Here is a 71,834-nt window from a genome sequence, read left to right as displayed (position 1 = left end):
GTCAAAACGGGGTGTCAACAGGTTCCTGCACTCGAGTGTATATAGCTTATCTGGGCTCGAGTGTAGAAAACAAGGGAGGAAAAACATTCATTTGGAATGCCCCATCATGGATGGAGTGCGTACCAAAAATCAACTCAGTTGGATCATCTTAGGGTGCCCATTTGTGGAGGGGAAAATGGGCAGATACTATTTGTCCACAAATCTACCGATCCCCCCCCCCCACACACACACACACAAATGGAAGGGTTAGGATTATCCAATGGAGCTGATTTTTGGTACACAACCCATCCATGATGGGGCCTTCCAAATGAAGGCTTTGGATCACCCCCAAAATGTGGGCCCACCCTGTTTTCTACACTCGGCCCGAATGCAGGAACCCTTCCCCTCTCTCTCTCTCTCTCTCTATATATATATATATATATATATATATATATATATATATATATAGATAGATAGATAGACACACACATTCACATGATCATGATTACGCTTATTCATATGACCACATATGCATCCCTCTCCTCACTAATGTCCTCTCAATTCTCTTCCTTGACCCTCTTCACCACTTCATAAGCTAATATTCCATGGAAAAAACTTTCATGGCTGCCAAACATGACCCAAGTTGTTTTAGTTTTCTTTATTCTAAGATTTCCTTTTTATTAATAAAAAACTAAGGGCCCGTTTGGATGCCAAGAAAATTTTGATTTGGAATTCTCACATTTGCAGCCCTTTTTTCGTTGACATTTGGATCTGGGTCAAGTCCTTGAATTTCTAATTCAGCAACTGACAGTGAAAAAAATCATATTTCCAAATAAGCTGTGGAAATAAGTAATTGGAAATCCACAGATCGCAGTTTCTTTCACCTTCTTGGCTCCTCAATCTCTCCCTTGTAGTAGGAAGTATCCCCGTCCCTCTCTGTCTCCCTCAACATGAGCTGGCAGATCTATTCATTTTGTACTCAAAACTCAATTCCAAATTCAAATACAAAATATGAGGTATCCAAACGGACCCCAACTGTATTTACCTTCCTCCATTTGCTTTCTGTCTGAAAGATTCTATGAATCTCGTTGTTCTGTTTTCTTTGTTTTCTTAATCAAAGCAAATCATTAATCTTATAATTGAGTACATTTTCTTCTTTTCCCATACCATGGGGGTATTTTCATTGCCGTCACTAATTCCGCTTGACATAGACTAGAAATCAGTAGGTGGCCTTTTGAAAAAATTGAAAATACCAACAGGTATTTTTTAAGATGAAGGTAAAACTACAAGTTATTTTTGTAACAAACCAGGGGCATATTTGGTAGCCGTAAAAATATTCCATGGAAGATGTTAGGTCCAAAATTGGTAACAGGTTATGGTAGGGCCGGAAGGGCTGATCTGGCAAGCCACGGCTGAAGGGCTAATGGAGTCCTGCGCTGCACAAGTACAGACAAGGATACAAAGGGTCAGAAGACCAACCTGGAGTGGTGCTCCGGACGGGCGCTTCGACACTCAAGTCAGCATGAGCAGGAGTGCAGAGCAATGTCAGAGCAGAAAGCTTAGGGTTTTTTATTTCAGATCCCTCACCTTAGCACAAGTGAAGGCTATTTATAGTGGTTCTGAGCCACCTGTCCAGGACAGGTGGTGGCCCCTGTATGGACCAGGTCTCATACCTAGGAGGGGCAGGTGGAAGTCCCTGGTTGGTCCAGGTGTCATACCTAGCAGGGACAGGTGTTGGCTTTGCAGTGGTCCCTGTGAGGGCCACGCGTTAACAACCAATTGGTTGCTGAGTTCGGACCCCATCAGTTGCCCCCTGGTTCTCCGAGTTGTGACAGCGGCTAGGGAAGCAAAAAGAGGGTTAGAACAGCATCTGGCCGGCCTTAAGGCCTCTGGGCAGCTGAGGCCGGCCTCAGGCAGGGACCAGAAAAAACCGCGGCCGGACAGGGGCCTCTGGGTGGCCTGGTCCGGCCTTGAAACTTGGCCTGAAGGAGTACGGCCGGACAAGAGCCTCTGGGCGATCCAGTCCGGTCGAAATTTGAACCAGAAGTATGGCCGGCCAAACCTCCTGGACGTCATGGCCGGACAGATCTCCTGGACGGGGCGGCTAGGCCGGACAGATCCTCTGTCGCCTAGTGATTGCGCCATATCCTGTCCGGTTAAGGCGCTGGACGGCCAGGCCGGGCAGGTCTTTTGGCGTTTAGCGATTGCGCCATATCCTGTCCGGCTAAGCCTTCTGGCGGCTCTGCCGGGCAGAATTTTGTCTTCTAGCGAACGCGTCATATCCTGTCCGGCTTAGGCTGTGGACGGCCAGGCCGGGCAGGTCTTTTGTCTTCTAGCGAACGAGTCATATCCTGTCCGGCTCAGGCTGTGGACGGCCAGGCCGGGCAGGTCTTTTGTCGTTATCACTTTGGAACTTGTACCTCGCATTTAATGCGAGCGGCGCATTTAATGCGGTAGGTGACGTGGCGTACTCCGGCTGGTGGGAAAAGGGCGGGATTTTTCCCGCTCTTCCCAGCCTATATATACCGGAGTTTTTACTCCTCATTTTTCACTTTTCAGATTCTTCTCTCCTCCTCTGCTGCTCGGCTAGTCAAATTTCTGCCCGCTTCGGATCAGTGAGCCCGGAGATCTTCGGTCAACACTTCAGTTCGGTAATTTCTTTTAGCTTTTCTTTTCTTCCCTTTTAATGTCTAGCACTAGTTCCGAGTCGGACTCTGGCTCAAAGGAGTCCGGTTCGACTAGTAGTACGGGGTTCGGGGCGTCGGAGAGGACGAGGCCGGCCTCGCCTATGGAGGCCGGTGTTGAGGACGAAGAGATAGTAATAATTGTAGACGAGGAGAGCGGAGAGGAAGTGATTGTGGACTTAGACACAATCGCGGTCCGTGGGGACGGACCGCGCCGAGTAGAAACCAGCGGCGACGAAGAAGACATTGAGGCGATAGTTCCTCGCTTGCCGCGCGCGCCCGTCGAGGTGATAGCGGAGGCACGGATGGAGGCCAATCCGCAGTACAACATCGGGGCCTTGCGCGAGGTGAACTGTCTGGGGCCGGACAAACTTCAGGCCGTCAGGGACAAATACTGTATCCCTGATCGGTATACTTTGAGGGCGGCCGTCGAAGGGGACCGGGCTAGCAACGATAGTGCAGATCTCTTCCTATACGAAGAAGCCTTCCGGGCCGGGCTCAGGCTTCCCTTGCATCCGTTTTTTGTCGATGTGCTAAGGTACTACGGGCTGGCGGTTACACAGGTCGTGCCGAACTCTTGGAGGACGCTGGTCGGCTTCCTTTATTTTTTGGGAGTTCGTCTCCGTAGGAACCCTACCGTACCTGTCTTCAGGATGTGTGCGCATCTGAAGAGGCACAAGGAGGGCGGCTGGATCTATATCAGCCAACGGCCTGAAGTGAAAATGATCACTGGCATACCTACTTCCATTCACACATGGAAGAACAGGTTTTTCTACGCTAGGGACACCGAGCCGGGCTCCCACTGGCCGTTCTCGTTGGAATGGAGAACGCCGGACACCCAGAACCTTAGTCGGAAGCCAGCCCTTAAGGGTTACGACTACATGACCTTCGCTTTGATCAAAGAAGAGCTGAAGCGCGGTCGAATAACCTACTCGGAGTTCTCCGAGGAGGCCGTCCTGGTAGCGTTCGAGATCAGCCGTGCGACGCCGGCACGTACGTAGACTCTTTTAGGCCAGCCTTTATTTTTTGAACTGTTCCTTTTTCTTTTTTATGGTTCTAACTGTGTTCTGTTCTCGCGTTCAGAAATGGTGAAGCAGATGTCCATGCTGGACAAGATCAAGCAGACCTCACAAGCGTCCCCAACGCAGGAGCAGCCCCAGCCCAAGGGCAAGAAAAGAAAGGTGCCGGAGTCGACTCCGGCAATGGCCGCACTGGCCGAGCCTCTTAAAAGCAGCCAGGCGACGCATAAGCTGTCCGTCAAGTCGAGCCGGACAAATCTCGTCGGGCAGAGCTCCGGGTCTGCAAGGGTGACATAGCCCCAACACAGCGGGGCGGTTCTGGGCATCCCTGCCGTCCCGGCGGCGAGAGGCGACAACGTCTTCCACCCGAACTGGGCGGTGCAGAAAACGGACACCGGCCTGGGGGATAGCCGGGTGGCCACAGAATTGATGTACCAGGGCGTCCTAACGCACGACCGGCGGGAAGTCGAGAAGGAGGCGCCGGAGACCTGCGAAGAGGCAATCGCCTCCGCCCTCTATCAACTCCAGGTGTACTCAAGGGACATGGCCAAGAAGCGTTATCTCTTCTCTGATACGCTCACATAGATAGAGTCCGAGAAGAGCCAGCTCCAGAAGGACAAGGACGGGCTTACCGAAGCCGTCTAGATCAAAGAGGCCGAATTTAACAACTTGAAGGACGAGCTGCAGAGGGTCAAAAATCAGGCCGTGCAGGATCTCCTAAATGCGCAAGAAAGAGCCGGTCAGAGGGAGAAGACGGCTATCAAGGCGGCCGTGAAAGCGGCAGTGGGGGAGGCCGTGAAGGAAACTGAAAAGAGGAAAGACGCGCAGTTCTTCAACCTGGGCCTCCAGGCCTATAAGGCGGGGTTACTTCTCTGCTCCGAGCAGGTGAAGAAGACTCACCCCGACATTTCCCTGGACGGACTGGCCGTCCCGTATGCACCTCCAGAGGAGGAGGAGGACGAGGAGGAAGAAGGCGAACTGGACTCCTCCCAACCCATCGAGGTGGAACAGGAAGTCGTTCTGGCTTCCGAGGCCATCGCTCCAACCACTGAGGCTGGCCAGGTTGCAGCCCCTACTTCAGAGGCAGTCACCGACGAGGAGGCCTAAGTGGCAGCCCTCTTGCTCCTATCTTTAATTTTGGTTTGTAAATTTTTTGTAATGGCCCATGAGGCTCATTCTTTGTAAGCCAGCTCGGCGAAAAGAGCACTTTTGTAATATGAATACAAATTCAATTTTGTCCAACTGTCTGTACAGCTGCCTTATTTTTTGTATTTATGACGTCTGTGCTTCTTCCTTGTCTTTCTGCCGAGTCGGAGTGGTTGTCCGGATGTAATTGGCCGGAGTGAACCAGCTCAGTCTTCAAGTTTGCAAACACTTAGAGTCTTTGAGGTGGTTTTCCACTAGGGCGGGTCCATGGTTGGAACTGATCTCCACACCAAATTGGACGCGCCGGAGTGCACCACTGCCGTTCTCTAAGTCTGCAAACACTTAGACTGAGAGCTAAGTCTTCAAACACTTAGAGTCTTTTGGCGTCTAGCGATTGCGCCATATCCTGTCCGGCTTAGGCTGTGGACGGCCAGGCCGGGCAGGTCTTTTGGCGTTTAGCGATTGCGCCATATCCTGTTCGGCTAAGGCTCTGGACGGCCAGGTCGGGCAGGTCTTTGAGGTGGTTTTCCACTAGGGCGGGTCCATGTGGTTGGAACTTATCTCCACACCAAATTGGACGCGCCGGAGTGCACCACTGCCGTTCTCTAAGTCTGCAAACACTTAGGCTGAGAGCTAAGTCTGCAAACACTTAGAGTCTTTTGGCATCTAGCGATTGCGTCATATCCTGTCCGGCTTAGGCTGTGGACGGCTAGGCCGGGCAGGTCTTTTGGCGTTTAGCGATTGCTCCATATCCTGTCCGGCTAAGGCTCTGGACGGCCAGGCCGGGCAGGTCTTTGAGGTGGTTTTCCACTAGGGCGGGTCCATGTGGTTGGAACTGATCTCCACACCAAATTGGACGCACCGGAGTGCACCACTGCCGTCCTCTAAGTCTGCAAACACTTAGGCTGAGAGCTAAGTCTGCAAACACTTAGAGTCTTTTCGCGTCTAGCGATTGCGCCATATCCTGTCCGGCTAAGGCTCTGGACGGCCAGGCCGGGCAGGTCTTTGAGGTGGTTTTCCACTAGGGCGGGTCCATGTGGTTGGAACTGATCTCCACACCAAATTGGACGCGCCGGAGTGCACCACTGCCGTTCTCTAAGTCTGCAAACACTTAGACTGAGAGCTAAGTCTGCAAACACTTAGAGTCTTTTGGCGTCTAGCGATTGCGTCATATCCTGTCCGGCTTAGGCTGTGGACGGCCAGGCCGGGCAGGTCTTTTGGCGTTTAGCGATTGCGCCATATCCTGTCCGGCTAAGGCTCTGGACGGCCAGGTCGGGCAGGTCTTTGAGGTGGTTTTCCACTAGGGCGGGTCCATGTGGTTGGAACTTATCTCCACACCAAATTGGACGCGCCGGAGTGCACCACTGCCGTTCTCTAAGTCTGCAAACACTTAGACTGAGAGCTAAGTCTGCAAACACTTAGAGTCTTTTGGCATCTAGCGATTGCGCCATATCCTGTCCGGCTTAGGCTGTGGACGGCTAGGCCGGGCAGGTCTTTTGGCGTTTAGCGATTGCGCCATATTCTGTCCGGCTAAGGCTCTGGACGGCCAGGCCGGGCAGATCTTTGAGGTGGTTTTCCACTAGGGCGGGTCCATGTGGTTGGAGCTGATCTCCACACCAAATTGGACGCGCCGGAGTGCACCACTGCCTTCCTCTAAGTCTGCAAACACTTAGGCTGAGAGCTAAGTCTGCAAACACTTAGAGTCTTTTCACGTCTAGCGATTGCGCCATTAACTGTCCGGCTAAGGCTCTGGACGGCCAGGCCGGGCAGGTCTTTGAGGTGGTTTTCCACTAGGGCGGGTCCATGTGGTTGGAACTGATCTCCACACCAAATTGGACGCGCCGGAGTGCACCACTGCCGTCCTCTAAGTCTGCAAACACTTAGGCTGAGAGCTAAGTCTGCAAACACTTAGAGTCTTTTGGCGTCTAGCGATTGCGCCACATCCTGTCCGGCTAAGGCTCTGGACGGCCAGGCCGGGCAGGTCTTTGAGGTGGTTTTCCACTAGGGCGGGTCCATGTGGTTGGAACTGATCTCCACACCAAATTGGACGCGCCGGAGTGCACCACTGCCGTTCTCTAAGTCTGCAAACACTTAGGCTGAGAGCTAAGTCTGCAAACACTTAGAGTCTTTTATTGGAGGAGCTGGCATATATTAGTGACTCAAAAGTGAGGAACACTATTTGGTGACAACTCCACTTTATTTCTCTTTGAAATTTCATTACAGAGATTCTTTACAGGCCTTCAAAGGCAGAAGAAAAGACTATTGATAGTATATTCGAAGATTTCTGGAATTCCAGGCGTGCGGCAGCAGCTGCTCGTCAAGTGTCTCTAGCCGGTAGCTTCCTGGACGGATGACCTCTTTGACTCGGTACGGCCCTTCCCAAGTCGGGGAGAGTTTGCCCACCCTTCTTGGCTGGGAGACGGCCGCTTTCCTCAAGACTATGTCGCCTGTGCGGAACTCCCTTGGTCGGATCTTCGTATCATGGTATCTAGACACCTTCTGCTTATACGCTGCGGCTATGATCTGTGACTCCTCACTGACTTCCTCAAGCAAGTCGAGGTTGACACGAAGCCCGTCCCCATTGAGCTGTTCATTGAAGTTAACAATTCTTGGGGAGGGAATGCCGATGTCAACCGGAATCACAGCCTCTGTTCCGAAGAAGAGATTGAAAGGCGACTCACCCGTTGCAGTGCGTGGGGTAGTCCGATACGCCCAGAGCACATGGTACAGCTCGTCAGCCCAGCGTCCGACCTTATCATCCAGTCTCTTCTTTATCCCCTGCAGCAGAGTCCTGTTCGTCACTTCGGTCTGTCCATTTGTCTGAGGATGTGCCACGGAAGTGAACCTTTGCTCAATCTTCAGATCTGAACAAAACTTTCTGAAGTTCCTTGAGTCGAACTGCTTGCCATTGTCTGTTATGAGGACCCGGGGTATCCCGAATCTGCACACCACTGATTTCCAGAAAAAGTTCTGGACGTTCTACTCGGTGATCTTGGCCAGAGGTTCAGCTTCTACCCACTTAGTAAAGTAGTCGACGGCGACAACGACGAACTCGCGGCCTCCGGAGGCCGGCGGAAAAGGACCTAAAATGTCCATTCCCCAGACAGCAAAAGGGAGAGGGCTGATAATTGGGGCCATTGGCATGGCAGGCTGGTGAATGGCGGGGGAGAATTTCTGACACTTCTCACACTTCTTCACAAGGCTCAGAGCATCTTGTCTCAGTGTAGGCCAGTACAGGCCTCTTAGAAGGACTTTGATGGCGAGGGCCTTGCCCCCAAGATGCTCTCCACAAATCCCTTCATGGGTTTCTCGCAGGGCATACAGGGCATCAGTTGGCCGGAGACACTTCAAGTACGGGAGGGTGTAAGATCTCTTGTACAGAGTCTCGCCGTCAAGTGAAAACCTTGCTGCCCGCTGTACGACTTTACGAGCCTCTTTCTTCTCTCCGGGGAGCTCTCCGCTGCGCAGATATCTGATGATCTCATCCATCCAGCACGGCTCATCGTCGACCTGCATTACTACGACGGGCTGGCCATCAATACTGGAGGTCTTTAGGAACTCCATACGAATTTCTCTGAGAGCGGTGTAGCCCAATGCCGCTAGCTTTGAGAGCACATCGGCCTTTGCATTTTCAGTCCGGGGGACTCTAATGACCTCAAAACTTCCGAACTTACTAGTCAGGCTACGCACCCTTTGCAGATACTTGATCATTCGCTCTTCACGGGCCTCATATACTCCTTGAATCTGGCACACAACTAACTGTGAATCGCAGTACGCCTTCAGTCTCTGAGCGCGGGCCTGAATGGCGAGGTTCATTCCGGCGATGAGCGCTTCATACTCCGCCTCATTGTTTGACGCACGGAAGCCAAACCTCAGGGCGTAATTCAGGACAAAGTCCTCTGGTCCTGTGAGAACTAGTCCGGCACCGCTGCCACTTTTGTTTGAAGATCCGTCAACATATACCTCCTAGAGCGGCTCTTCAGAACACGGAAGCGGGCTGATTGGTGGAGCTGCACCCTCAAGCCCGAGAAGCGGAACCGCTTTGGCTTCGATCTGCTGCTCGGGCATAACCGGCTCTGCTTCTAAAGGAGGTGTTGCTTCCGACCCGGGGTCTGAATCTGGCATTGTAAACTCAGCTATGAAGTCTGCAAGAACCTGAGCTTTGATTGCTGGCCTGGGCAGATATTTGATGTCAAACTCGCTGAGCTCCACGGCCCACTTCACAAGTCGGCCTGAAGTGTCTGGACGGTGGAGGATCTGCCTGAGGGGCTGTCCCGTCAAGACCTTGATCGTATGCGCCTGGAAATACGGCCTTAACTTTCTGGCCGCCATAATTAGGGCGTATACGAGCTTCTCGACTCGCTGATATCTTGTCTTTGCATCATGGAGGACCTTACTGACATAGTAGATCGGCTTTTGCTGGTGGTACTCCTCTCTGATCAGTACTGCTGCAACTGCCAAAGGTCCTGCTGAGAGATACAAAATCAGCTCTTCTCCTGGCTCTGGTTTGGACAGCAACGGCGGAAAGGACAAGTACTGCTTCAGCTCTTCAAATGCCGCTTGACACTCCGAAGTCCAGGGCGCGGTTTTTATACCTTTGACCGCGTTGAAGAACGGAAGGCATCTTTCCGCGGACTTAGAGATGAACCGCCCCAGGGCAGCTACTAACCCGGTTAGGCGCTGTACTTCTCTGATAGTTCTGGGCGGAGTCAGCTCCATCATGTGGACCCCGATCCTAAGAGGTAGTGAGGTGAGGGAAACTAGTCCCCACACCATCCTCTGGATCATCCACGTGTGTGGAGAGCTCTACCAAGGAACTCTCAAAACGGATGCCACCCTCATAGCATAGCACGAGTGGCGATATAAAAAGAAAGAGATATGTCTCGATCCGGAGTCAAGGCTCGAAACCAAGACATACCTGAAATAAACTCAGAGTCGCCATCCATGGATATGCCATGGAACCCTAAAATCAAATCCTCTGTGCAATGGATAACCAGAAATATATATGGGTTCGTGCCTGGTTACGAATGGGGAAGGTCTGAGAGCACCCCCAATTCGTCCGAGTGCAAGCACTTGGTCTCTTACGCCATTTTTAGTAACTCCAAAGAAGTTTGAATAAAAATCATGTGAAATGGGAACAATCCTCAGGACTCGTCTACCTAAGCATGCATTTCCTGAGGATAAAAATAATAAACACATATAAAATAAAATGAAAGATGTGCCACCTAAGCATAGCTAGGTTATGAGTGACAAGCCTAATGGGTGTCTAAGTTCTGATGTGCAAACACATGCAAGCTATAGCTAAAGGTATGAGATCAGTACAAAAAAATGAGAAAACATATCAAATCATACAATAACTACACAACAAATCCTAAGACTCTAAATTATTAGCCTGAGTCCTCGGATGGTCTGGTATTCATCCAAAGAAGCCTACGTATCCTCGCCTCCACGAGAATCAAGGCAACGTAGTTCTTCGCGCCTATTCTAAGCTATGATGCCTAAGACACCTAGACCTCTATCCTAGACTCGATCTAAAAGACCGGACTAGTTATTAAAGTTTATTATATGATTATTTAAATTCCAGTGAATTGTGGATTTTAGGACACCCTATACGCCCTAACTAAATGCAGATTAGCCCTAGGCTAATGCAGGTGGTTCCTACAACCTATGTGTAACTAGGCTGTATTTCCTAAGGAAAACCAAAGGTGGACTAGCGTATCCTACTCTAGTCATCACTCGGCGATGTGGATCGCCGACTGACCGGACGGAGGCGCTCCTATAACTCTAGGACAGACCCCTAACTCTAAAACAAGCACACGACAAGCAAACAAACAAACAACCTATCAAAAGACACAGCCTAACTCTAAAACTCTCTATCTAGGAGAAACTCCTAACTCTAGAGGAAGATCTTTTGAAAATGAAGGTTTTAAAGGTTTTTAAAGAAAGTTTAAAAACATTATTTACAAAAAGTTTGGCTGGACTTGGGATGTAAATCCCAAGCTGCACTACGTACCTCGGAAGAGGATCAAGCCAACGTAGTTCGAAACGAACTCTCCTAACTAAAACCTAACACTTCAAATGATTTAAGGGTTTTAATATTTTTCAAATGTTTTTGATATTTTTAAAGTTTTTCAAATGTTTTTGACATTTTTAAAGTTTTCAAATGTTTTTGAGTTTCGAATTTCTGATGTTTTTTTGGGATTTTAAAATATTCCAATGCTTTTGGATTCTTAAATGTTTTCACCCTTCAAGGGGACACGCAAGCATAACCACAAACTAGGGCAAAGCCCTAAATCAAAAGGGGAAACCCCGAACAAACAACAAGCGTCTCAAAGAGACGAACCACAACACATAAAGAAGTGTCCCAAGAACAGAGAAAACGAATCTAAGATCTCAAACAAACAAAGCTCTAATAAGACTGAGTTAGTCTCTAATCAAAGTATTCAATGACAACTCTAAAGGAGAAACTCCTAACTAATAACACTAAAGAGGGAATACAACTGAGACAGAGGCTCTCGAATAATACCAAGAAAAGATGAAAGAGTCGAAGACTCTCCGATAATATCGCTAAAGAGACGAAAGCGTCAAAGACTCTCTAATAATACCAACTAAGAGACGAATGAGTCAAAGACGAATGAGTCAAAGACTCTCTAATAATACCAACTAAGACAACTGAGCCAAAGACTTTCTAATAACACTATCTAAAGGACGACTGAGTCAACGACTCTTTAACAAAAAATCACTAAAGAAGACCAATGAGCCAAAGGCTCTCTAATACTACAACTTAAAGGAGGAATGAGTCAAAGACTCTCTAAAAAGGAGCTGCTCTAATATAAGGCTAGGTAAGCCTTCTAAAAATGGAAACCCTCAAATGAGACAAGGCTTGTCTCCAAATAGGGGCTCCACAAATGAGGCAAGGCATGCCTCCTAGGGGTACACTATTTGTCAAAATCAAAGCAACCTCCTTGAGGTTAAGCTAAAAATGAGGCTTGCCTCCAAAGGAGGATTGCCTAACGAGACAGAGTATGTCTCCTAGTACAGGTTATAGTGTCTAAAGAAATCAAATCAGAAATCCAAAAGACTGTGCTAGTCTATCCAAAGAGAGAGGAAAAAGGATACCAGATAATCTCAAATTTTCAATCAATTATTATAAAAACAAATCAAATATCAGCCAAATATGATCTACAACTAAAGAGTGCACAACCTGGAGCAATCATAAAATGATAAACAGCATTAATTAGCCCAGACCAGCCGCTGGGTAGCCTAATGAAGTAAAACAGTATCAAACACTTCAAAGCCAACCACAAACCCCAATACGGGGACTCCAATGGAATCAGATGATGCCAAAGTAATCATCTGATTTCCTACACGTATAATATTTCTACAAACCGCCTTGAAATCAGACGATATTCGTGTCAAGGACATCGAATAGTGCAAATCATCTGATTTCCTTCTTCAATTAAACAATTTATAAAATTAATTAGCCCAGACCAGCCGCTGGGTAGCCTAATGAAATAAAAGAAAGTATGATAAGCTTTCAAGATAGTCTCACCTGAACAGTCCATTCATCTTCAGAACCTAACTCAAAACTTAACATAAAAGAAGAATCTTAAATTTTCAACAAATTATACAAATGCATGCAATTAAATTTTTAGTACATTGATTAACCCTAAATTTATCATTTACCACCATACTTTACTCAAAATAACAAGTAAATCCAAAATGAATCAATTATCTAAGATAGTCCAATAACAAACCAATTGAAAGCATGGACAGTAGAAACTCCCTTCGTGTATTCAACAATGACAATCGAAAACAATGCTCAATTATTTATGCTCGCATGAATATCAAAATACCCTTATAACAAGAATCACTGAATTAATGAGAATGAATAGGCTAATCTGGTAATACAGAGAACATGATTGTACCACAGGTGAATGAACTGTTGTGTACCTTGATCATGTCCTGAATTAAGGATAATCAACAGAGTGAATAACAACCAGAATTCTTATTGCCTTAACAAGAACAAAAATGTATACACTACCTTGCTTAAGCGGATACTCCAAATTTTCTTCAAGTAATAAGGTACAAGACTTCTTTTATCAGATTATTTCCTCCACTTTCCATTAGAACTAGAATTCCAGATTCGTCACATGTAATTTCAGATACTAACAGATCCAATGCAAAATAACACAGAGGATATGAACTATTCATAAAAGGCATGGATCTATGAAGCTACTCACTTTCATCACCTTATTTCATTAACAATTGCCTTATAACCTACATGATCTCAAATAAAATCGCGATCACACACCATTTAAACAATTGTCAACAGCAAAATCATCGCAATCTAATGAAAAAGACCACTGCAGATTCAAAACAAAAAATCACATTCTATGCCAAAATCCGTGAGCATCACAAAGAAAATGCTTCAAATCATATAGCTCACCACCAATTTTCAAAAGATTGGAGAAATTACCTGAACAAAGGAAAAGATGACCGAAGGAAGAATTAATGCCGCAAACACCTCAGATGAAGAGCACGCTTGTAATCGGAGTCTTGCCGGAGTATGACCGGAGCTATTTTCCTCAGCCAAGAATGAAAAATTAATGAGGTGGGTTTCAAATGGGGATAATGATGGTAGATTAGAGAACTGGGTTTGCAAAGGAATCAGAAATTAGCTATGGAATGGGGTTTGGATCTGATGGAATAAAGGAGAATGGAGAATGGGGTTTCTGAGATGGTGGCTATGGGCAAAAATGGAGGAAAGAGTTAATGGTCGGAGCTCCGGCGAGCTAGCCGGAGAAGACAAAGGAGTGATGACGAGAGTGGAGTTATAAATGGATTTTGATGCCGGAAATGGTGGCTCGGTGGTGGTGGGGATAGACCGGAGAAGAAAGCGATTTACCGGATTTTGGCTTGGATCTGCTGGAGAAGATGAAGAGTCGGCCTTCGTCCAAATATCCTTCTCCCTTTCTCTTTCTCTCTCCCTATACCTTATGAAAAGAAGATGGCAAAAACCCCCTTAATTTCCGAAAATCTCAGATCCAGATCTGAGATTTTCTCTCAAAATCTCAGATCTGAATCTGAGATTTTCTCTTAAGATCTCCTTCTTCTCTCCGTTTTTCTCTTCTCCAATCTCTCTCTGTTTCTTACCAAATGGGTTTCGAAGGGATTTCAAGATGTACCGAGAGAGGGGTTTGATGGTGCGGCCGGCCGGAGTAGATGAGATATTGACCGGAGTTAATGGATAGAAATGGGTTTCTATGGGTTTCAAAGGGATTGAAGAAAATGGTGGTTGAGGATGGGTTTTGATCGGAGCTCCGGTGAGAAATGGAGCCGAAGAAGATGGGTTCTTCTTTTTCTTCTTCTACTCCCTCTCTCGGCATCTCTGCGAGAATCCGATCCTTTTTTCTTTTTTTTCTTCTTTGATTTTTTTATATATCTATTTGAAGGCTACTGATATCGACACTACGATATTGATGGGCGCACAAAAATGCGCAAAATTTGATAAGCGCACTCTCGAATTGCGTCCTATTCGGATTAATGCAAGCTTTCTCCATTTTAAATTCACCCCCCTTTCATGATAAATTCACTCCCCCCTTTTGGTCTGCATTGCGCGCATTCTCTTGGTTCGTTCACTGAGCAAACGCGCTCGGATTTCAATGAAATTTCACGGGGATCTTAGGGAGACATTAAGCTACCCCAGGGTTTAATTTGGGACCCCAGCTCACTGATTTGACGAGGCTTCGCACAAGCGACGAAATTGGGTCCGGTCAAAATGGGGTGTCTACACATCACCGCCTTGATTTTCTCAAGATTTGCCTCTATCCCTCTCTGGCTTACCATGAAGCCCAGAAACTTGCCTGCTCCGACGCCGAACGTACACTTGGTCGGATTGAGCTTCATGTTGTGCTCCCTTAAGACTTGAAACGCTTCTTTGAGGTCGGCAACATGATTGCAGGCAGCTCTGCTCTTGACCAGCATATCGTCCACATATACTTCCATATTGCGGCCGATCTGCTCTTTGAACAGCCTGTTGACGAGCCGCTGGTAGGTGGCTCCTGCGTTCTTCAGTCCAAAAGACATAACTCGATAGCAATAAGTCCCCTGATCGGTTACAAAGGATGTCATCGGAATGTCGGACTCATGCATTCTGATCTGATTATATCCTGAGAAGGCGTCCATGAAGCTTAGCAGCTCGTGACCTGCAGTAGCGTCGATGAGCTGATCGATCTTCGGGAGCGGGTAGCTGTCCTTCGGGCAGGCCTTATTCAGGTCTGTAAAATCTGTGCAGGTCCTCCACTTCCCATTAGACTTCTTCACCATCACAACATTCGCGAGCCAGTCCGGGTACTGGATCTCGCGGATGAAGTCGGCCTTCAGAAGCCTTTCCACCTCTTCTCTAATGGCCCTTCGCCTCTCCGGTGCAAAGTGCCTCCTCTTCTGTTTCACGGGCTTGCAGGTCTGATCAACCCCGAGCTCATGGGTGCTGATTGCAGGGTCGATGCCGGGCATGTCTGAAGGAGCCCAGGCAAAGACATCTGCATTGGCTCTGAGGAACTGAGCAAGATCCTGCTGCGCGGCCTCTGGCAGGGCAGAGCCGATCTGGACAATCCTCTGGTCATCATCGCTGTACAGGGGGATAGATATAAGGTCCTCGGCCGGCTCGTTTACTATGATCTGGGCTTCATCCCTTAGATCAAACAGCTCGATTGGCAGAGACTCTTACGCATTCTTCCCTTTCAGTGCCGCTGCATAGCACTGCCTCGACTGGGGCTGATCCTCTCTGACTTCCCCTATGCCCCCTGGTGTACTGAACTTCATCTTTTGATGATAGGCGGAGGGAACGGCTCGGAGGAGATTCTAGCCGGGGCGACCCAGGATAGCATTGTAGGCCGACTTGGCCCTTACCACCAAGAAGTTCACCATGGCGACGGACTGGCAGGGCGGCTCCCCGATAAGAACTGGAAGCTCGATCTGCCCTTCAACTTTGACAACTTCTCCGGAGAACCCGAACAGATCAGAGTTGGCCGGCTTCAGACGGTCGGTTCCGATCAGCATCCGCTCGAAGGCGTGATAATAGAGGATGTCTGCGGAGCTCCCGTTGTCGACCAAGATCTTCTTCATTTCCCAGTTCGCCACCAGCATGGTGATGACCAGGGCATCATCATGCGGGAGGATCAGGCCGTCGAGATCTGCATCTGAAAAGGATATCTCGTTCTCTAGCCTGGCCTTCTTGCTGCAGGTATGGACGGCGTTGACCTGCCGGGCATAAGTCCTGCGGGCTGATGAAGAGGTTCCTCCAGCGGTCGGCCCTCCTGAAATGGTACCAATAACACCATGAGGTTGAGGTTGAGGTACCTGAGGAGGGGGGCTGGCTGGGGTCGGAGCTTGAATGCGGTCGCCCAGAGGTTGAGCGCCCCGGGGGCTTCTGCCTCTCGGCCTCGGCTTGTCCTTACGCTCTCTTTTGTTGTCATCATTTTTCAAGTACCTTCCGAGGTACCCTTTGCTGATCAGCTGCTCGATCTCCTCCTTCAAATGAAGGCACGCGTTGGTGTCGTGGCCGTGGTCCTTGTGGAACCTGCAGTACTAGGACATGTTTCTTTTTGCCGACGAGGTCTGCCTCTCCGGCCACCGGATGAAGTCCTCTTCCCGAATGGCTGCCAGGATCTGTGCTCTGGACGCGGTCAGCCGCGTGTAATGCTCTCTCGGGTGGGGGCTTCTCTCTTTTCGAGAAGGGCTCCTCTCCCTGCGGGAAGAGCTTCTCTCCTTCTTCTGAGACTTATCATCCCTACGCTGCTTGGTAGGGTTCTTCTCCTCAGGCCTTCTCTTGCTAGCAGAGTCCAGGGCGGCGAGAGTTTCCTCCACCGAGATGTACTCCTCCGCCTCGGCCATCAGGTCTGCGAGGGACTGCGGATTGCGCCGGGCCACTGCTCGTCTGAAGTCAGTTGATCGGGCACCGGCCAGAAGGGCATTCGTGGCCGCGGAGGGATCCAGGTTGGGAACCTGAAGGGCTTCCCTATTAAAGCGACCAACGAACACTTTCAAGGCCTCATCATCTCCCTGCCTGAGGGCCATCAGCGAAGCCGTCGTCTTCCTGGGTCTTCTGCTGCTCATGAAATGACGGGCCAGGTCATCCCCAAAGTCATCAAAATTGTCCACGGACCTGGGTTTGAGCCGCGAGTACCAGTCCCTCGCGGCTCCAGTCAATGTGGTGGGGAATGCCCGGCAAAGGAATCCATCGAACGCCCCGTGGAGGATCATTGTGGTCCTGAAAGTCTCCAAGTGGTCCACGGGGTCGGTGGTCCCGTCATACTGCGAAATCTGCGGCATCTTCCAGCCCACGGGGGCCTCCGCGCTGAGCACTTTGTCCGAAAATGGTTGAGCGCTTGTGAAGATCCAGGAGGCAGGCCGGCCCTGCTCTCTGGCTAGCTCTTCAATCCGGTGGTCGATCTGCTGGATCCTTCGCAACACCGGGTCGTCTCTTTCCTCAGCCCGGTGGACGGGCCTCTCTCTTCTTGCTGGCGGGCTCATTGCAGAGCCGGACTGACTGGCCGGACTCCTTCGCCGGTGCTGCGATCCTTCCCCGTGCGCGGCGTCTCTCTTGCTGCCATGCCTTTGTACGGAGGGAGATCGTGACCGGTGATGTAGGCGAGGCTCGGGGCGCACATGCTTGTCCCGGGAGAGGTGATCTCGTCTTGTAGAGTGACGAGTCTGCTCCCGAGGCGGGGGCGTGTGCTCTCTGCAAAGCTTCCCCTCCTCTGGGTGGGCTGAGAAGCCTCGGCTGGGTGCTGCTGGAGTGCGGGGGCCGGATTCCTGAACTGCGCAATCACAGCAGTCATTTCTTGGAAAAGGGCCCGCATCTCCCTCGGGGTCGGGGTAGGGTCTGAACGGTCCGAGCGAGTCGGACTTTGGTCCCCTGCCGCCCCGACCTCTATCTGCGAGGCCAGTCGCTCGCTTCTTCCTTCGCGGGGGGCTGTAGCCCGGGTCGTCTGGGATGTTGGCACATGCTTTCCGTTTTTCCCTACCATTGCTTGAGTGAGGTTCCGAACAGCTTTTTGTTCCGGGGTCCCACGGATGACGCCAAATCTGTTAGGTCCAAAATTGGTAACAGGTTATGGTAGGGCCGGAAGGGCTGATCTGGCAAGCCACGGCTGAAGGGCTAATGGAGTCCTGCGCTGTACAAGCACAGACAAGGATACAAAGGGTCAGAAGACCAACCCGGAGTGGTGCTCCGGACGGGCGCTTCGACACTCAAGTCAGTATGAGCAGGAGTGCAGAGCAATGTCAGAGCAGAAAGCTTAGGGTTTTTGATTTCAGATCCCTCACCTTAGCACAAGTGAAGGCTATTTATAGTGGTTCTGAGCCACCTGTCCAGGACAAGTGGTGGCCCCTGTATGGACCAGGTCTCATACCTAGGAGGGGCAGGTGGAAGTCCCTGGTTGGTCCAGGTGTCATACCTAGCAGGGACAGGTGTTGGCTTTGTAGTGGTCCCTGTGAGGGCCACGCGTCAATAGCCAATTGGTTGCTGAGTTCGGACCCCATCAGAATATTCTTGGGCACAACTGCAAAAGATTAGTTGAGAAAGTGAGTGTAGAGAGAATTGATGAGGCACAAGTGGATAGAACATGAGAAATCCCTACAAAACAGTAAAAAGTAATACACTACTTTAAATTGGGCTTTTCATGTTCTATCTTCCATCCTCTCGAGTCTCTCCCTCTCCGCCCAATTGTCAAATTGGCCCTACTAATATTGCATGGAATATTTTTTTCATGGTTGCCAAACATCCCCTGAACTTTTTAATGGTTGCCAAACATGCCCTTTCGACTTATAAAATCAGTTGGCGGTGGTTTTTTAAATTGTGAAAAGAAAAAATTTCCTTAAGAATTTTTTTTTTTTCATGCAATCCAAACGGGGCCTAAAGTAGAGTTGCAACCTGGGTCTTGCGGGTCAGGTTTTCCAAAACCCTAGCCTACCCTACCCAAGAAATTATCTTGGGTTGGGTCAGGTCTAATTTGTTATGGGAAAACCTGAGTTTCGGCTGAGTTTCATAAACGGTTTACCGACCCTCCCCGAGATAAAAAACAGTAGAAAACAATAAATCTTCACACCAAAAATCTCTAAATTCATGTCATCAGGAGCATAGATTTAAGAAAGAAACTATGTTTTCATATCACAAACATTACCACCTCAATGGAAACAGTTATATCAATATATTGGAAAATAATTTACCATGTTATTCAAGTGATATTTAAGAAAGCCATAGAACGCCTATATGGGTTTTCTCTTCCTTTTTTTTCCTTTAAATCCGACCAACCCTAGTTTACGACCCTGGGTTGAGTCTTTTAACCCAATACCCGACCCTGGTTGTTTTCGGGTCAGATTGATGCTGGGTAAATTCCTACCCAAGGTGCAATCTTTTCGAGACATTTTATAGACAGAGAGAAGGGGGTGCGTATCACGCATTCGGTATATCTTTGTGAAAGCCTCCCTATGACCTACTAAAATTACACTTAGATAGTTATATTTGTCATCATATTAAAAAAAAAAAAAAAAGCAAAGAGCAAAATAAATCTCGGTCATCTCTCCTCTTCATATTGACGGAAAATTTCAAGTTCAAAACGAGAGTAATTTAGGGTTTCTAACAAACCCTAAATAGAAATTCAGGTACGATTCTCTTCTTCATTCTCCATCTTATTCAATTTTTTTCTTCAATTTTTCTCTTACCTTTCTTACTATGACAGATTTTAGTGTTTGTGTGTGTTTGTGTTTGAACTTTATTATTGTTTTGTTTTGTTTTGACGAATTGCTTCAATCGGATTAGCATCCGTTGTTAGGATTTGATTTTGATGGAAAAGTTTAGGTTTTTATCTGTGAATATAGAGTATTTCCGATTGTTTAGGGTTTTGGTTTAAATTTTAGGGTTTCAATTCATGTGAAGTTGAATCGAGTTGATTGTGCAGTGTTTTGGTTGAGTTACTTTGTGTTTGGTTCTCTGTATTGGATTAATTCGTCTCAGTTTCCTTGTTTTTATTTGGATCTTTAGGGTTTTGATCCGGATCCTGAGAGTTGATTTGCTTTTTGTGTCTTCTTAGATGGAAGCGGTGATCTTTTTTATTTTTAGGGTTTTGCCAACTTCACAATCATATATAAACCCTAATAAAAATTAGGGTTTTGCCAGGCCACTTGTTAAGGAGCATTTAAATGCTCTTGAAAACGTCAATTTACACGTTTTGTATAAAAATTTTTGTGTAAATTGATGTTTTCGAAAGCATTTAAATGCTCCTTAACGAGTGCCCTAGCAAAATCCTTATTTTTATTAGGGTTTATATATGATTGGGAACATTGTTGTTTCAGGATAAAAGGCTTTAGGGTTAGGGTTTTGGATTTGTATGTGCGTGTGTGGTGGTGGTGAGAGGATGCACAATCGGAGTTAGACACTGTAAATTTTCTGCGAATCGACCAATATGAAATGGAGCTCTTTTTTAATGCAGCTAGTTAATCGATTGTTTATGAAATACGTTAATTGGTTGTATAATGGTTATGAAATACCTTGGATGCTTGATTTTCTGTTTCCTTTTTGTAGGTTTCAGGACGAATTGTCGATTGGGGGTTAATGCTTTTACTCGGTTTATCATCCTATTGACTCTGTTTTTAGAAGTATTTTAGCATTATTGAGAGAGAGAGAGAGAGAGAGAGAGAGAGAGAGAGAGAGAGAGAGAGAGAGTCCATTGTAGGTGAGAGCCTTTTCTTATAATGGATGCACCCGAACCGAGTCGGAGTTACATGAAACGGGATTTGGAGGAGAGTTCAGGTATGAAGGGTGATAGGGTTGAAGAGGATGAAGATTGGGACGGTGTTGATAAGAGGAAGCACCGGTCAAGCAAGTCCAGAAAGCACATCATTCCTGAAGAAAACGAAGAATGGGACAATGGTGGAAAAAGAAAGAGTGCTGGGGACAAAAATGACGGTAGAAAGAAGTCAGGCGGCTCGAGCAGAGAGGGCAGTGGGGACGAGGGTGATTACGACACCAGAAAGGATTCACGTTCTAAGTTAACGAAGAAAACCCATGAGGAGAAGACTGAGAAGAAATCAAGTAGCGGGTATCAGGATAGAGAATCAGAAAGCAGTAGAAAGGGCAGAGATGCTGTCGGGAGTAAAGTGTATGGTCTAGCTGATGAAAATGCCAGGAGCTCTTCAAGGAAAACGAGCACAAAACCCTCCTCTCACGAGGATTCTCAGGGCAGAATTAGAAGCAAGACAGATAATCCCCATGACAGGGAGCTTGAAAAGGCGCAGGACAGGGATTCCAGGTATTCAGAAAGGAAGGAAAGTAGCAGAGAGAAAGGTCATGGAACTCGTGAGCAGGAAAGGAATCCGAGGAGAAGATGGGATGAATCTGAATCTGTCAGAAAGACCGATAGTTATTTGGATAAAGGTGATTCAAGGAGTGGAAAGGTTTCTGATCACAAGCATGGGGCTTCTAGAGAGAGAAATGCTGATGCAAGAATAGAATCTAGTGAGAGTAAAAGCCGGGCTGTAGATTCAAACAGTGATAAGGGTGTTAGATATATCAACAGGGAAGATAGAAGGGTCGATGGAGAGAAGGTTAAGAGTAGAGGCAGGTCAGAGGCTGAAGAAGAGGATAGTAGAGCAGTTACCATGACTCGGGAGGAATGGTCAGATCGAGTTAGAGACGATAAGCAGAGGAGGGTTAGAGAGAAATTGGAGGATGTTGAGTCTAGCGCAAATAGGGTGGGCTCCAGATCCCATGGAGAGAAAAGTGAGAAGCAAAGACAGCAACGAGACATTGCACATGGTGGCCGCGATGTTGTGGAAAGTAGGGAGAGGTCTGTAAATACAGATGATGATAGGCATGCTCGTATGAGGGACAAGAGTGGTAGGGAAGCCGGGCGCACTAAAAGGTCACGAAGCCCCGAGAGAAGTGTGAGACATCGCCAAGAGTTGGATGAAGTTGATCGAGGTTTCTCTGAATCTGACAATGAAAGAAGCATTAGCTACAAAGGAAAGGAACGTGAAAGAGAAGCTTACAGAGATGATAGGTCCAAAGGCAGAGATAGTTCAAGCATGAATGACAGGAATAGGGATTGGGAAGGTTCTAAAGATAGTTGGAGAAAAAGGCATGACAGCAGGCATGATAAAGAGACAAAAGATGGGGATGGTGGTTTCGACTATGACAAGGAATGGGACTCACAGAGGCGTGAACGAGATAGAATGGATAATGAGAAAATTCATGGTAGACCTGCTTATAGAAAAGAAAGAAATAGGACTGAAGGTTCGAAAACCTTGCCGGGTTTTGGAACTACAAATGAGAATTCTGATGTAATAGAGATCAAGCCCAAGCCATTCGATTATGGGAGAGAAGAGTCTGGACCCGTGTTTGCTGGTAGGAGAACTGAAGGGGGGCTCCACCCAGATTTTACTTCAGGCGCGAGCGATGATGAGTGGGGCCATCTGCCGGAGGACAGAGCAAAAATGGCTGATATTTACGGCACCAGTGATGACCCACAAGACAGGTATCCGGATGATGATATATCTATGATGGACCAGAATTTAGGAACAAGTTCTGGAAGGAACAATGTTGACATGGGTGCAAAAGGAAGAGTTCAAAAGGGGGCTACAAATCTCAGTCATACTGGTACAGGCCAAAGTTCTACTGGTGGTTCAAATCCTCCATTTGGAAATAACCAGGGATCGGGATCTTTCAATAGGGCCCTTCCACAAGGAGCAAAAGGGGGGCGTATAGGGAGAGGGGGAAGAGGAAGGGTTCCAGGGAGGGACGTGCAACGTGTTGGAATACCACTGCCTATGATGGGACCACCCTTTGGTCACATGGGCTTGCCACCTGGACCCATGCAGCCCATTGGCCCGAACATGTCCCCTTCTCCTGGCCCGCCCATGGGACCAGGTGTTTTCATTCCTCCATTTCCGGGGCCCATTGTTTGGCCTGGAGCTCGAGGTGTAGATATGAATATGTTAGCTGTCCCACCAGGCCTTGCTCCCATCCCACCACCTGGACCGTCAGGACCTCGATTCTCTCCTAATATGGGAACTGGCCCAAGCCACACAATGTATTTTAATCAACCTGGCCCTGCAAGAGGAGTGTCTCCTAGCATATCTGGCCCTGGATTTAATGTTATGGGACCAATAGGCCGTGGAGTACCTCTTGATAAAGCTCCCATGGGTTGGGGTCCGCCTAGGATTAATGGCCCCCCTGGTAAAGCTCCTTCAAGGGGAGAGCAAAATGACTACTCTCAAAATTTTGTTGATACTGGTATGCGACCACAGAATTTCATCAGGGAGTTAGAACTCACCAGTGTTGTGGAGGATTACCCAAAGCTGAGGGAACTTATTCAGAAGAAAGATGAGATTGTGGCCAAATCTGCTTCCCCACCCATGTATTATAAGTGCGACCTTCGCGAGCATGTGTTGTCCCCCGAATATTTTGGGACCAAGTTTGATGTCATTCTTGTTGATCCCCCCTGGGAGGAATATGTTCATCGGGCTCCTGGTGTTACCGACCATATGGAGTACTGGACATTGGAAGAAATACAAAATCTAAAGATTGAGGTACACCACTTCTTGTCCTAAATCCTAATTTTTTTTATTTAGGAGTCGGCGTATATGATCTGTTTTTATTTTCTGTTCATTCATATTATTTTATAACTTGTCCTTTGGCTCTGAAGTCTTTTGCTCTTCCCATGTTGTCAGGCAATTGCTGACACTCCTTCATTTATCTTCCTCTGGGTTGGTGATGGTGTGGGTCTCGAGCAGGGACGCTTGTGTCTAAAGAAGGTATGTTAGTTGAATTCCACCAAAATTAGCATCACTTACATCCATGGACTTAAATTTCGGTTTCGGTTTCAGTCACTACCAAGACTGATTTTTTTTTTTTTTTTTTTTAATTTCGGCCGAAACTTCTACAATTTCGGTCGAAATGACCAAATTTCGGCCGAAATCCAAAATTTTCAGATTTCGTACCTAACCGAAATCCGAAAATTTTGGCCGAAAGTTAAAACAATGCTTACATCTGAATTGAGTATTGAACGTTCAGCTAAGAGGGTCATAAAGAAAATATCTGATTGGATTAACATGATAACGTATCTTAAATTCAATTGACCATCTCGGTCTCCTTTCTCTTCGTAATAATATTGGCTAACCTACCATTTAAAAAAAAACATATCTTAAATTCATTGCACTGTCCACTGCTGGAGTGGAGTAATTATTCTCTACTGTAATATATCGTTACATTCTCTTTCAAGTGGGTCTTTACTTTTTGTTTGCATGGTATTTTTGCTCATTGGATTTTAGTGGGGATTTCGGAGGTGCGAGGATATCTGTTGGGTGAAGACAAACAAGTCCAATGCAACTCCAGGACTGCGACATGATTCTCATACTTTGTTTCAGCACTCAAAGGTTGGTTATAATTTCCTTCTATTTTTTTTATGTCGTGTAGATATTTATTCATTTTTTGGTTAATGGATAAATCTCTTGTCAATTTTGGCCTCATTCTGTGGAGTAGGAACATTGCTTGATGGGCATCAAAGGAACTGTTCGTCGTAGCACTGATGGTCATATTATCCATGCCAACATTGACACAGATATAATTATTGCCGAAGAACCTCCTTACGGTTAGTATTCGTGAACCAATTTTCCATTTGCAAATGCTTGCTTACCTTCATATCCTGAATATGTATGTATTTCTTAAAGGATGTGCATTTCCTATTTCCGTGCCTTCACAATCATGGAGTGAGGTTTGATCCTATTCATGAGGATTCCGTAAATGTCCCATTCCAAAAAACCGGTAGTTCGAAACAATTGGGACTTTTTATCTGTTTCAATACATGGACGTCTGTTAACAACTCATGTGGGAAACCACAATGCTGTGTAATCTAGGTGGGCCAGGCTTTGCACGCACATACATCTTGGCTGAGTTAGCTCTGTTTGGGCAATCAGCAGGCCAAGTTGCCCAAACTGGAAACTCGCTAGTCATATTAAAGTGATAATAAGTGTAAAAGAACTCAGATTACTCGTATATGTCATTTATTTTTGTCATTATTTTAATGAGTCCTTCGGGAATTCTTTCCTCTGAATCTCTAATTTGTTAAATATATCCTGATTAGTCATCTAAATCATGAAATGGCCAAAAGGGTTTTTAGTTTTTGAAAAATATTTCCAAAAAGTTCATAAATGCTTAACTTCAAGTAGGAAACCAAATTTTTTTTCACAGCAAACGGCCTTTAAAACCATTCTAAAATTGTGATTTTCACCTAGAATGTTTAAAGTCTTAGTTTACCCCATCTGGAATTGATTGCAGTATTCATAAGCTTGGGGAACAAAAAATTTGGACAAAAAGATTTGTGAGAGCTTTTGTCAAAGAAAAATAAAAGAATGTTTTTTAGTGGTATCTGCTATAAAAGTTGTAGTTGGACTTCCTGAAAATACTTTTAAAATTGTTGTGCATTTTCTGCTAATTTGTGATTTTGGATGATTAATTTGGATATACAATCTTACAATTTATGGATTTTATAGGCAAAACCCCGTATCAATTTTTAACATTCACCGACTTCCGGCTTGGCTGAATCGTTGCCGCATTTTGAGCTAATTTGTGATTTTGGCTGATTAATTTGGCTATACAATCTTACAAATTATGGATTTTATAGACAAAACCCCGTATCAATTTTTAACATTCACTGATTTCCGGCTTGGCTGACTGGTTGCCAATTGCCCACCTGAGCCGCATCAACTCAGACAAGCTAATTCACATTTTTCTATTTTGAAAGAATTGTTTTTTGAATAGCAACCAATTTTATTGAGAAAACAAGACCGAGATGGTCAAATACAAAGAAGGAAAAGGGCATATTAGATACATCATATGAAAGAAAAAGAAATAGCAATCAAAAGAAGATCAAGGAGGAATATCGTCGAACGGGGCGAGAGCTTCCTTAGCAACCCCCTCTCTCACAAGACGGTGAACAACTTCATTTGCAAATTTACGAACGTGCCGAAAGACGATAGCGTTCGATCCAATACGATTCTTCATTTTGTCAAAATATCTATCAAACCTCCGAGGATGCTTAGAAGATCCCTTCTGCCAACAGATGAGATTAAGGGAGTCCCCACTAAATTCTCAAACAACTCTTGGGCCAACAAAATAATGCCTTGGTGTACTGCATGGACTTCCGACTTTGATGTGTCAGTGACGCCAATAGGACCTTCAAAAGCCCAAGTAACCTCTCTCTTCTCGTTCCGCAATACCCCGCCAATCCCGAAGGCCGGAGGGACAGGGGTTTCCAATGCTAGAATCATCGAAGTTTCCTCTCTTCACTATAGCAAATCTCCTTCCATCCTTGCCAGAGGTCATATTATGAGATGAATTTGAACGGTGGTAGGGTTTTCACCCAAGATATTGTCAAAGCCACTACCTTAATATAAAGGAAGTAATGGCCTTTCGCGATCCTATAAGAAACTCTTGCATTTCTTTCTTTCCATATAACCGATAACGTAGCTAAGAAAGCCATATTCCACAAACTCATGCCTTTTTTTCCTCCACGAGACCAATGACCAACTCTGGAAGAGGTCAACTAGGATTCAGGGAAGACTCATGCTATGCCAAATCTACTAAGGAGATTGCTCCATATCGAACGAGCAATCTTGCAATGTATAAAGATATGGCCAATAGATTCACCAGCCTTGATGTAGAAAGAACAATGATCAATGATCCACATCCTTTGCGTTCGCAAGAAGTCCACAGTCAGGATCCAACCAAGAAGTGCCGCCCAGCCAAAAGTACTCACCCTCAGGGCGGGGCATGGACTGACCAAACTCTTGCTCCAATGGAAGATTCAGGGCCAGCCATAAGGAATAGGTAAAAGGACTTGACAGAGAAGTCACCTGATGAATCACAGATCCAAACCCTCTTATCCTCCCCATGTTGCATGATGTAATCTGATTCCAAGAGTTCCAGAAACTTCGCTACCATGTTTAGTTCTCTGTCAAAAACAAAATCCTCCTGAAAATAGGCCTCCATACCACTCCATTTTCATTTTTTTTTCCATATTTTAATTAATAAAGGCTTCCTCAGAGACTACAATAGTGAACAAAGCTGGGAATATCTCTTTTAATGGTGGATCGGAGCACCACTTATCATACAAAAATCTAATTCTCTCCCCCGAGTAAACTCTAAAACATATACCTTCCATGAAATATAAGCGGAAGTTCATAATATCTGTCCAAACTGTAACCCCTGTGCAGCTGAATCTGTTCTGACTCCCATTGGCCCGGAGATGCTCCATACTTGTCAACAATAACCTTCACCCAAAGATGCGACCCCTCTAAAGCAAGTCTCCGTAACCATTTCCCCAGCAGGGCAATTTTGACCTCGTTTACCTTTCTGATTCCTAGTCCACCACCTTTTATCGGTTTACAAACCTTCTCCCATTTAACCAAATCTCCATAACCATTTGCCCAACAGGGCAATGTTGACCTCCTTCACCTTTCTGATTCCTAGTCCACCATCTTTTATCGGTTTACCAACCTTCTCCCATTTAACCACCAAAGCCATACACTTTTTGTCATCGGACCCCCCCACAAAAATCTTCTTTGAATCATTTCAATTCTATTCAGCACACTCATGGGGCACTTAATCCCAAGGCTTCATAACAAGACAGAGCACCCTGTGAATAGGGGTGTAAACGAGCCGAGCCGAGCCTAGCTTGGCCCAGCTCGGCTCGGCTCGTTAAGCTCAAGAGCTCGACTCGGCCGGCTCGCGAGTGGCGAGCCTTACCGAGCTCGGGTTATATTAAGGGCAATGATATATTCACACTCCTCATTTTCCATGGACAGCCCTATCTAGTGTAATTTGACTACTCTTTTTACACCACGGGGGGTGGTCCAAGTAACAAATGGGGTTCCAAAAAAGAAGTGACATATTTTGCCTCCCACTATCACTCCCTGGTCAACCCTTTTAGTGTATATATTAGTATTATAATATTATATATATATATATATATATATATATATATATATATATATATTAAATCCTTAACGAGCCTTAATGAGCCGAGCCGAGCTTGGCCTAGCTCGGGCTCTGCTCGTTAAGCTTAACGAACTTGGCCAGTTGGCTCGGCTCGGCTCGGCTCTTTAAGGATTCGAGCCGAGCTTTTACCGAACTAAGCTCGAGCGACCATCCGAGCCCGAGCCAAAATTGACACCCTTACCTGTGAAAGTATTTAATCTGTCTACAGTGTGATCAATTTTCTGAAATGATTTGAAAGTAATGATTCTTAACAAGACAGAGCACCCCCTGAAAGTATTTAATCTGTGTACAGTGTTATTAATTTTCTGAAATGATTTGAAAGTAATGATTCTTAATAAGACAGAGCACCCTGTGAAAGCATTAAATCTTCATCTACAGTGTTATCAATTTTCGAAAATGATTTGAAAGTAATGATTCATAACGTGAAAGCATTTTATCTTCATCTACAGTGTTATTAATTTTCTGATATGATTTGAATGTAATGACTAAATTGATTTTGCCACTTACAGAATACCCTACCATCTACTATCTACAGTTGGGTCTCTAACAATTAATTAATTACCAGATAGATGGTGACCATTCCCCTTACACCTAGTCTGTGGAACTTAGTACATCCAACTCATTGTCCTTGCCCTGCCACTGCTTCCGGGCACCAGATTTTATATTTCTATCGTGCAAGAAAAAAAAAAATCCATGACCTCTTATTGCCACTGCCAGGCATGAGTCTGGTGCTGCTGGGTGCCGCTGCCACTGTCACGCCAGAGTCCATGGCTGTTGCAACCAGTACAAAGAAATCTACTGAAGAGACTTTAGAACGTTTTCTATGTAGCTACGTACAATATGTTCTTTGAACAATATTCTTGTTCACTTGTATATACTTTGAATAACATTTTCTAAGAAGGTACACTCATATATTGCATATCACTAGATTTTTGTATTAAGTGCTACAAATAAGAGAGTATAAATTATCAGCATAGAAACAATGTTGGTTCAGGGTCCGAGCACTAAGATACAAGAGATTATAAATTATTGGAGCATTAATTATTAGAGCTCCAACTGTACATGGAAATGAATTGCACTAATGATCATTTGGAGGAATATTTTGTTCAATTTGTAACTTTCAGTCAAACCTATTGAGAAATGAGGAAATGTGTGTAATTTAAAGGCCTCTCCCGACTTTTCGAAATGGTTTCAAATGTAAAACTAGATTACTTCTGTAAGGGGTCAGTGGCATCTAAATGATTCGCAGTCAATCTATTGAGAAACATAAAAATATACGTAATTTTCTCATTCTCAAATTTTCCATAGAGTGAACATCAAACTCCAAATGTGATTTGGGCTACTTAGTTGGCCATAGTGTTTCAAGAATTGTGTTCTGTAAAACATACCACTTGTTTTAACCGAGGAACTGAATCTTTTTGCTGATTGCATCTCAGGTTCAACCACGAAACCTGAAGATCTTTACCGGATAATTGAGCATTTCTCACTCGGTCGCCGGCGAATCGAATTGTTTGGCGAAGACCATAACATTCGTTCTGGTTGGCTAACTGTCGGAAAAGGATTATCATCATCAAATTTCAATTCTGAGGTACAAATCTGCAAACCTTCTTACTTCCATATCAACAAATCTGACATGAAAATTCAGTGCATTAGAACATGTAGAAGAAATTTGTGCATTACTGAGTCCTGAATCCTCATTATTGATCAACTGAGAGTTTACTGATTTTGGGAATTTAAAACTTGCAGGCATATGTAAGGAATTTCTCCGACAAGGACAGAAAGGTGTGGCAGGGAGGCGGTGGGCGGAATCCCCCACCCGAAGCTCCTCATCTTGTGGTGACGACCCCTGAGATTGAGAGCCTCCGACCCAAGTCACCCCCACAGAAGAACCAACAGCAGCAATCCGCATCCCTCTCTCAGACAATGCCCAGTTCCACCAGCAAAAGACCTGGGAACTCCCCACAAAACGCGACACCCATACCTGGGCTTGGTTTGAATCAAGAAGCATCAGGTTCTAATACTCCAACGCCCATTCCATGGGCTCCATCAATGGGTAGTTTGAAAGGCCCAGAAGCCGGAATGGGTGCCGATGACAAATTTTATGATGGATATGGATTCAATCCTTCTTGTGGGCAAGCAAGAGGGGACCATCGTGATCATCTCGAATTCGAGCCTCAGCGAGCAGTCAACCTGTTGTAGTAGTTGATTCCGGCATCAGAATTCGGGATCATCTAGAGTTCGAGTCTCAGTGAGCAGTCAACCTGTTGAGTAGTTGATTCCGGCACTGGAATTGGCTGGGTTGTCGGCAATAATTCTTCTCTTATAATTATAAAGATGGAAAGAAAAATGGGATGTATCTGTTTCTTCTCATCTTTAACTTCATGTTGTATTCTTAATTTTATAGAGAAAGAAATCAGGAATGGGGAAGGAAAAGAAAAAGGCTCGCTGCCGTTAGTTTCTTTCTCCCTGTATTCTGAGGTTGGGTTTAGAGTTTACCCAATGGTCATGTTTGGCAACTATGAAAACTATTCCAAGGAATATTCATGGGTTCAATTGTGTGAGAGGGGGCTGAGAAGTAGGGGTGCAAGTTGGGTCCAATTGTGTGAGAGGGGGCTGAGAACTGGTGCAACTTGGGCGGGCTCAACCCAAACCGGATGTTTCGGCCTGATTTTTTTTGGGTTAGGTGGGTACATAGGTTGGGTTGGGAAAAGCAAACCTGATTTAATTTTGGGTTGGGTTAGGGTTGAGGCCTTGGGCAACCCAACCCAAACCCGATATCCGTCTAATTTTATTGTAATGCCTAAGGGTCATGTGGTCCTTGGACCCCACATGTTATATGGACATGATAGATTCCACTTATTCAGCCGCTGAATATGACTTGCCTATTTCTGTTGGCCCCATCTTAATTGGATGACCCTAGCCCCTTCATCTTTAAGCCCTGATTTAGAGTTATCCTAGCCCAGATAAGCTAAAGCACTGAAGCCTGTATCTTACAAATGGTATTGCTCCTTCATTCACAATTCACAATGGGACTAGAAACTTGTGGGTCATCTCATGATTGTCATTCGGATCAATGGTTACGATTACACAAGCCATTTACAACCCAATGTCGATCAAAGTCGCATGTTAGTTATAAAAACCATTATATATGAACAATTTAGTAGTAGCCATGGCAATTAGGCTTGCTAAATGTAGTGTAAAGATCCCCTCCAGCTTTTGCTTAAGCAACCCAGTGGCCTCAATCTCTTTCTCATTGTCGCTACTATCTTTTTGGCTTCAATGAATGATTTACAACTAATAAAGAAGAAATTGCATTAAAAGATTCGCTAATCTAACAGGGTAGAACATATAGGTGCCTCTAAAATTACTTTTACGAGGTAAAAAATTGCCTCATTTTACAATGTTATTATACAAAATCCAGCTCTACAAGGAGGATATCAGGAACCCATGAAGTTCCTCTCATCAGAAATCTGCAAATTCAACCAAATCTTCACTGGAATAAGATTTGGTTGCGGGTGAGATCCCATCTGCATTAAAATAAAATGGTGAACTCAAACTGAGAAAAAGAGTTGAGTTTGAAGGTGGGAAGATGTGAGAAGAATAGCAAACCTTGTGGTTTTTCTTCGGGTTTGAGCGTCTCCTCTTGTTTGACGACAGATGCTACTGGTTGCTCTTCTGTAACTTTCAATAATTCTTTACTGGAAGAACTGGTTGGGGTTGGGGTGCCATCTGCATAGAGGAAAATTTCGTGGGCCTGTCATCAAAGCCTTACCTTTTATTTGATGCAAAGCTGGAATTTATTCAGAACATAAAGAGTCCTATGGCCCTGTTTGGATTGCAAGAATTTTCTGGAGAAGTTTGTGTGAAACAACCAGTACCTCCAAAAGCTTAAGCAGTTGGAGAAAGGCATTATTTAATCTTTTATACTTGAACACTCCCCCTCACGTGTGGCCCCTCTTTTGGGTTGGCCTACACATGGCACATGTGGCCCCTCTTTGGGTATGGCCATTGCATGTGGAGTTTTGCTATCCAGGAGGTTTGGACTCAAGACCTTGGGCTCTAATACCATGTGAAACTACCAGTACCTCCAAAAGCTTGAGCTGATGGAGAAGGTGTTAATGAATCTTTTATATCTTAACAGTTTGGACAGGAAAAATACTTCTAAAAGTTCCTACATTTTTTGCACATGAAAAGAGATGAATTGAACCAACCCTATTCAATTTTTACTTGAGGACCCTTCAATTTATGATAATATCCCTTTAAATTAACCATAATCGAGGTGTCTATAAAGGATCTAGAGTTGGTTGGATCGCATAAAGAGCATTTGTCCTAGTTCAACTTATCAGTTAGCAGAGGTGTCCACTGTAAAACCTCCTACTCTTTAGGGTTTTAGGCCAAGAATAATTTCACTCAATTTCCTATAGAGATGAAGAGACAGAATTCCCCAAAACTCAACCAACACAAGGTTCCAGGAGAAGAGCAGTCATCTTTATCCCAGGCAGGATCTTTCTTTCCTCAGTACAATCAAATGCCCTTCGATTTGTTTCTTCCCAAAGGGTCTGTGCCACCGCAGGTATAGGATATCCTTCATGAGATACAAGCTCTTCAGCTCCTCCACTAGGACTCCACAAAGAATGAGTAAAAACCACAGTAGACACCAAACCAACCAAAGAAGGATAGAGCACTAGATCCTTCTCACCTCACGACTACCGATAACTTGATAGGAAATATGAAGTTTATCCACTCTACCAACACACTCGAACCATCTTATACTAGCCCTTAGATTTCTTATTTGTTCCAACAACAAAAAAACATCAAAAAAGATGAGTCATTTGAAATTTGTAAATAGACTTTAAGATGGAACTATCTCTATCCTTGAAATCTTTCATTAGTGCCCTTTCCTCTGCCTTCGACATCATTCTGCTAAAAGCTTCCCCCACAAGCGTATACAAGAAAGGAGAGATCGGGTCCCCCTTGCCACAATGCCCAAACCTTTTTACAAAAGCCCACTGCAACTCAATTCACCAAGATGGACTACAACAGAGATGGTACACAAGTATCACCCATTTCCCCCATTCCCTCCACAAGACCATCTATCAAGTAATATATAAAGCTCCAATCTACACAGTTGTATGCTTTTTCACATTGGTCTTGCACACAATGCCCTATCTCCCATTTCTCCATCTAGAATCAATATATGAAATGACAATATGTACCTCATTCAGAATCTTTCTACCTTCCACTAAGGCACCCCGTCGAAATAGAGAAATGATATCCCCCAAAGGTCTCTTCAACCTTAAGGAAATAACCTTTTGCCAGAATTTTGTATAATCTGCATATTCCCAAATTTAATAAAGATCCTTGCAAAATGTTTTTGAAGTAAAAGGATCTCTCCAAGAAAGCAATAAATGGTTTCTCATTCCAAGTCAATAATTCCCTCACTTGGCATGCTCCTACTGTCAAAGTATGAGTATGGTGCAGATACTTTTCATTGCCCTGAATAGGTGCCGCCAACGCACAATTATGCATGCTCCAGGCCATGTCTTTAAACGCTCGAAACCCTTATTTCCATCAAGAATCAATACATTCATTTGGTATATGTGCCCCATCCAGAATCTGTCTACCTTCTATAAAGGCACCATACGATGGAGAAAAGACAGACCCAAAACTCTCCACCTCAAGGAAAGAAGCCTTTCCAGAATTTTGTAAAAGTTGTTTACTCCCAAATTGAATAATAGATCCTTGCAAAACACATTTTAGGTAAAAGAATATTCACAAGAAAACAATAAATACATCAGAACTGTCATTCTCATTGTGTTCCAGGAATACCTCGACTTGGGTAGTGATGGGGTAGGAAAAGCAACGACCAATTGGCTGTCGACACGTGGCCCCAGAAGGGCCCACCATAAATCCAGCATCTGCCCAGGGGTAATCCGGTAATTACCTAAATGGCGGATTTGTTGTCACAGTATAACTGAGCTGGAGAAGAAGAAGAAGAAGGAGGAAATCCAATCTTTGAAAGTAAGGAACGTAGCCACATGAGTTCGCCACTCGTATGAGACATAGCTCTATATTCTGCCTCGGCACTGGATTTAGACACGACATCTTGTTTCTTACTTCTCCATGAAACAAGATTACCTCCAATAAAAGGTGCAATATCCTATAGTAGACCGTCTATCAGCCGGAGATCCTGCCCAGTCTGCATCAGTGTATCCTTCAATTCTCTGGTGCCCATGCCTCTGAAATAACAACCCTTTACCTGGCGAACTCTTCAGCTATCTCAATATCTGAAGTACAGCAGCCCAGTGTGAAGTGCGAGGTGAGCTCATATGCTGGCTAACAGCACTAACTGCAAAGGTAATATCTGGACGTGTAACAGTAAGATAAATGAGCTTACCAACTAAGAGTCTGTATCGCCCTGGATCTTCTAACAGGACTCCCTCCTCAGGGAGTAATTTCATATTCAGGTCCATAGGAGTTGAGGCAGGCTTGACTCCCAAACAACCTGTCTCATCAAGAAGATCCAGAACATACTTCCTCTGTGAGAGGTAGATACCCCTAGTCGAATAGGCAACCTCAATGCCCAGGAAATACCGAAGTCGACCCAAATCCTTAGTAGAGAACTCTGTCTGAAGGAAGGATTTGAGCCTCTGAATGCCACCTGTATCGCTACCAGTGATAATGATATCATCGACATATACTATCAACAGAACACAACCAGCCTGAGACTGAAAACTGAAGACGGAGTGATCAAATGCGCACTGCTTCATGCCACAGCGAATAAGTGTAGCACTGAACTTCCCAAACCAGGCTCTCGGAGATTGTTTGAGACCATAAATGGATTTCCTCAAACGGCAAACAAGAGAAGATCTCTCCCCCTGAGCAACATATCCAGGAGGTTGCTCCATATAGACCTCTTCCTCCAAATCACCATGAAGAAAGGCATTCTTTACATCCAACTGATGAAGATGCCAGCCATGTATCCCTTGACACGGACAGAAGGAATTTTCGCAACTGGTGAAAAAGTCTCGTCATAATCAATCACATATGTCTGCGTGTACCCTTTGGCAACAAGTCGAGCCTTAAGGCGCTCAACTGTGCTATCAGGAAGGTGCTTAACTGCATAAACCCAGAGAAAACCAACGGGGCGAGCACCATATGGTAGAGGGACCAAATCCCATGTCTGATTGGCCTGAAGGGCCTGCATCTCAAGATCCATAGTCGCCCGCCAGCCTTGATGATCAAGTGCCTCCTGTAGAGTCTTAGGTAGAGAACTAGAAGACAAAGACGAAAAAAAACTACGAAATACAGGGGTGAGAAAGTCATAAGACACAAAAGAGGAAATGGGATGAGCAGTACTGCGAGACCGAGTGCGAGAGGCAATGGGAGAGTCAGAATGCACCTCTCCGTTCTCGATTCTCCGTCCTACCTCTGACCCTTTCCCTCTTACACCTCGAGTTTTTGGCTGTCTCTGTTTTGTCCACGTTCTTGGGTCAGGATTAGAGAAGTTGGATCCTCGGGCCGAACGGTGTATCTTTCTAGGTTACTCTCGGACCCAAAAGGGTTATCGTTGCTACAGCCCTCGCCTGCGACGATCCTTTGTGTCGGCAGATGTTACATTCTTTGAGACTCAATCATTTTTTAGTCCGTCCATCTCGTTGGATCCCTCCCCCTCTACACTTCAGGAGGATTCCTCGCATACTCATGCTCTTCCTCTTCGTGTTCTTCCTAATCCCATCCCTGTTTCTACGAATAATAGAAATCTTTCGTCAGGTCTTCAGATATGTCTCCACAGCAATCTTCCAAGTCAAATAGTTGGATCCATCAAGACGAGAAGTGGTAACCGGTGGGAATGACGTATCCACCGAAGACAAAGACGACGACGCAGCCTGACACGGCTGGGAACTAGTAGCCATAGCTGGAGTACAAATAATAGGGTCCTCAGTACGAGGGGTATCTTCCATAAGAGACTGGGAAGAAGACTGAAGATGACCAACAACGAGCAAGTAGAGACAAATATGAAGACTATAAGCAAGCTAATAGACCGCGGCTTCGTGAGGACAACATATGCATAAGGGAGGCATGAGATAGCCTCACGACATAAAGACAAAGTCGAGACAACTCCGAGCCACAAACATCGCAACGATGTAAGTACAAATCCAGAACAACACCATGAAGATAGTGATCAGGCCGAACAAGAAAATCTAGGGCATAGCTATGACCCAAAAGTGGAAGAAGAGATTATGATAGATCAGATTAGGGCAAAGAAGAGTGGGGAAAAGAGGGTACTATAGCAGGAACGGTAGCGATGTACTGTAGCGATTCACTGTAGTAGTACTGTAGCGATGTACTGTAGCGGGTACTGTAGCGATTTACTGTAGCGGGTACTGTAGCAAAGAATGGAGGGGTTATGGTTAGGGTTAGGGATGGAGAAGATAGAGGTGGAGGTTAAGGTTCGGGTTAGGGAAAAAAGAAGAAAAGAAAAAGAAAAAAAAATGGCCCTAGGCATCCATGCCCTAGAGCTCTGATACCATGTTGAGAGAGGTAGAGAAAAGAGAGAAAGTAAAGAGTGAGAGAAAAGATTGAATTAGGGTTCTCCCCCTCACTCATGTAATATAAATAATAAAGAGTGAAGTACAAAGACAAGTATGCCCTTGGGCATTACAATAAAGACCTAAAGACCTGTTAACACATCTAATGAAATTACAGTGAAAGAGTAGCTAATCTAACAGAGTAGAACATGTGGGCACCTCTATTATTACTTTTAGAAGGTAAGAAATTGCATTATCCTACAATTTTATTTTACAAAATCCAGCTCTACAAGGAGGATTTCAGGAATCCATGAAGCTCCACTCATCTGGGTCCTCGTAAGAAATCCAAAGTCGATCGAGAACGTAAAAACCACATGTTGATCCTTCGCACTTCATCCCTCATTTTCTGGTTTCTTGGATGATGGCATTCCAGTAGCATTTTCTGGTGTAAATTATACAAAATTTTAATAAATTTTATTGCACTAACAGGATACAGAAAACTAATAGGAAGTGAAAAGATGAGGAATCACATACCTTGAGTTTGTTCTTCAGGTTTGGGGTTCGGCGCATTCTGCTTGGCAGCAATTGCTGTCAACTGGTCTTCTGTGAGTTTCAACAGCTCTTCACTGGAATAAGATTTGGTTGTGGGTGAGGTCCCATCTGCATTAAAATAAATTGATGAACTCATGCGAGGGAGAGACATCAAGTCTGAAGATGTGAGAACTATGTAGCATCAGTAAGGATAGGAGTGTCAAAATCCAACACGAATATCGATTGTCAGATTCGATAAACCTTAAAAAGAAAATTCACGGATTCACCAAAATATTTTAATTTCTTTACATAATAATACGGTTATAAAAAGTAATATATTGAGAATTTAAAAAGGTAAAGCAAATATAAATTTTTTTTCTATATAAAAACATACTACTAGGATGGATAAAACTGGAAACAGGCGTAAATTGTGAAGTTGTGATAGTAATATTTAGATAAAAACAGATAAAAGAGATGTAGAAGTGTCGTAAAGAGTCCTCAAGTATCAGAACCTGACATGTGTCAGACACATGTTCTTCGCCCATCTAGAAGAATCCGTGTAACATTGTGTGAGAAGAATCACAAACCTAGCAATTGTTCTTGAGGTGTGGGCATCTGCGTTTGCTGTTTGAGGGCAGATGCTACCGGCAACTCAACTTTCACTAATTCTTCACTGGAAGAACTGGTTGGGGTTGGGGTGCCATCTGCATAGAGGAAAATTCCATGGGCCCATCATCAAAGCCTTCTCTTTTCTTTTATGCAAATCTGGAATTTATTCAGACGATAAACAGTACTAAAAGTATAACAGATGTGAGAGAACCCAGAAAATACAATTACAAAGAATAAGTCATGGTTGAGAAAATGGAAGTTTATCAGCCAATAATTGAAATCTCAAGTTCAGACAACAGTACAGAGTACTATAAGGGATATGAGCGACTGCAAATAATACAATTAAAAAGAGGAGACGGTAACAATTAAGAAAATCTATGTTTATTAGTCAGTCATTGAAATCTCAAGTTTAATAACCAATATGGTGATAGGAAACCAGCATCTCCAAGAGGTAAGTCATGACTGAGAAATGGGAAACCATCCTACCTTTTTTTTTAAGATTAACATTATTTCATTAAATCATTAAAAAAAAAAAATTATTTCATTAAGAGATGTAATCCTGCGGTAAAGAGTAGTGAAACAAAGTTTCCCAAAAAAGAAAACCAGACACAAGATTTCTAGTAAAAACAACTGTACCAATGCTTGTCCAATCCCTATCACACCTAACTCTGAAAGAAGAGACAAGATGATGTGGATCGTAGGCCCAATAAGAAGCATATTGGCCCATTAGGATTTATTTCCATATTTTTAGTTTCTCGGATTTTATGTCCATGTTTTTAGTTTAGGGCTTTTATTTTCATGGAAGAAAATGATCCATGTAGAAGAACCGCGTAGATTCCTTCTACCTTGTTCATGAATTTTTTCTAAAGGATTCATTTAGCCAACCCCAACTAGTTTGGGACAAAGGCTTTGTTGAGTTGAGTTGAGTTTTTAGTTTAGGGCTTTTATTTTCTATGGATTTTTATTTCAATTGCCTATAATAGGCCTCATGTATTAGGGATTAGTGGCTTTTGATGAATTGAATATTGATTGAGATTCTCCCCTCTAATTTACTCTCTTCTTCTTCCCTCCACAGATTTCTTCTTCTTCCTCCTCCCCCTCTTTCTCTTCTCTTCTTCACCTATTCTTCTTCTATTCTTCTCTCTTCCCTCCTCTTTTTCTCCCCTTTCTTATTTCTCTTCCTGATTCTACATCAAATTTGGTATCAGAGCGAAGGATCCCAGCCCCGCAACGCCGGAACCCGAGAGCCAAGCATAGAAAACTTCCAACAGCAAACAGAATTTGTTTCTTCAAGTTCGAAGCAGTTTGCTGCTGATGTGTTGCTGATCAGACTGTCCATGCCACAGTCAAGTTGGGCTGCTGTTCGACGATTCAATAGCTTGGAAATCAGCCCTTTTTTTTTATTGTCTTGCAGCCCACCTTCATCCCTTATTCCAAACAAGACCTAACCCTAACCCATTCCCCTCTATTTATCCAATCAAAACCTGCAGAGAATTTACACCAAATCAGCCCCAAAACCAGTCCTTAAGCTTTCTTTTTAGCAACCCTTACAATCTATTTCACCCACATAGCCACAAACCAGCCCCCAAACGTCATCTCCACCATCTTCAACCAACAAAAACCTGTCCATCACACCCTACTCTCGTACCCTTTTATCCTTGAAACAGTCCCTGTAGCTTTAGCTTCAACCCACTTTCTCCCTTATTCAAACCCTAACCAAGACGCTTTAAAACCCTAAGAACACCTAAACCACTTCTCAAAAATCAATCTCCTCCGCCACAGAACCCTAAGAATAACCTTAGACTCTACCCCAAATTGAAACCCTAAACTCTACCCTAATAAATCCCCTAGCCCTAGCCCTAACCCTATCCCTCATCTTTCTGACCCTTTCCATCACATTCCCTCCTCAACAGACCCCATTTTTTCTTCCTACAATAACAAAAAAAATAAACCCAAATCTTCAACTCTCTTCGCCGGAGCTTCCGTGCCGCCGTTCGCCGCGCCACCACCATCACCATCGTCTCATACCTAAAGTTCCCATCGCATTGCCGCTGCAACTTCTGACCAGAGTCTCTTGCCGGAGTAGAAGCCGAAGTCTTCGGCGCGTTGCTGTCGCGGAGAAGGAAAACCCAAGCATTGTACCGTGAAAGAAAAGGAAACATTGAGTTTCCTTTTTCTTTAGACTCTAAAAGGGTAATTACTTCTCCCCTTTTTCAGTTAGGCACCCCCCTCTCATATTAGTTAAGTTAATACAACCCTCTTCTTTTCACTTGGACACCCCCCACTTTATTCATTTCAACTTCACGTGGCAAATAAAGGGTATATTCTCCGCCCCCTATTTTCCTTAGACCACCCATTTTTATTACAATCACTAATCTTATAACATAAGGTAAGTTCCACCCCCTCTTCTACCTAGGACGCCCTCTTTTATTAATAACTTATCAGATTCGATTCAATCCGATTCACTCGATTCAATCTGTTATGCAATAGCGTAACTAAGTAAAGAAACAGAACATAAATATTTTCTTTTTCTTTCTCTCATAGTGCACTCTCTCTCTCTCTCTCTCTCTCTCTCTCTCTCTCTCTCTATATATATATATATATATATATATATATATATATATATATATATATACTCTCACTCTCTCTCTCTATATATATATATATACTATATACTCTCGCTCTTCAGCCTCTCTTTTTACCTTTGGACAACCCCCCTTTATGTCATCAGTTATTGCCTAATAAATTAAGGTATTTTCCACCCCCTTTTTTACCCTTAAGCACCCCCTTAGAGAAAAATCTGACTCTTCATCTCTAGTTTCTCTTCACTTTCTCTCTCTTCACTTGGGCCATTTTCACTCAAAATTTGATCTCATCGTCAACTTGAAGAGCCTATCACGCCCACTTTCAGCAGTCAACAATGAGTGCAAGCACTACAACGACCAACTTCCATCGTCTGTTTGTTTTGGTCCGACCACTAATCCGAACCATCCAGGAGTCCGATTTGAGATCCGAGACAGGCATTGTGTTCCTTTCGACACGAAAGACAAATTAGACGGTTGATTTCATTTTTCGACATTGATCCCAATGGCTCCACCATTTGTTCCATATTTTGCTGGGTAGAACGATCGATATTTTCCTGCCTTTCGTGAAAAAGACCAATTGAAGTGGAGGGTTTCTTCAAACAACAAGGAGCTGAGGCAACTATTCAATCAAATGATATTGAGCATGTTTCCCATCCCTTCTCGAGAAACAAGTGGGGTATTTCTTTACAAAATTGTGCTCAATTTCATATGTGGCAATTCCGCCAAGATCTCTTCGTTAGTTGGGGGAAGAATCAGCACGAATCGGATTTTTTGAGGAAGGTATCGAGAGAGAATTTGACTTGGTTAGACAATGTGTGGTTGGTGTTTAAGGATCGATTTTTTAGCAAGGTACAGAATGTATCGTCAAATATTCAATATGATTCCACAAGATCTATTTTCGTTCAAGTAACGGATTCAAGCCAATTGAAAGGATCTTTTGATCAATCAAGAGATCATTTCGATTCCATTGGTAATGAGGATTCGGAATATTGTGTTGATCAATCAAACAGAGATTCAGCAACTAAAAGAAAGATCAATTCTTTGGGATGCATAAGGCTACACTCCTTATGGCTATAAGGCTGTCAGTAGCCATAAGGCTACACTCCTTATGGCTACTATGAGGATGCATGTTTACGGTGGATCGATCTCTAGACGCATAGCATGAATACTATGGCTATGATCACCGAGCGACTATCTACCGAACCAGTAAAACTGCGAAACGACAAGCCCAATCGTTCTGGATTCGTATGGTGTAGGCGGGTCGTGTTGAAGGCGGGCCTCCATTTCGTCGATGGGAAGAGATTCATTATGAGTTTATGGGATTTTATGCGATCTTAACAAATCGGTATGAACTAAGATTGAAGCGTGAACGAATAATCGCAACTCGCAGTGGATGTGAAGCCGCAGCCCGTCGTGCACGACGCCGAAATTGAAGCAGAAAATAGATATTTGGAACCCCGCATGCATGAGAAGTTAGTTGTGAACACTATTGAGAAGCCATATGCTAGTATTGAAGAAGATACCCTGCCGAAGCGAGCCGACAGGGACACAGTTACCGACCCGATCCCTATACTGTAAAAGGCAAAGGCGCTAACATGCCAAAACTGATGGCCACAAGAGGCGGCTCTTGCTATATACACAGATTTAGAAGTGGATGTAAGAAGTCCGGTTTCAGAACCAGTAGCGGTATAGCTCGCCGTCCCTTTCACTCCCCTGCATTCCCTTGTTTGATCGGATAGTTTCCCTCTGTTCGCTAATATTGATGAGATCATTATCGAAGTTGAGCCCGTGCTTATGTCAAATACAAAATCAGAGATGGAAGATATAGAGCCAGAGAGTCTGATGATTGATGATTCATTGCCAGAGCATGCAGAGCACGAGCGGTTTATTGAGGTTGCCGATTCCATATCAGTACATGAGCACAATGATATGATTGATTCCACGGTAGATGTTCCGCTTGAGATTATTGTGGAGGTTGAGACAGAGGATTTCAGTGCATATGATGATCATCAAGAGGGTTGTAAGCCTGATAACACCGAGCCAGATATGGTTGAGCTGTTGGCCTTGTTCCTGATTCCATTGAGACAGATTTGATACCATCAGGTGATATCCTTATTGAGGCTGGTCATGGATTGGTACTGCCCATAGTTGTTATGCCGATCCCACCGATCTATGAGGAGTACATTGCTATCTTTCCAGCCAGTTTACTTCTTCAGAGTGGTTTGTGTTCTTATGATTCTACATGGGCAATTTCTTCCCTCTCGCTCCGTCGGCATTTTAAACACTTCTCACGGTTGTTACGAGCATTACACATCAGGAGTACCTTCGACGGAATACGACTCATAGTGCTTCAATGGATCTTCTACATATTTGACCTAGGTGGACTAAAACTCGAGGGTGGGTTCTTTTCAAGCAGGGGAGAATGATGCAGATAGTAAGCCCAATAAGAGGCATATTAGCCCATTAGGATTTGTTTCCATATTTTTAGTTTCTAGGATTTTATTTCCATTTTTTAGTTTAGGGCTTTTATTTTCCATGGATTTTTATTTCAATTGCCTATAAATAGGCCTCATTTATTAGGGATTAGTGGCTTTTGATGAATTGAATATGGATTGAGATTCTCCCCTCTAATTTACTCTCTTCTTCTCCCCCTCTAAAGATTTCTTCTTCTTCCTCCGTCCCCTCTTTCTCGTCTATTCTTTCTCTTCTCTTCTTCTTCTATTCTTCTCTCTCTCTTCTTTTCTTCTTCTCTTTTTCTCCCCTTTCTTCTATTTCTCTTCCTGATTCTACATCACAAGATGTCTCAAGGAACTGTCAAGCTTGTTTGCCATGTCACTGGCAGATCTCTCCAAAGGAGTATCTATCGACCAAGGCCTTTACGTTTCCAACTCCAAATTTCTAGCAATGCTGATTTGAATGCCCGGGAGACTTCAGAGCCAGATAATATCCCACCCCACAATCCAAAAGAAACCGACCACTGGATGAATAAGTTTGATAGGGATTCCTCTTATAATAAAAAGAGCACCAACATAACAAAGAGAAACATGAATATACGAAAAAGTACCATTGCCACTTTTAATGTGTAGAAGTCCTTGCTATCTTAGCTTGCCACGGTCCTTGGATACAAAAAACACGGACTTCCCATTGTCTTAGTTGAGGGTGTCCTTGGGATTTGGTATCCCATCAAAATCTATGGAATCCCATCATTGAGTAGATGAAGAAGAAACTTGTAGGGTTGAAAATATCAATCGTTTGGTGAGTGCATCACTCTCATCAAGGTTGCTTTCTCTAACCTTCCTATCTAATTCATGTTTCTCTTTAAAATCCATGTTAGCAGTGTTGAAGGTTTTAAATTCCGGTTTCAGTCATAAGCGAAACAGAAATATTTTGATTTTGATAAGAAATTAAGGCCAAAATTTTGTTAAATTACAGAAACATTTCGGTACAAAATCATGGCCGGAATCTAGGTAAGATTCTTCACCGCTGATTTTACTTCTTATTGTTTGTCGTTTTTAGAAATAACTTAAAAGGAATCTCGTTGTTCTTCTCTTTCTTTGCAGGTGGAGTTGATTTTTGTTAGGGTTTATATCCAACTAACGACCTTTCAACTGAAACTTTGCTCCTTTTTATCTGGAAAGTCACATGTTTCAGAAGAAATCGCAAATTTTTTTATGAAATCCAGAAATTTCGAGCGAAATCTTATATTTTTCCGAAACCAAGTGGATGTCGTTTTGGTAGCAGCCAAAAACGAAATAATTCGGCCGAAATTTAAAACCATGGTATTGCTAAGAAGAGAGAGATCATTTAAAGAAATTTCTTGTGCGAAGGGGGAAGGAAAGAGACTCAAGCAATTGGTTACGAGGGATCTGCTGTGTATGCCGAAACTTGAAGGGGGCATGTGCATTGGGAATTTGGTGGAGGTAAAAAGCCCTTTTTGGGAAGTGACTGGAGATTTTTTGAAGAGAGAGATGCCTTTAGAGGAAAGTGACGTAGATCAGGAACATGGAAGTCCATTTGTCCATTTTGGATAGTGGTCACCAGAGGATTAGATTTAGGCTAAGGGATGACGCAAGAGTGAGGTTTTGGCATGATGTGATCAGGTTGTTGTCTATTATCCCAATCATTCTTGAGCCTATTTGGGATTGCAAGAGATAAAATGCCAAAACTTCTGAGAGCTATGAAAGGGCAAGGGTGGCTAGTTTGGGGATGGGTGTTTTGTCGAAGCCTAAAAGATTCAGAATTAGATTGCTTGATTAACCTTCATTGCACCCTTGGGCATGCTTTGTTTCCAAGGTTTAGGTGGACTATAGGGTTTGGGCTTTCGACCCTAGAGAGATGTTTTGCATTGTATCTTTCCTTCCAAAGCTCCTTTCATCCATACCCCCTTCTAGTGGAAGAAAGTTTGGTGAAAGATTGAAGAGGCGTCACTTCCATATGGTCAAAAAATGCATATGTGCATGGAAGAGGAGTCAGAAAACCATTTGTTCATCCATTGCAAGGGGGAAGCCGTCATTGGGTCCCTGGTTTTTGGTTCGTTTGTTGTATGTTGGGCCCACCTAACTGGTTTGGGGCCTTATGGAGTGATGGTGTTGCTGTGACCATTGGGTTACCTGTTGTGGTCTTTGGTGTCATTTGCTATTTTTTGGAGCATTTAGATAGAGAAGCGTTCACACATTTGAGGAAAAACTACCTTTCTTTTTTTGGTTTTATCATGGAAGATTAAGTTTCTTATTGCTGGTTGGGTTGTGGTTATGAAGAAATTTTGGGGCTATTTTATTGATAACGTCCTCAGAAATTGGCATGATATTTTGGTTGGAAGATTGCCCAAGTTAAAGGCTTTGGCAAACTGTGTTCTTCCCCCACGCCACCTCACTAACGCCATCAAGCTTAACTCCGGCCTTTCCTCCCTTGGGAACCTCCGACCACTTGGAATTGGAAGGGTTTTCTATGATGACAATATTATCCTTCCCTTATAGGGTCTAATTGGTCATAGTGATTCCTTGAACGAAACTGTGAGCTCTTCATGTCAGCATGCACATTTTTTTTAGACGGATGAATGGTTATTAAAGGTTGAGGGGGCTATTCCAATGTGATTTTGTGGACCCAAGATAGCAATCCGGGACCGTGGAGGTTGAGTCACTACATGGATGAGATGATTGACCTTTGTCGTGGTCGAGATATTGTTTTCTCCCATATTCTAGGGAGAGTCAACCATCTAGTTGACAAGTTAGCTAAGTCAGGCGTTTCTAGTTATGAAATGTATATTAGATTATCAGGCACCTTCTGCTTGATGGTGTTCTTTTGTATTTGCTTTTTTTTTTCAATAAAATTTGTTTACTTCTTAGAAAAATGATATGAGAGAAACAAAGTAGGTTTGTAGAAGTCAACTGGGATATACAAATAACCTAAGCACTTTTTCGCATTGTTACCAAAACCAAACCCAAATCCTTGATTATTCAAACTCGCACAAAAAATGCCTGTACTTCTAAATAACATCATGAAAAATTCTAAGGACATCATAGGACATTTGATTTCATACTTAAGAGCATCATTATGACATGTGTTTCAAATTTTGGACTTAGAGATAACTTGGCCACGGTAAAATGGAGTCAACTCAGGGGTCAATGATTGACATAGTCATAACTCAGGTTAGTCAAAGGCTAAGAAGCACGGGTATGGGTACGACACGACACGGGTACGTGGATTTTCCAAAAAACCCGGGTGCGGGTATGTTCGGGTACATTGAATATAATAATATTTTTTATTATTTTATTATATATTTATAAAAGTTAAAAAAAAATTAAAGAACATTCAAATTACAATTAACATCACTAAAATAGCAAAATCTAATATTACTCCATATTTCATAAGATCCATATTTCATAAGTTCCAACTTCAAGTACAAGATGTTACGATCGCATCATTCGTTAGATACAATGTCCGTCGCCTCATCTCCAATATCATCCTCTACATCATCGGTAAAAACAACGGCCTCCAAATCCGGCTCATGAGTGAAAGGCTAGCAACTTCAAGCACCCCAACATCCTAAAAAGAATCAAATGAATCTCCACCTATGTCCCACATCTTCGACTCTCCCTGTACATACTGTGGAGATCGTCTTGATAGAAGACGAAGATTACAATGAGCAAAAACCAAGTCCTGAGCTTGTTTTGGAGTAATCTTGTTCCTTCTCAAAGAATGCACAAAGGAGTAAGTGCTCTGATTCCTCTCGGAACAAGATGAAAACGAAGGCTGCATACTAGGAAGCACGAGTACTCAAAACTGCCTCCCGTACCCGTGTCGGGTGCGTATCTGGTACGGGTACGCTCGGGTACGTTCCGGGTACACACCCAATTATTCTTTTCAAAAAAATTGAAAAGTACAGGTTGGGTGCGCGTCGGGTACATTCTGGGTACGTACCCGACACGTTTAAAGGTTTTAAAATAAAAAAAAGAAATACAGGGGGCTGGGCTGTAAAATAGGGGGGCTTATGTTTAAAGAACATATTCTATCTTAAAGAGGGTGTCTGGAGTAAAGAGGGAGAGGGTTAAAAAAGACATATTTTTAACCTAGGTTTACTCTCTCTCTCTCTCTCTCTCTCTCTCTCTCTCTCTCTCTCTCTCGATGGCGACGATCTCTCCGGAGTCCAGACTCTCCGCCTCTCTCGTACTCTCACAGGACTCTCCCTCTCTCTCAAAGGTAAACCCCTCTCTCTCCCCAACTCTCTCTCTCTCTCCCCAACTCTCTCTCTCTCTCTCTCTCTCCAACTGTATTGTTTTCTCTCTCTCTCTGTCTCCTTTCTCTCTCCAATATTTTTGCTTTTTTTTAGATTATGACAACTGATTGTGTTTCCCAAACCCATTTTTGGTTTAGGCCCTGTTCTTTTGAGATTATAGCAACTGATTGTCAGCTCCAAGCCTATTCTCGGGCTCAGTTTAGGGCTGACAATAAGTTGTCATAATCTGAAACGAAGAGGGCCTTAGGGCAGGCAATCGGTTATAATAATTAGTGGGCTTTAGGCCCTGTTCATTTCAGGGAGTCCAGAACTGATTTTTGGAGTGAAAATTATGATTAATTTTAACTCCAATAATCAGTTTTGGGCTCACAATTACTGGATTAGGGCTTTAGGCCATGTTAATTTCACATTGTGACAATCGATTGGGAGCCCAAAATGATTTTTGGAGTCAAAATTATGTTTAATTTTGACTCTAATAATCGGTTTTGGGCTCACAATTAGTGGATTAGGGCTTTAAGCCCTATTAATTTCAAATTGCGACAACCGATTGGGAGCCCAAAACTGTTCTCTCAGCTACTCTCTCTCTCTCTCAGCCTCTCCCTCTCTACTATTCTCTCTCTCTCTCTCTGTCTCTCTGTTACTCTCTCTCTCTCTCTCTCTCTCTCTCTCTCTCTCTCTCTCTCTCTCTCTCTCTGCATCTGTCTCTTTATTTTTTATTTTTTTGGATTTTGAAAATTGATATAGTCCAAAACAGATTATTGGGCCCTATTTGTTTTGGATTTTGTAATTTTCAGTCCAATAATCAACTTTGGACTTAAGTTGGTTTGAGAAGTGCAAAAATCCAAAATTAAAAGGGCCTAAATGTTCATTTGGGATTGTGTCAACTGATTGACAGTCCAAAACTGATTATTGGATTCAAAATTTTGTTTAATTTTGAGTCCAATAATCCGTTTGGGGCTCACATTTAGGCCCTGTTCATTTGATATTTTTATACTGTGATAATTGTTACTGGCTTGTTGCCTTATTTGTTGCTTATTGACTTATTGTTGTTGGCTTGTTGCCTTATTTGCGTTGCATTGCATTCAATTTGTGTAATTGAGAGTCCCTTGTTTTGTTGGGTCTTGTATATTTTAATAGTCTGTTCATTAAATAGATATTTTATTATATATCTATTCAATAATTTGTTGTATATTTTATTCCAATAATCTGTTCATTGTTCTTTTAATAGATTTAAGAATATCTTCATCTGGTGCTAGTGTGACACCTCCTACCGATGAAGATGTCTCGAAGCCTTTGTGAAAGCATGTGTCGAGATATGATAAAGATCCTAAAGGTGGAGGGAATGTGAAGTGACAGTGCAATTATTGTCAAAAAATATTTAGTAGCTTGTACACAAGGGTTAGGGCACAGTTGTTGAAGATAGCCGGACAAGGAATCAGAGCATGTCCTAAAGTGAAGACGAGTGATATAGTTATGCAAAGGATGGAGGAAGAACCCAACGAGATTATGAAGCAAAATGCTCTCAAGAAAGTGTCATTGCCACCATCGTCGAGTATTGAATCATTGGGTTGCACAAGTATGTTTGTGGCTCCAAGTTACGATTTGAAGAAGAGAAAGACAAGTGGAAGTGTGAGTGCACTTGAAAAAGCTTTCAACATGGCGGCCTGTGATCAACTACATGCCGAGATTGCTAGGATGTTTTACTCTGGTGGCTTGCCCTTTCACCCAGCAAGGAACCCATACTATGCTAGTTCCTATACTTTTGCCGCCAACAATGCACTTTTAGGTTATTTGCCTCCAGGGTACAACTTGCTTAGGACAACTCTACTTCAAAAAAAGAAAGCTAATATTGATAGGTTGTTGCAACCTATTAGAGATACGTGGAGGGAGAAAGGCGTGAGCATTGTTAATAATGGATGAAGCGACTCACAGAGAAGGTCTCTCATTAACTTCATGGCAGTATCAGAAAGTAGACCTATGTTTCTTAAGGCGATAAATTGTTCGGTGGAGACAAAGGACAAGCATTTCATTGCTAACTTATTGAAGGAAGTCATTAATGAGGTTGGACATGATAAGGTTGTCCAGGTAGTTACCGATAATGCTCCAAATTGCAAGGCGGCCAAACAACTTGTTGAAGCTCAATTTCCTTACATATTTTGGACCCCGTGTGTGGTGCACACACTCAAACTTGGTTTGAAGAACATTTGTGCGGCAAAGAATGTGGAAGTAAATCAAATTGCCTATGGAGAATGTAATTGGATCTCGGATATTGCGGGAAATGTCATGTTAGTGAAGAATTTCATCATGAATCATTCGATGAGATTGGCCATATTCAACGACTTCAATAGTTTGAAGTTGCTTTCTGTTGCCGAGACTCGCTTTACGAGTGTTATTGTGATGCTTAAGAGATTTAAACACTTAAAGCAAGGTCTACAATCGATGGTGATTAGTGACAAATGGAATTGTTATCGAGAGGATGATGTAGGAAAAGCAAAGTTTGTGAAAGAGAAGGTGTTGGATGATATTTGGTGGGATTCTATCAATTACATCTCTCTTTTACATCTCCTATGTATGACATGCTTAGAGAGTGTGACACAGATAAGCCTTGTCTTCATTTGGTTTATGATATGTGGGACACGATGATTGAGAAAGTGAAGACGGCAATCTATAAGAAGGAAGGAAAGAGGAAAGAAGAAGAGTCTAGCTTTTAAGTGGTGCATGAAATTCTTTTTGATCGTTGGAACAAGAGCAACACTTCGCTTCATTGCTTGGCTCATTCATTGAATCCAAGGTTAGGTGACTTCAAATTTTATGTAGATTAATAGTTATGTTCATTGTGAACTTTATTTCCTACTTTTAACATGCAACTAAATTATTTTTTCTATTCTTTAAGGTATTATAGCGAAGAATGGCCTAGTACCGGTTCAAATCGTGTTCCTCCACATAAGGATACAGAAATTCATGCAGAGAGGGTAAAGTGCTTCAAAAGGTACTTTCCCAATTCAGCAGATCGTACGAAGGCTAATGTAGAGTTTACCCACTTCTCTATGAAGTCTAGATTATTCAATGACGCTGATTCCATCAATGACCAAACTATTTTAGGCTTCATGATTGTTGGGCTGTCCACGGTATATGTGCTCCTATGCTTCAAAGCTTAGCTTTGAAGCTTCTTATACAGCCTTCGTCTTCATCTTGTGCCAAGAGGACTAGGAGCACTTACTCCTTTGTGCATTCTTTGAGAAGGAACAAGATTACTCCACAACGGGCTCAGGACTTGATTTTTGTTCATAGTAATCTTCGTCATCTATCAAGACAATCTCCGCATAAGAAACTTCAAAGTTAAGCTTTGAAGCATAAAATCACATGTATCGTGGACATCCCACCAATCATTAGGCTCTAAAGTAGCTCGGTCATTGATGGAATCAGAGTCATTGAATAATCCAGACTTCATAGAGAAGTGAGCAAACTCTACATTAGCCTTCGTGTGATCTGCTGAATTGGAAAAGTACCTTTTAAGACACTTTACCCTTTCTGCATAAATTTTTGTATCCTTATGTGGAGGAACACGATTTAAACCGGCACTAAGCCATTCTTCGCCGTAATACCTTCAAGAATAGAAAAAATAATTTATTTTCATGTTAAAAGTAGAAAATAAAGTTCACAATGAACATAATTGTTAATCTAAATAAAATATGAAGTCACCTAACCTCGGATTCAATGAATGAGCCAAGCAATGAAGCGAAGTGTGACTCTTGTTCCAACGATAAAAAAGAATTTCTTGCACCACTTCATAAAAGCTAGACTCTTCTTCTTTCCTCTTTCCTTCCTTCCTATAGATTGTCGTCTTCACTTTCTCAATCACCGTGTCCCACATATCATCAACCAAATGAAGACAAGGCTTATCCGTGTCACACTCTCTAAGCATGTCATACATAAGAGATGTAAAGGGGAGTATGTAATCGATAAAATCCCACCAAATGTCATCCAACACCTTCTCTTTCACAAACTTTGCTTTTCCTACATCATCCTCTCGATAGCAATTCCATTTGTCACTAATCACCATCGATTGTAGACATTGCTTTAAGAGTTTAAATCTCTTAAGCATCACAATAACACTCGCAAAGCGAGTCTCGGAAACGGAAAGCAACTTCAAACTATTGAAGTCGTTGAATATAGCCAATCTCATCGAATGATTCATGATGAAATTCTTCACTAACATGACATCTCCCGAAATATCTGAGATCCAACTACATTCTCCATAGGCAATTTGATTTACTTCCACATTCTTTGCCGCACAAATGTTCTTCAAAGCAAGATTGAGTGTGTGCACCACACAGGGGGTCTAAAATATGGAAGGAAATTGAGCTTCAACAAGTTGTCCGGCTACCTTGCAATTTGGAGCATTATCGGTAACTACCTGGACAACCTTACTATGTCCAACCTCATTAATGACTTCCTTCAATAAGTTAGCAATAAAATGCTTGTCATTTCTCTCCCCCGAACAATCTATCGCCTTTAGAAACAAGGTCTACCTTCCGATACCGCCATGAAGTTAATGAGAGGCCTCCTCTGTAAGTCACTCCATCCATCACTAACAATGTCCACGCCTTTCCCCCTCCACGTGTCTCTAATAGGTTGCAACAACCTATCAATATTAGCCATCTCTTTGAAGTAGAGTTGTCCTAAGCAAGTTGTACCCTGGAGGCAAATAACTCGAAAGTGCATTGTTGGCGGCAAAAGTGTAGGAACTAGCATAGTATGGGTTCCTTGCTAGGTGAAAGGGCAAGCCACCGGAGTAAAACATCCTAGCAATCTCGGCATGTAGTTGATCACAGGCCGCCATGTTGAAAGCTTTTTCAAGTGCACTCACACTTCCACTTGTCTTTCTCTTCTTCAAATCATAAATTGGAGCCACAAACATACTTGTGCAACCCAATGATCCACTACACGATAATGGCGGCAATGGCACTTTCTTGGGAGCATTTTGATTCGTAATCTCCTTGGCTTCTTCCTCCATCCTTTGCATACCAACTAGATCAGTCATCTTCACTTTAGGACATGCTCTGATTCCTTGTCCGGCTATCTTCAACAAGTGTGTCATAACCCTTGTGTACGAGCTATTAAAATTCTTCTGACAATAATTGCACTGCCACTTCACATTCCCTCCACCTTTAGGATCTGTATCAAATCTCGACACATGCTTCCACAAAGGCTTTGAAGCATCTCCATCGGTAGGAGGTGTCACACTAGTACCGGATGAAGACATTCTTAAATCTATTAAAAGAACAATGAACAGATTATTGGAATAAAATATACAACAAATTATTGAATAGATATATAATAAAATATATATTCAATGAACAGACTATTAAAATATAGAAGACCCAACAAAACAAGGGACTCTCAATTACACAAATTGAATGCAATGGAATGTAAATAAGCCAACAAGCCAACAACAATAAATCAATAAGCAACAAATAAGGCAATAAGCCGACAACAATTATCACAGTATAAAAATATCAAATGAACAAGGCCTAAATGTGAGCCCCAAACAGATTATTGGACTCAAAATTAAACAAAATTTTGAATCCAATAATCAGTTTTGGACTGTCAATCGGTTGACACAATCCCAAATGAACATTTAGGCCCTTTTAATTTTGGATTTTTGCACTTCTCAAACCAACTTAAGTCCAAAGCTGATTATTGGACTGAAAATTACAAAATCCAAAACAAATAAGGCCCAATAATCTGTTTTGGACTAAATCAATTTCAAAATCCAAAAAAAAAAAACAGAGAGACAGATACAGAGAGAGAGAGAGAGTAACAGAGAGAGAGAGAGAGAAATAGAGGCTGAGAGAGAGTAGTAGCAGAGAGAGAGAGAGTAGCAGAGAGAACAGTTTTGGGCTCCCAATCGGTTGTCACAATCTGAAATTAATAGGGCCTAAAGCCCTAATCCACTAATTGTGTGCCCATAACTGATTATTGGAGTTAAAATTAATCATAATTTTCACTCCAAAAATCAGCTCTGGGCTCCCTGAAATGAACAGGGCGGCCTAAAGCCCACTAATTAGTACAGCCGATTGCCAGCCCTTAGGCCCTCTTCGTTTCAGATTATGACAACTTATTGTCAGCCCAAAACTGAGCCCAATAATAGGCTTGGAGCTCACAATCAGTTGCTATAATCTCAAAAGAACAGGGCCTAAACCAAAAATGGGTTTAGGGAACACAATCAGTTGTCATAATCTAAAAAAAAGTAAAGAAATTGGAGAGAGACAGAGAGGAGACAGAGAGAGAGAGAGAGGGGTTTACCTTTGAGAGATAGAGAGAGTCCGGTGAGAGTGCGAGAGAGGCAGAGTCCGGACTCCGGAGAGATCGTCACCGTCGAGAGAGGGAGAGAACGAAGAGAACGAGAGAGAGAGAGAGAGAGAGAGAGAGAGAGAGAGAGGAAAGATAACCTAGGTTAAAAACATGTGTTTTTTAACCCCCCTCCCTCTTTACTCCAGACACCCTCTTTAAAATGGAATATGTTCTTTAAACATAACCCCCCCTTTTTTACACCCCAACCCCCCCGTATTTCTTTTTTAAAAGAAAAAAAACCTTAAAACGTGTCAGGTACGTACCCAGAACGTACCCGACACGCACCCAACCTGTACTTTTCAAATTTTTTGAAAAAAATAATTGGGTGCGTACCTGGTACGTACCCGGAACGTACCCGAGCATACCCGTACCGGATATGCACTCGACACGGGTACGGGAGGCAGTTTTGAGTACGAATGCTTCCTAGGTCAGAGGAGTTTTGATTGACTTGGTAGGGGAAAATGCAGACTCGGACAAGAACTTGGCCGAGGAAAAAGGGAGTCTAGTTAGGTGCATCAATAATTGGCTCAGGGAGTTTATATAGAAGGATCAAGACATACAAGAAAATAATAATAATAATAATAATAATAATAAAACAATATCTAATCCTTTGCTAATAGCCTCACTTAATATCTCAAGCTAAAAAGTAAGTCATTTGTTGCCTAAATTTGTTAGAAAAAAAAATCACTCACTCGAGTTGACCTTGGCCTGTGTATTCGCATTCACCTTCAAGGAGCTGGGGTCAAAATCACTCCTAGTTGAAGTTGAAATTTCATCAAGACCAATCTCCCGTTCAAGAGTGGTCTTAAATTCCCTTGATACTTCCTGCATCAAAATAAACATAGACAAAAAAACTCGCCATTAGATAACAATCAAATAAGTATCATAATTTGCAGCTGAACTAATTTGGGCCTATCAATCCTTTACAGAGCATAAATAACTTGACAACGATCTTTTGATAATTTGCACAAGGAGTAATTAACTTGAACACCACCTACCTGAAGCTCTCTAATTGTAGGTTGAAAAGCACGCAAAGTCTTTCCTAAATTCCGAGCTACCTGCATTTAGATAACTCAATTGAGAGGTTGAATATAGGTCTGCTCTAAAAAAACAAAGACAACTGAATTTGTTGGAATGTAGAAAGCAATTTGCATTGTTTGTAATTGAGGACTCCAAATTAAAACTTCCATGCTTTCTTGTTTGGTGTAACAGGCAACAATTGTGGTGCAACCACTTAACATGGGTCTATTCTTCCTAAATGATAGTAGGTTTCTTGGTTGTTGACACGAGGAACGATATATGGCTAATCTATTTGTAATTTCTTGTTTGTTGACGAGAGAATGATATAATGCTTTAGTAGATTTATTCATCACTAGCCCTCATTAACAACTAATCCTTTAGTGAACACATAGTATTTGTTGTTGAGATATATTCTTAAACGAGTTTGCCATTTTCTAGTCTCCCGTACAGAATGAAAGTCAATCACAATATGTTTTGTCCTGCAATGAGAGAGGATTATGAAACAATATAATAGCACTTTAAACACAAAAGGTTACTGTATTCAGTGTTTTCATCTGTTAATCCTTCAGATAATTTAGTCTGATTTATGCATTGTTTTGGTGGAATTCTTTCATTTATTTCTGATGTTTTCTAGATTAAGAAAAAAGATAAGGGCCATTGTAGATGGCCTTAGTGGCAACTATTGTGATTACGTTTAATTATCTATATCTAAAGCACATAGGTGTGGGGTTGGAGTTTAACCTCCACCAATTCTATTCTTCTCCCTTTCCTCACTTCTCGCCTTTGGCTTTCTCTCATTCTTCTTTCTTACTTCTTTTTCTTCTTCTCCCATACGAATTTGATGTGCTTTTAAACAAAATCAAACGTGAGACCTATCTAAATTACCTACAGGGAAACGTGCAATTGGTTGTAGATGGGTCTATAGTAAAGTATATACCTAATGGAACTATTGAGAGGCTGAAGGCACGATTGGTTTCTAAAAGTTATACATAGACCTTTGGTATTGATTACTCAAAGATTTTTAGTCTTGTTATTAAGCTCAATTTAATCAGTGGTTATCTCTATCGCCACCAATAAAGATTGGCATTGTGGCAGTTTGATGTGAAAAATACCTTTCTTAATGTTTACTTTGTTTTGAATGCGTCCCTTCTTCATGGAAACTTAGAAGAAGTTTTATACAACCTCTAAGATATGTTGCTTAGGTGCAGTCAAATAAGATTTACAAGTTGAGAATGGCTATCCACGGTTTGAAGCAATCTCCTCATGCTTGGTTAGAAAAGTTTAGTTCTACTATTACTAAGTATGGGTTTCGTGCTAGCCATTTGAAGCACCTAGTACTTGTGTTAAATTATAAAAGTTTAAATAACGCCATCTCCATCAGCTTAAGCTTTTGGAGTAACGGGTTGTTTCACATGATATGAGAGCCAAAGGTCCTGAGTTCAAACCTCCTGGATAGCAAAAATCCACATGCAATGGCCAAACCCAAAAGAGGGGCCACATGTGCCACGTGTAGGCCAACCCTAGAAAGAGGAGCCACATGTGAGGGGGAGTGTTAAAGTATAAAAGATTAAATAACGCCATCTCCATCAGCTTAAGCTTTTGGAGTAACTGGTTGCTTTCACAACTTGTATAGACAAACATGCAACTAACATTGTGATTCTAACTGTCTACACAGACAACATTGTTGTTACAAGGAATGATCAATTCGATGCAGTGAAGAGGTATTCACTATAGCAAGTGCAGACCGTTGATTTGGGGCAGTTATGGTATTCCTTGGCATTGAAGTTGCTTGGTCAAAGTTTGGTATCAGTCACAGGTGAAGTAGGTTATTGATCATTATGATGGGTGTGAAACCTATTGATACTCCTATGGATCCTAATGTAAATTATTAAAAGATCTGAGACACTTATTTGAGGACTCTACAAGGTATCATTACCCAGTTGGAAGGCTCATTTTGGTTGAAAATTACACATCCTAAGAGAGGAAGAAGAAAAGGAACGTAGAGGATGGAAAGTCTCCACTAGCGAACTCCCATGTAATATGATGTATATATAGGCCCAAAGTAGGGGCAACAAGGTAAAAAGACTACAATACCCTCACTATTACATACAATGCCTAAACTACCCTTTACACTCTGCAACACTCCCCCTCAGGCTGGAGGGTATATACTACGGAGCTCCAGCTTGTTACAAATAAAACTGTAATAAATAACTAAAAGAACCATACAACAAAAAAGACAATAATCTCATACACACAGCCAGCTTGGTACAACAGTCCCGCTCAAGCTAGTGTGGCGAATACATAATGAAAAACAAAATAAAAAAATAGCAACGGTCATAAGAGTACAGCAGCGAGATCAATGGCCATAAAAAAAAAAGCAGCTCCCCCTGAAGCAGCACTACTGCGATAGCGATCATAACAGGACCTTCCCCTAAATGAGAGCAAGCCGAACAAATTTTCATACCAACGAGCAATGGAGGCGCCTCGGCAGGAAACAACAACGATCCAACGAGCAAAAAGGTACACCAAAGGTGCACACATGAGCAACGACAAAGTAACACGAGCAAAGATATCAGCTGAGCAGCATAACGCCAATAGAAGAAGAAAAAAACAACCCGGAAAGGTGATCAGAACCAACCAATGGCGGGAGACACCACGTTGCCCTAGAAAGACAATTAACCCACGACGAGAGACACCATCGTCTGGAGAGACAATCGACCAACTACGGCGGACAGCACGTCGCCTGGAGAGATAACCAATGAACGAAGGGGGACACCGTCATCTGGAGAGGCAACCAACCAACGATGGGGGACACCATCGTCTGGAGAGACAACCTACCAACGACGGCAGACAGCATGTCACCCAGAGAGATGACCAGCCAACGATGGGGTTCACCGTCGTTTGGAGAGACGACAAACCAACAACGGGGGACACCGTCGTCTGAAGAGATAAGGCCGACGACGGACAGCCGTTGCCTGAAGAGATAACCAACCAACAATGAGGGACACCACGTCGTCTGGAGAGACAAGGCCGACGGCGGACACAACGTTGCCTGAAGCGATAACCAACCAACGACAGGGACACCACATCGTCTGGAGAGACAAGGCCGACGGTGGACAGCACGACGGGGGACACCACATCGTCTGGAGAGATAAGGCCGACGGCGGACACAACATCGCCTGAAGCAATAACCAACCAACGATGGAGACACCGCGTCGTCTGGAGAGACAAGGCCGACGGCGAATAGCATGTTGCCTGAGGATAACCAACCGACGACAGGCGACACAACGTCTTCTGGAGAGACAAGGCCAACGGCGGACATCACATCGCCTGAAGAGATAAGGCTGACAACAGACAGCACGTCGCCTGCGGAGACAAGGACGAAAGTCACGCTAACGGCCGGACATATAGACAAACAGTAAGAAGTGTATTGCAACGCAAACCAAGATGAATGGGTAGAACTACACAAAGCAACTACACACGCATGTAGAAGAACCAAACAAGAACACAAAGAAACAACCAACAAACAACCAGCAGACAATGCGAAGAACTGACAATGCAAAGACGAAGCCGCCAACAAGGACATGAAGAAGGGACCAACCATAGAAGGAAACAACTAAAAACACGACGAATGGTGAAATACATCAACTAGACAAGAAAAGAGGACCACCAACAAACCCCCCCCCCCCCCCTCTCGCGCAAGACTACATCAGCCTAGAGACGACAAGAAGACAACATTACGTCCTTGGAACTACATGACAACACTCCCCTTCAAGAAGAGGCCGAAGGCCTTCAACTAACAACCAAAAGATGAACTTCAAGACACAACATCTCTCTTAGACAGTTCATAAAACAGTTGGGGTGAATCGTTGAGATCAAGATAAACGTCGTAGAAGACCAGAAAATATAGAAAAGAGAAAAATAAAGGGTTACGATGGAGTTTGGATTCAAAAGAGAAAGAAAGGGAGGAATACCCATTAAGAAATGAGGAATAGGTGGAGGAGACACCCAAAATGGGTTACCGCAACAAGAGAGAATCTAAGATTTTTGTTGTTCTTATATCTTTTGTTTTTCGTTTTTTTTTTTTTTTTTTTTGGGGGGGGGGGGGGGGGGGGGTTGGGAGGATGATTTACGGCACAAATGCGCAAACAACACACAGCGAGAGATAGAGATTTGCGAGATAGGGAGAGAGATTTGAGGGATAGAGAGAGAGAGAGAGGGTTGGCGCAAATGCGAGTGATTTTTAAGAGAGAATATAGGAAGAGAGGAATGAGGGTTATGGCAACCACAAAAAAACAGATTTGGGTTTTGCGCAAAAATGGCAAAGAGAGAGATCAAGATGTGAGAGAGAGAAATTAGGGATTTGTGGAGAGAAAATAGGAAGAGAGATTCTAGGGATTTAGTAAGTAGGGAAAATATGGTTGGATTTTCAGCAAACCCATAAAGAGAAAAAAAAAGCATGAAGAGATGGAGAGAGAGAGAGAGAGAGAGAGTATGGCGTGAAAGAACTCTTTGTCTTTCCTTCCTTTCCCTAGGATCTTTGCTCTGATACCATGGATAATGGAGATAAGGTAAGAGAAGAAGAAGAAGAGGAATAGAGACGATGGAGAGTCTCCACTAGTGAGCTCCTATGTAATATGATGTATATACAAGCCCAAAGTAGGGGCAACAAGGTACAAAGACTACAATACCTTCAATACTACACATAATGCCTAAACTACCCTTTACACTCCTCAACAATAAGACTCTGAAGGTTGATCATTTGTATAACCATAAGTTCCTCATCGCTGATCATTGTTGTATGTGTGGAGGCAGGTGAATATATAGACAATTTATTTCTTGGCTACAAGATAGCGAGAGATGTGTGGAGCCGGGTCCTTAAGGGATTCGGGGTGTCGTGGGTGTTTCCTCTCTGACTGTCTGATCTCCTAGATAGTTGGTCTTTTGCGCCTTGTCTTAGGAAAGGGAGGATCCTTTGGAGGGTAGCGCGTCTGGCTAGTAAATGGGTCCTTGGAAGAAGAGGATGCTCGAATATTAAAAAACAGTGCCAACTGCCCTACTATATTTATGTGAAGGTCATTTCTCTTATTATCTCCTAGGTGAAGATTTAACCTTGATTCAAGTTCTCCTTTAGCACAAACCTAAGACGGTGTTGAAAGGAGATCTGCTCAAGCAAGGGTCAAGTGTATCTCTCTCAGATGGAGTCATCCAGATCCAGGTTGGCTAAAGTTAAATTTTGACAGGGCCGTCCCATAGCTGATTGTTGATCTTCTTAACAGATTACGAAGCTATTATTGTATGATTGTACCACTGAAATTATCAAATGGACTGAAAGATTCAAAAAAAGAAAAATTAATTGTTGAATACAAAAAAAATTAAAATCTAATGGCTGAATGGACCACATAGTTACAAAATCGTGAACACACTTGAGACCTATCACATTTCAGGGGCCCCAGGCTTCCGGACAGGATGATGAGCTCGTGAGTCAAAATATGTTTGTCAGCCTCGAAAAACAACAAATGTGAAGAATGTAGTTGGAATTTTGGTGATTCCCAAAAGTAAGCTATACTGAGAGCTCGTTTTCATTTTTCATATTTTCAAGTTGAACACCGGAGAAAAAAAAGACTTATAAGCCAATAACTAAGCATGAATAATTAAATATATTTGACATGCAATGAAGAGAAACTTTTGCTTATTATTAATACAATATCAGGTAACATCTTGTAGATGGAACTCACTACAACTAGATGTTAGATTAGTTGTAAAACCCCGAGCAAAATCGCTACACGTTGTGGAAGAATTAACCATGTAGAACAAAAAATTTGCTCTAACCCAGGATTCCTAGGGACTAATTGATTTTATTGTGATTAAATAAACATAAATATAAATACCTTTATGTAGAAAAGAACTCGTCCGCTTGATCTACTCCTCGAAAATTCGCCGACGATCTAATTGACGCGAAACCGCAAGTTGAATCGATGGATTCCTTTTGTTGCATAAAGGATCTGTGTACAACTATTTGTTCACTTCATAACCTGATCTAAATCAAATTATATTGTGGGAATATGTATTTTAATCAATGGAGCTTGGTTGGATAATTGTCTTTGATCTAGAAAAGACAAAACTAGTTGATGGAATTGAAGGAGAAGAAGAAGAGAAAGACTTTGGGGTGTCTACCAAATTCCAGCACATGAAATTATGGAAGAGCTCTTGAAAACTCCAGTCATATGTCTTATATTTATAGAATTCTCAATTTCAATATGCACAATCTAAAGTTTCTAGAGAAATCTCAAAAAACATGGAAACTAGCCACAATTGGAAGCTCAATTGGGCAAAGCAAGCTCCAACTGGCAAGCAAGCCACTCCCCATTATGGAAACCCATATAGGACGTCCAAGGGGGCTTGGCTTGCTACCCAAGCAACCCTTGGTTGCCCCATGTGGCCCCAAGTTTCCAATTTTTGGTTTGTTGCCTCTCTCTCTCTCTCTCTCTCTAATTTCACATGTGTTGCTTTAATTTGAGAAAAACAAATCAAGCCATTATATTCCAAATATAATTTGAATTCCAAATTGATAATGGCGCACCACATGGGGTGTGTAGCAATAGGTCCCACCCAAATTCGTCCCATGTGGGTCCACTTATCCAATTCAAATTCCTATTGCATTTCACATTTAATTCCCAATTAAATTATGCAATCCAATCATATCCAATAGGATTAAAGCTCCAATATAATTTTATGATATTCCCAAAATACCCTTATGGTTGATACTTAACTATTTTGGCATTTTCAATGTATCCCATAGTACAAATACACTATACATTGTGTATATCATTTGAATGCATCCAATGCCACGAAACTAGTTCGTGTAAGCAACCAAATAAATGCGGGACCTATATCTAATAGATAATAATAGGTCAATCGAGTAGTGAGTGGGATCGTAGTATGGATTCAACGGTAGATCTTGCAGAACCCACAAGTGGGCCCCACTGTGATTATTGATCCGTAGCTAATGCTACAATTGCATTGAGTCAGTGGCCTCCATCAGGACGTAACCCTAAAGATAACCGTCAAATCATCATACCCCTAATCACATCAAATGTGCAAATCCTTTCTCCAAGTCCACATCTACTAAGTTGAGTCCTACGGGGGGTGGTCATCAACTGCCCCCTGGACTCACTCACGGTATACCTTTCAGTGAAGCAGTGTTGGCCCGCAAATGCATTTGCTAAAAACCATTTCAAAACTTATTTTGTGAAATCCTTTTGATATACACTTTATCAAATCCACTTGGCCAGGTATTTTTCTAGGCCTACTACTCTGACCAAAACCGTAGATGTTATCCTATAAAATAGGTGGAGAATTCTATATCGGGTATCACTATTGACCTCGAAGGTTTGTCCAACACTCCAGTACTACCCTCTAGTGACTTCAAGAGAATGACAGTTAGATAGACCAAGAATGATAGACTCACCAACAGACAAATATGACCCCTCAGGTCAAAGGACATGTAAAGGGTCCTGCCTGGTAGAATAGCTCAACTGTCTCATGTCCACAAGCTATTCTAATGTGATCCTGTTCAGTACGCAATCTCATTGTCATACCCATTCTATCTTGCTTAGGGTCCACTACCCGAGTGATTGAGATAAGTCACTCCACATCTCGTGCATGTTGGCAAGACAGATGCTAGTTGTATACAGGAGGAGATGTCCAACCTCAACCCCAACTAGGAACTATTAAGGTCTGCAAAGAATCGGAATCCTATATCTCCTTGCTCCTTAGGATCTGTGAATCCATGAGCATGGGTTTCCTACGTTGCTACCTAAGGACAAATACGTGTCAATAACAAGTAGCATGTCACACATATTTAATCTTTTAGTTACCCATTAATTGTCATGAAAAGAAACTTTTATTAATTAACATGCGAAATATACTGGGTTTTAGGACACCAACTCTAACCCTAGAAAGGATATCACATTCTCGATTAGGATTTCTTGCATGTCTTTTTAATTATTGACTAATAGTTCAAGTAAGTTGGGCTTGGCACTGGACACAAAAATGTGTCAACATCAAAAGAAAAAAAACTTATTATTGAAACTAGATACAAACTGTGTCAACATCAAAGACAGACATGAGAAGTTGCATGATCTACAGAAGACAATTAGCATGTTATACATGTTCTAAACTTCCACCGAATTTTTGGCCAACATGTGCTGTCTTCAATGGGGACCGAAGTCCAAACTGAAGTCAAAGTTCAGACCGAAGTTCGAAGTTTGATTCCTTATGGTGTATCCACATAACCAAAGCCCCCGTATATTCAAGAAATATTAATTTCATTCTATTGATAAAATGAGTAAGTTGAAAAATAAAAGAAATGTCACGATCATCAACTTTCAAAACATGTGAAAATATCTATGTTTGGAATGAACCTTACTGTTCTAGAAATGTGCAACGTTTGATCATGATAAACCATTATAGATCATAGTTTTGCTTATGTGATGGTTTTTATAAGGGTATCTGTGCTTATTTTAGCATTTCTTGAAGCTTCATCTTACAATTTATTGCAATTAAAAAAACAATATTTATCTGATGCCCTAAAACCAGGGGGAAAACACAATAACATTTAATCCCAAAAGCTGTGTCGACATGTGCTGGTCATAAGGAAGCCTTAGAGAAAGGCAATAAAGAGTTTACGAAGATAAGATTTATATTATTTAGTTATTTTCTAATATTATTGTTCTCATCTGTCTTAATATAGGGAGAAGATACTTCTGCCTGTTTCGTTTTGATATCTTCCACCCCATTTCGCATTTGTGTCATTGTCTGTTGCAACCCTCAATGAGTAGTATGAACCAATGAAGGAGTCTACCTGGGTGATGAGGGATATAAGATACCAAGAAACAAGGTGATGGAAGATATCAGCACCCTTAATGCAACTTGAGAGGGTTCTGGCAATTCAAAATTTGCTGTCCAGGAAAACTAAATTATTTCTAAAAGTTCCATGGGGCAGAAGGTTAGTGATTAAGAAACACTGGACTACCGATTTTGAACCTAAAGAAATGGAAAAATCCTACACATGTAGGAGTTAAACCTCCAGCTGAACTGGATGAGGCTTTCTGCCTCAATTTTGAGGTTGTAGACTTGTAGTTCAATCCCCACCTACTAAGAAAGAAAAAAGAAAAAAAAAAGGACCTCCCACACAAACAAAGAATTTTGATATTTTAATCAAATTGCAGACACTTCGAGATATTAATCTGTGTCCATATCTTGAGCAATAAATCTAAAATGCTAGGATCATTATATATTAGTGAAGAAATAGACAAAGCATATCTTCAGCTGTCTTGACATGGATAAGCAGCTTACCTCAGCAAGGCCTTTGGGCCCAAAGACCAACAAAGCCACTACTCCAATAACCAAAGCTTCTGGAGCTCCAACCCCAAATAAAGAAGCATAAACAACCCTATCTCTGCAGTTTCCCTTCTTTCCTACAGCACAATAAATACAAATACAAATACCAAACAAAGGCCCAATTTAATAATAAGTACAAAAAAGCCAACGAGTATGTTCCACAAAAACTAAAAATTCAAACCAGAAAATCAACATAAATCTTAGACCAAACAAATCCCCAACTTCTAGGAAAAATAAAGATGCAACCATATCGTTGGGAAAGTGTCTTTTTCCCACAGTTCAGTGGGGAACTGAAATAGGAAAACCTAGGTATAAGAGATCTTTTCTAAACCTACGAAAGAGTGTGCGGTAAACAAGAAAGGGAGAGAGAGAGAGGGAGGAGGGGCGCTTTTTTTCTCGGATTCCTCTTGGGTTTTCTCTAAGGTTACTCTTGTTTACGATCTTGTTTGAGAGGACAATGGAAAGGGTTGTGATTTGCGTGTTTGCAGGTTAGTCGTGTGTAAACCTTGTATTTTGTTTTTCACTTAGTGGAAGATCATGTTCTTGCCCATGGACGTAGGCATCTTGGCTGAACCACGTAAACTCTTGGTGTTCATCTTGTGGCTTGGTTTCTTGTTTTACTTTTCCGTTTACTAGTGCACGATCGGATGAGATTTGCCCGAAGGATTTTCTCAACATGTGGTATCAGAGCTATGGTTGGAGAGGTCCTTGAGGCCGAGTGGAACGGTGATTGGATCATGGTTACAGTGATCGTTAGAGGGTAGAACGATGATCCGAAAGATTCTCGTTAAAGGTGGATCCCTATAACGATAAGTGGGGAGTAATTTGAGATAGCAGTAAAATTGATTTCTACCCAGTTCAACATAGACAGGTTTGACGGAAAGGGTAGTTTCATCTTATGGCAGAAGAGGGTGAAGGACATCCTCGTTCAATAGGGCCTAGCCAAGGCATTTAAAGGAAAGGATGGAATGTTGGAGGAGATGCAGATCAGGTGGGAAGACATTGAGTCAAAGGTAGTCAGCAAAATTCGACTATGTCTGGCGGAAAACGTTATGTTTAACGTTATGGAAGAAGAACCGGTGCTTAAGTTATGGGAGAAGTTAGAAAAGCTTTACATGTCAAAAAAGCCTTGACCAACCGATTGTATCTGAAGCGCCAATTATATGGGCTGAAGATGCAAGAACGTGGGACCCTTATGAAACACATGATTGTGATCAACGGGCTGGTGGATCAACTCCACAAGGTTGATGAAAAGATGAAGGAAGAAGACAATATCCTATTGCTTCTTACTTCACTTCTTGATTTGTACGACAAATTGGTGACTACGTTATTTTCCGGTAAAGATACAGTAAAGATGGAAGAAGTCACGACGACTAGCTTATCAAATGAGGCCAGGAGAATGTCTAATCAAGATGTTGGTTAAGAGCATAGGTTGATTGTTTGTGGGGAGAATCGAAGAGGAAGATAGTCTGACGGGGGATCAGGAAAAGGAAGGTTAAGATACAGGGTCGGTGGAAAGGGCGTGCAATGTTATCCTCACAAGGAACACGAAAACATCGAGCAGGATTGTCTGAAGCAAGTTGACAAGTCAGAGAATGGTGCTACAAATACGATGGTGGGAGTAACGAATGAGCAGAGCAAAGTAGTTAGAGGCGTTCTCACAGTCTCCACAGGTAATCACAGTTATCATGATGAGTATATTCTAGATTCACGGTGCTCTGTTTAGGTATGCTCCAAGACGGAATATTTTGATATGTTCAAAGAGATAAGAGCAGGTGTAGTGTCTTTGGGTGATGGGTCAACTTGTGACATCACGGGAATCGAGACGGTGAAGATCAAGATGTTCGATGGAGTGATTCGTAGTTTGGGTGATGTGCCATATGTCACAAAGATACGGAAGTATCTAGTTTCGCTTGGCCGATTGGACTCCAAGGGTTGTAGCTATTCAGCTGCAGGTGGAGCCATGAAAATCACATGTGATTGTTATCAGAGAGATGTGTGGCAGATTATATCTTCTGATTGGAGACACAATGACTAGTGTTCCTAAGATCTCGATGGTTAGATGGCAACAGAGTAGTGGCATGTGCACACGTATAGTCACTTTCGTAGTTGGTGCAAAGACGGGTTTCCAAGTTGCAGACAATGGTGAGAAGATGACAATTCTTGTGCTAGGGAAGACGGGTTGATATCCCTCTCCTGGGTTGACTGGGTAAGTCAACGGATTAGCAGTTACACATGTGAATTGGCTGTGTTGATCGAATGATGTGACGTCAGAACCAGGATGATTCGATGGTGTGTAGCGGGTACTTTAGGTCAATGGTGGCGACATCAACGGATAATCTTCATGTGTTCGAAATTGGAAAGTCTTCTTTAGGTTTGTGGAAAACAAAGGTATAAGAGATCTTTTCTAAACCAACGAAAGAGTTTGGCGGCAAACAAGACGCGCGCGCGAGAGAGAGAGAGAGAGAGAGAGAGAGAGAGAGAGAGAGAGAGAGAGGTTTTCTCTCAAGGTTACTCTTGTGTACAAACTTATTTGAGAGGACAATGGAAAGGGTTGTTATTTGTGGGTTTGTGGGTTTGCAAGTTAGTTCCGTTATACTCCTTGTATTTTGTTTTTCTCATGGTGGAAGATCGTGTTCTCGCCTGAACGTAGGCGTCTTGACCAAGCCACATAAAATCTCACTGTCCATCTTGTGACTTGTTTTCTTGTTTTACTTTTCCGTTCACTTGTGCACGGCAGATTGGATTTGCCTGATGAATTTTCTCAACACATACAATGAAGAAAAAACCCAGACGAAGAATACCACTACGACAGGCTGTAGCATAAAATTAAACTTAAAACAAATGAAAACATGAAACATGCTAATCCCAAGAACAAGTTAAACCCAATTGAGAAAAAAAATGAACAATCCACCAAAAAATACTCAAAAAATGCAATTTGATAGATCAAACAAAGCCCATTTTTTTCTGAAACAAAAAGGAAAAAACTCAAGCAAAAAAAGGGAAAAGAAAAAAGAGTCAGATGATAAAAGTACCTTTCTTCCTGGTTTCATGCCTAATTGAGATACCCAGATGTTTCAAACCATTCCAGGGTGAAACCAATCCACCCCACTTGGGAATTAATGTGAAAATATGAGGTTTTGGGGTTTTGGGATACGAGATAACAGAGGCAGAGAAGGAGAAAATGGTGGATTTTCTTTGGATAATACAAGTAGAAATGGGAGTAGCAGAGGCCATGCTTGTGGCCATATACGATACAAAGAGATGGTGTTTTTCCTATGCTTTGATTGTGTGGAAGGAGGGGAGTAAAGGGTAATGAGAAAAAAAATGAAGGGTCCGGTTTCATTTACAAAAACAAAGTAGGGATGGAAAATGAAATGATGTTCAGAGAGGGGTATTTTGGTCATGTGAAAGTGAGGAGTGAGGAGAGGGTCCACCTTACTAATAATGGCACAGCCCTTTATTTTATGGGGACTGATATCTGAACGACCATGCTTTGATAATGGGACGAACATACCTTGTTTTAATTTCCAAAAGAGCAATACTCGCCTCGCTTTTCTTCCTTGGGCCACCCCTTGTGGTGTAAAAATTAGCAGTCATAAATACAACAGATGGGGTGGCACGGAAGTGAACATGTCACCCACCTTCCCAAGAAGTTCTCAACAGCCAATCAGAGAAGTATAAAACAAAGTGAGTCGTCTCATTATCAAAATATGGTTGTACAGATATCAGTATCCTGTTTTGGACTTCTCTATTTAGTAATTTTAGTTGTACCACTCTTTAGTTTGGATTTGCTAGGATCAATCGCAGAAGGCTTCTCACGGCTGGGCTGCTGCATGCAAGAGCAGCCCCACATGCTCAGATTTTGTCTTATTCATTTAATTAACCAGAGATGGCTGCTCTCACTTGCAACAGCCCAGCCACGAAATGCTTTCTGCGATGGTCCGTAGCAAATCCCTTCTATTTTAGACTTATCTATCTAGTTATTAAGAGAGGGTTAGTAATGCCGATTCTAATACTAATGACCATATGCACAACTTTCCTACCCTCGTTAGGGGCGCAACTTGGGTCTGGTTGAGGCCAACCCTACCCCAACCCGAAATAGGATTCCCTCAACCCTAACCCAACCTGCCTCCAAATTGGGTCAGGTTGAGTTCAGGTTCATCTAGGGCCAAACAGAAAATTACAAGGAAAAATAATAATCCTATGAAAATCATGAAAAAAAATTAGAGGATGGGGTCGGGTTGCAAAGGCCTCAACCCTAGCCCAACCCGAAATCAAATCAGGTTGGCTTTTCCCAACCCAAGGAAACGCCAAGCCTAGCCAAGCCAAAATCAGGTTGAACCCGTCGAGTTCAGGTTGAGCCCGACCCAAGTTGCACCCCTAATCCTCGTTGGCCTAGTGCGACTCCTAGGGTGTGTTTGGTTGAAGAAGAGCTAGGATGGCTTAGGGGTTCTGCTTAGCAAGCAATTGAGTGTCAGATCAGCAAAACCCCTTTGTTTATCGCAAAATAGCATTGAAATTCGACTGTCATGGATGTCTCCTAATAAATCATTGCATGCATGTGTCATCTGTTAGAGTATGTGCCCTAAAACTCAGTATATTTCGCATGTTAATAAATAAAAGTTTCTTTTCATGACAATTAATGGGTAACTATAAGTTAAATATGTGTGACATGCTACTTGTTATTGACACATATTTGTCCTTATGTAACAAAGTAGGAAACACGTGCTCATGGATTCACAGATCCTAGGGAGCAAGGAGATATGGGATTCTGGTTCTTTGCAAACCTTAATAGTTCCTAATTGGGGTTGAAGTTAGATACCTCTTTTTGTATACAACTAGCATCTATCTTGCTAACATGCACGAGATGTGGAGTGACATCTCAATCACTCTGGTAGTGGACCCTAAGCAAGATAGAATGGGTATGACAATGAGATTACGTACTGAACGGGATAACATTAGAATAGCTTGTGGACAGGAGATAGTTGAGCTATTCTACCAGACATGACCCTTTACATGTCTTTTGACCTGAGGAGTCATATTGATCTGTTGGCGAGTCTCTTATTCATGGTCTATCTAACCGTGATTCTCTTGGAATCACTAGAGGGTAGTACTGGAGTGTTTGACAAACATTTGAGGTCAATAGCAATATCCCACATGGAATTCTCCACCTATTTCATAGGATATCATCTACAGTTTTGGTCAGAGCAGTAAGCCTAGAAAAATACCTGGCCAGGTGAATCTGATAAAATGTTTATTAAAAGGATTTCACAAAATAAGTTTTGAAATATTTTTAGCAAATGTATTTGCAGGCTGTGAACCCCGATCCCGAGATTGATGAGGGACGAGCCCCCAACAGTCTCTAAGATCTCCACATGTGAAGAATAGCTCTACCAAGGAACTCTCGAAATAGGTGTCACCCTCATATCATAGCACGAGTGACGATATATATGAGATACATCTTGATTTGGAGACGAAAGTCTCGAAACCAAGACGTACCTAAAATAACTCAGAGTCGCCATCCATGGATAGGCCATGGAACCAAAACAATGCTTTGTACAATGGCTAAATCCAGAGATATAATTTGGGTCCATGCTTGATTACGAGTTGGGAAGGTATTAGGCATCCAACTTGCTCGAGCGCACTCGATTTCTTATGTCATTTTTAAATTAATTTTGAAGAGTTTTGAGCAAAAAATCATGTGAAATGGGAACAGATATCCCCGAAAAAACATTTACCTAAGCATGCATGACCCGGGGATTGGCAAAAGAAAGAATAAAACATCTAAGTCCTAATGAGAAGTGATATCAGAATTATCTGACATTGGAATGAACACTAGAATCCACTGTCTCTCAGGGAGGCGTAGAAAACTAGAGCTAATTCAATATCAGGCAATCCTGCTACCTATTTCCATACGTCATATCTAACATCCATACCTAAAGAGAGTTTGTACCAGTATCATCTGTCATTAGAATGAACAACTAGAATCCGCCGTCTCCTAAGGAGGCGTAAAAGACTAGTGTCGATCCGATAACAGATAACCCTATTACCAGTCTCTATATATCCATCTAATCCTAACTCATCACATCTAAGAAAGCGGTAAACAAACACATGCATAGCTATAGCTAAAGAGACAAACCTGCACAGTGAACAAATGTCAGTGGATGATAGTAAAAATAATAATCAGCAATAGTAAAGAGCTACAGCTAAACATGTGAACAGGAGATAATAAACTGAAATCAGTAAAGAGCTACTGCTAAGCATGGGAATGAATAGTAACTAGATAAGATGAGCATGCAAATGCTAAAGCTAAATATGTGAGAGCTACAGCTAAGCATGTGAGTAATCAAATAAGGAAACAATATCAGTCTAAAAGAAAACACACAGTCATGATCCTATACATGAAACAATGATAACCACAAACACAAACTCTAAAACACTAACAACAAACCCTAAGACTCTAATTGTTTTTCGGGCCTGAATCTTTAAATGGTCTGATGTATCCATCTAAGCCGCCTACGTATCCCCGCCTCTACAGGAATCAAGGCCACGTAGTTCTTGCGCTCTTATTCTAAACTATGATACCTAACACATATAGGACCGCTATCCTAAACTCAATCAACTAGACTTGACTAGTTATTAACAGCTTCTTGTGCGATTACTTAATTTCAAGTGGATTGTAAATTTTAAGACACCCGGCCTACTAGTCCTGGTTCAGTAGGCCCTTGGTGACAATCTTCATAGCCACACGACCGTCACCCAAGCCAATGTCGCTCTTCTGAACGGCCCAGTTAGGCCGGAAAACGTTGTCCCCGGACCTCGCAGGAGTGGGACGGACTCCAGTAGATGAGTCCCCTGGCTTAGGTGTCCCCACTCCCCGGCCGTAGGAGCCGACAAGCTTTACTGTGGGCTTTCCTTTGGGGGTGGTAAGTCCTTAGTTGGTGCAGGACTTGAAATCTCGGGGGCTTTCCTTTTCTGGCACTGGCCTTGGCCCCTGCCGAAGGCCCCTTGCCTCACCTTCTCCAGCTTGGACTGCGTCTGCATTTCTGAAATTCAACAGGACAAATAAAAACCGGTCAGAGATAAAGAAAGAAAAGAGGAGCTCAAAAGCAAGACTAGCAACATACGTGCCGGGGTCGCAGTACTAATGCCAAGCCGACCAGGACCTCTTCCCTAGAAAGGTCCGCACAATCAATCAGGCCTTCCCGATGCAACTCCTCACAGACTAGAGTAAACGTTCTCATATCCTCGCCCTCCAAAAGCGGCTTGCGGCTCAACGTAAGTGTATCCGGGGTGTCCCACTTCAAAGGAACCGACCAGGGCTCAGTGGGCTCGCCGTCCTCGACATAGAAGAACATGTTCTTTCATAGGTGTATGGAGGATGGAATGCCAGTAATCATTTTAACCTCAGGGCGTTGGCTGATGTAAATCCAACCTCCATCCTTATGCCTCTTCAGGTGCGCACACATCCAGAACAGCGGTATGGACAAGCTCCTTTGGAGCCGGCCCTGGACGAGGTATATGAACCCGACCAGCGTCTTCCATGAGTTCGGTGCGACCTGAGCCGGAGTCAGGCTGTAATATCGAAGGACTGCGACGAAGAATGGATGCAAAGGGAACCTGAGCCTAGCTCTTAACAACTCATCATATATACAGACGTCGGTGCTGTCGTTGCAAGCCCTATCTCCCTCTATCGCAGCCCTCAGCCTGAACCTTTGAGGAATACAATACCTATCTCTAATATCCCCTAGTCTGGACTCATCCAGGATATTCTCCTCGTAAAGAGCCTGAATATTATATTTGGGATCGGCGTCCATCCGAGCCCTAGCAGTGACCTCGACGGCCCGGCCTGGAAGGAATGTGGTGGACGCCTCGGCGGCGTCACTATCTACACTCGCCTCTGCTCGGAAGTAGCTATCAGTTGGGGGCGGGGTGGTATTTAAATCCAAAATCACCTCGTCCTCACTATCTACGACCTCTACACTAACACTAGGACTCGCCATATACGGGCTGGGAACCCTGGGCGGATTCGTTTGGGTCCTCTCCGACAAACTAGACCCCGAACTGCCCGAGGACGCGGACTCCCTTGAAGACGACCCAGAACCGGACTCAAAGCTAGAGGCACTACCGGACATAAGGGACATAGGAAAAGAATCAAATAAAGACG

General features: G+C 43.0%; 2 protein-coding genes across 5 annotated transcripts; one reads left to right on the top strand and one right to left on the bottom strand.

Annotated features, from left to right (window-relative positions):
- Positions 1-19,281: 19,281 nt before the first annotated feature.
- On the top strand, positions 19,282-30,788 carry LOC143882307 (N6-adenosine-methyltransferase non-catalytic subunit MTB-like). Of its 3 annotated transcripts, XM_077385827.1 has the most exons (7): positions 19,285-19,498; positions 20,418-23,422; positions 23,564-23,647; positions 24,164-24,268; positions 24,375-24,483; positions 29,327-29,478; positions 29,637-30,788. In XM_077385827.1, exons 2-7 carry the CDS (start codon positions 20,588-20,590, stop codon positions 30,087-30,089), a joined length of 3,738 nt encoding a protein of 1,245 aa, XP_077241942.1. In that variant the 5' UTR covers positions 19,285-19,498; positions 20,418-20,587; the 3' UTR covers positions 30,090-30,788. The 3 variants fall into 3 exon arrangements, with proteins under 3 accessions (XP_077241943.1, XP_077241944.1, XP_077241942.1); XM_077385828.1 differs by lacking the exons at positions 29,327-29,478; positions 29,637-30,788 and adding an exon at positions 28,400-28,846 and having other exon boundaries at positions 19,282-19,498; XM_077385829.1 differs by lacking the exons at positions 29,327-29,478; positions 29,637-30,788 and adding an exon at positions 28,456-28,837 and having other exon boundaries at positions 19,282-19,498.
- A 294-nt stretch (positions 30,789-31,082) lies between these two features.
- Positions 31,083-67,002, bottom strand: HCF106 (Bacterial sec-independent translocation protein mttA/Hcf106). 2 transcript variants are annotated; one of them, XM_077385831.1, is made up of 8 exons: positions 66,700-67,002; positions 63,620-63,741; positions 54,238-54,297; positions 53,932-54,064; positions 37,540-37,656; positions 36,956-37,081; positions 31,500-31,619; positions 31,083-31,417 (listed from the first exon to the last, which is right to left on the bottom strand). In XM_077385831.1, the coding sequence occupies exons 1-8, from the start codon at positions 66,911-66,913 to the stop codon at positions 31,353-31,355; spliced, it is 957 nt and encodes a 318-aa protein (XP_077241946.1). In that variant the 5' UTR covers positions 66,914-67,002; the 3' UTR covers positions 31,083-31,352. The 2 variants fall into 2 exon arrangements, with proteins under 2 accessions (XP_077241946.1, XP_077241947.1); XM_077385832.1 differs by lacking the exons at positions 31,083-31,417; positions 31,500-31,619 and adding an exon at positions 36,468-36,863 and having other exon boundaries at positions 66,700-67,001.
- Between the last annotated feature and the right edge of the window lie 4,832 nt (positions 67,003-71,834).

Source organism: Tasmannia lanceolata, unplaced genomic scaffold (assembly GCF_043159265.1).
Source record: "Tasmannia lanceolata isolate RefF3 unplaced genomic scaffold, GAP_Taslan_0.1 ptg000007l, whole genome shotgun sequence".
In the NCBI taxonomy this organism is placed as follows: Eukaryota; Viridiplantae; Streptophyta; class Magnoliopsida; order Canellales; family Winteraceae; genus Tasmannia; species Tasmannia lanceolata.
The sequence above is the reverse complement of the archived record's forward strand: the minus strand, read 5'-3'. Positions and strand labels throughout refer to the sequence as shown.

Excerpts from the sequence above, each read along its gene's own strand:
- LOC143882307 (XM_077385827.1), top strand. The coding sequence starts at position 20,588 with ATGGATGCACCCGAACCGAGTCGGAGTTACATGAAACGGGATTTGGAG. Across the intron at positions 23,423-23,563 it reads TACAAAATCTAAAGATTGAG|GCAATTGCTGACACTCCTTC; the intron begins GTACACCACTTC and ends CCATGTTGTCAG. Across the intron at positions 23,648-24,163 it reads GACGCTTGTGTCTAAAGAAG|TGGGGATTTCGGAGGTGCGA; the intron begins GTATGTTAGTTG and ends ATTGGATTTTAG.
- HCF106 (XM_077385831.1), bottom strand. The coding sequence starts at position 66,913 with ATGGCCACAAGCATGGCCTCTGCTACTCCCATTTCTACTTGTATTATC. Across the intron at positions 63,742-66,699 it reads GCATGAAACCAGGAAGAAAG|GAAAGAAGGGAAACTGCAGA; the intron begins GTACTTTTATCA and ends ATTGTGCTGTAG. Across the intron at positions 31,620-36,955 it reads ACCTGAAGAACAAACTCAAG|ATGGCACCCCAACCCCAACC; the intron begins GTATGTGATTCC and ends TCCTCTATGCAG.